The sequence below is a fragment of the Thermothielavioides terrestris genome, chromosome 1 (assembly GCF_000226115.1).
Source record: "Thermothielavioides terrestris NRRL 8126 chromosome 1, complete sequence".
Classification (NCBI taxonomy): domain Eukaryota; kingdom Fungi; phylum Ascomycota; class Sordariomycetes; order Sordariales; family Chaetomiaceae; genus Thermothielavioides; species Thermothielavioides terrestris.
In genome coordinates, this window is record NC_016457.1 from 4,569,173 (window position 1) to 4,630,120 (window position 60,948).

Here is a 60,948-nt window from a genome sequence, read left to right on the forward strand (position 1 = left end):
GGCCTTAAAAAGGAAGCCCCGAAGGCCTATAGCCCCTACCCTAGCCTAGGTTAGTAGAGAGCTCTAGGCCTTAGTTAGGCCTTGATGCCGAGCTAGGGCCCTATTAGTAAAGAGGAAGTTAGGGGGGTCCCAGTTAGCCGGCCTCCTAGGCTTTCTACCTTGCACCTAAACCTTCTACTTCTACCGCTCCTCCAAAGCCTCTCTAAGCGCCTGCTTAGTAGGCCTATGGCCAGCCTACTACAGTGCCGCTAGCGCTTGCTTTTCTACAATTGTAGGCTCTTGTAGTCCCTACACCCTCTAGGGCCCTCTTTGGCCTCTAGGCTTTCTAAACCTCTTATAGAGCTTAAAGCAAGCCCTATTTATTATGTCGATAGGCCTTTAGCCCCCTAGGAGGACCGGTCGTCGAATTCGCCTCTCGAAGTCTGCTAGCCTTTTATTAAGGTATAGGTCTAGAGGGGGGACCTAGGCCTCGGTCTCGAGGGTATAGGTAGGTGTAGCCTAGTAGGCCCTAGTGACTACCTGGAGGCTATGGTTCTAGGCCTTGGCTAGGCCCCTAGCAATGCCCTAGGGCTAGCCCTAGGGGGGGGTAGGAGTATAGGCAGTAGAGGCACCGTAGGCTATAGCACTACGTATACACTTAGTATAGATTTCCCTAGCCTAGGCTAGGCTAGGGCCCTAAGTCTTTGCAGTTATCCTAGTTAGAGTGTACTCCTAGGTCCGTAGCTTGCCCTCTATAGCTATCCTATAGGCCCCCCACTGTAGCCTCTAGTCTAGCTAAGCTCCTAAGAACCTAGCCGACTAGGTAGGCTATATAGGCCTAGTTCCCCCCCCCTGTGGCAGAGCTAAGTGCACTAGGATAGCCTACTGCTACTAGCCTTTGTTGAAGTGCACTAGTTCGCTTTTTTTAGCTACGAAGGCTATGCCCTAGGTTTTAGCCTATTGTAGGCATGTATCCTAGGCTTTTTCCAACTGTTAAACGTTAGCTTCTAGGGTTCTATTAAAGGCTAGTAGGTTAGTATTATTGGTAAACCCTACTAGGCCTAGGTGCGGGTGCCTCTCTTTTAGCACCCTATATAGGGTGCTAATATAGAGCAGGAATAGCACTAGGGATAGAGGAGAGCCTTAGGGGACCCTTGCCACTATTAGGATAAGCTCTATAGCCCTCCTATTAAAATAGAGGATAGCTAATCAGTTGGCTAGCCAAGCCTTAATCTATAAAACTAGCTACCTTAGGTAGCTAAGGTCTCGAAAGGTAGCTAGGAGCCTAGGATAGTTGACTATATCGAAGGCTCTAGAGATATTAAGCTGTAGAAGCGAGGCTATTGCCTATTGCCTCTAGGCCTCTTAGAGCTAGGTCACTACTAGCTATATCGCTAGCTCTGTAGACCTATAGGCTCTATTGCCCATTTGTTCTTTAGAGAGTAGGCCATTGGCTTTAGTAGCCTCTATAATCCTCTTCGTTACTACTGCCTTTATAACCTTGTCAATAGTAGGCAATAGAGCGATAGGCCTATAGCTAGCAAGGGTCTAGTTAACTGCTAGAGGCTTGCTAAGCTTCTATAGCACTACTGTTTTAGCTACTTTGAAACGTAGAGGGAACTACCCTACCTGTAGGCACCTAGTGGCCAATATAGCTAAGATCTAAGCCAGTGGCTAGCCGTAGGCCTTGAGTAGGCCGTTAGGTAGAAGGTCTTCTCCTAGAGCCTTCTATAGGGCAACGCCCTACAAAGCTCGGCTAATGTCTTTAGGTATTACCCTCTGTTCGATAGCGAGCTAGCTAGGCTAGTCCTAGGCAAGGCTAGGGTCTTAGATATTAAAGAGGTCGATAGGTAGGTTTAGGAAAAACTAGTCTATAAGAGCCTAGGCCTTAGCCTCGAAGGTAGTTAGGCTAGGGGCCCCCTAGGCCACTTAGAGGGCTAGGAGCTTAGGGGGGTCGATAGGGGCATAGCTCTTAAGCTAAGCCCACTTTTCTAGCCTCTATAGTAGAGCCTAGTTGTCGCTAGCCTCCTAGAGGGTAGCCTTCTAGTTGGCTATTTTAAAGGCCTTAATAGCCCTCGACAATGCCTTAGTAGCCCTATTGTAGTTTGTCTAGTACTTGGGGGTAGAGACTACCTTATAGGCCTTCTTAGCCTATCTAACCTACTTTCGAAGATCTTAGATCTCTAGGGACTACTATAGGGCTTGGAAGCCTTGGTAGAGCCGTTTCCAAGGGGTAGTATAGTTTACAATAGCCTATAGCTCGGCTATTAGCCTATTAACAGCCTCTTATAGGCCCTAGGCCGTTATAGCCTGCCTAGCAAGCTCACTTGAGGTAAGCCCTATTGTAATAGGCAAGGTCTTCGCCTTAGCTTCGACCTTGTCCTTCTGTATTATACCCTAGGCCTACCCCGTTGGACAGCTATCCTAGTCCCCTCTAGGCCTAGATATAAGGGCTTCGAGGGCCTAGGGGTAGTAGTCGAACCGCCCCCTAGTATCTAGGCCACAGTAGGTACCTTATAGGTCTATAGAGGCCTAAATATAGTTAATAGTCGATAGCTAAGCTAGCCAATAGCCTTAGAGGGCCTAAGTTATAGCCCTATAGGGCGTATAAAGTTCAAGATCCTACTAGATAGCTAGATCGAATAGCTTATTGGCCTTTCGATCTAGCCAACTATATTAGTCCCAACAGGGGTAGTAGAGGTTGAAGTCCCCCGCTAGGACTATAGGCCCTATAGGGGCAAGTAGCTATAGGAGCCTACTTAGCACCTCTTTAGAGTCTAGAGGGTTGTAAACCGACTAGACCTTAAAGCTCTACTCTAGCTAGACCTAGTACTAAAGATCCTCTATACTATTGTAACGTACTGGCCTTATAGCGTCTACAGATAAGCGTACAATGTTCTATTCAACTACCTTAAGGAAGGAAAAAGGAGAAGTATAGGCTACGGTCCCTATGTATAGAGTTTTTTAGGGGCTCGCGAAGTGGGTTCGGACCGATGTTATTCTAGGCGCGAAGCAGGCCCGCCATAGGTCCGTCCTAGGGCCGCCGTGGATCTGTCCTAGGGCCGCCACGGATCCTAGGCGTAGCCCTATATACCTAGCCTAGGTATAGCCTAGTCTATAACATACCTCCCCTGCCCCGTTGGGTAGCTAAATTGGAGTATACGTAACGTTGTATCGAGCGTGGTTCAGGTCTAGCGTAGCGCCGGTCGTAATAGACGCTAGCACCTACTATCCAGTTGTATAGCGCCTACCTCGCTATTGGGGTAGTCTAGCGTAGTTGCCTATTGAGGCCTTGCCGCTCGTAGCCGTCCTATTGCCTAGGCTCGAGTTGTTTATTTATATCGCTTAGCAAGCCGCTAGTTGGCCCTTCCTCGCTTCGTATATTTGTATATCGCAACTACATTGTACCGAGCGTACCTACTAATTATATACAATCCAACCCCGCCTACTATCATTTAAACCCCTCCTCCTACGCAACTTAACTTTCTCGTATTTTCTTCCTACATCTAATATACACCTCCCCTTCTTCCTCTACGATCCGTTCTTCCCCCTTCTTATATAATAACATCGTTCTCCCTATTCCGTCTCATATACGTTTCTTTTCTTTCGCGCTCCTACCTTACATCTGCCTATACCTTCGAATATACTACTTGTTATCGCCTTAGCTCCTATAAAAGTCTCTTCGTCCCCCCCTTCGATAGCAATATAGTTTCGAAACTCGTTTGCTATATTTATATATAAGAACGTTAAAATGTTAGTCGTCGCCGCTACTCTTAGAGGTAGTAGCGTAGATCGCTATCCTAGTAGCGATAATAACGAAGACTGTAATATAAGTACTTCTAAAACGACTCTGCTATAGACCTAAGTCGCTTACTAACTACGACGTTAAAACCAAAACAATCGCTAGAAGAACGATAAACTATTGATCGGCGAGTTCGTTGTCGAAGGAGACTTCGACGATAAAGAAAACGAACTACTCTTCGACAAAGGAGAGTTCTATATACAATATATTGCTCGCCTTCTTAGTGGCACTAAGGTCGAATATACCCCTAGTTATAGCAAATTGTCGCGTGCTAGTGCACACGTGACTCTATCTGCCAGGCTCCCTGCGCTCAGGGGGCACATGTCAGCTCTGCCCACACATGTATATAGACCTCGGCGCTCCTCCCACCCAGCTTGAGAGGAGCACCTCTCTCAATACACATGCCTCTGCATCCTGCATGGCCCCACTTCGCTGCTCTTCTCAGTTATGAGCCCGGTTCGCGCACAACACTCATAACAGCGGTGTAGCCCAGTTGGGGCCATCCTTCTTCTTTTCTCCAACAACCACTTCCAGTTTTCTCGATCGTCAACAACTCCCACAAGTTCACATCACCCCCATCGTTCAGTCTGAACAACGCAGCACACCTCAGTTTGCTTCAAGATGACACTCGAAACTGAGAAAACCGTCACCGTTGCTGTTGCAGCGCTTCCAACCCTCGACAGCCCCAAGGACTGGCCAAGATGGATCTCTGCTGTTCGCCAAGAGGCCAACAACCTGCGTGTCTGGCACATCATCGACCCAGACACCGAGCTCGCCACCGAGGCTGAGATGCTCGGCCTTCCTGTGCAGCCCACCCAGGGTGCGGCACGTCAGGCGGTCCAGGACCGCCATCTTCAGGCGTGGCACACTGCACTGCAAGCCTGGAAGGCAGCCGATCCCACCACCCGTGGCGAGGAACCTCAGTCAACCAATCCTACTGAGGAGGAGATCCGCCGTGAATTCCTCAAGCTGTGCGAGGCGTTCTCGAAGTCCGCCATCGACACTGCGGCGTTCCGTGCCGTCAACAAGCTCCGCGAGATGATCAACGTGTCTGTCAGCGACCGCTACGCACACACCGCACACGACATCATGGAGGCCGAGAACGTCACCGGCACACGCGGGTTTATACAGACGCTGCGCAAGATTATCGCACCCTCCAACAGCGCTACTTTCACTGCGCTTGCCGAGGAGTACGCAACTGTCCTTGCCAGAGGCAGCCAGAGCGGCGTCGAACCCAGGACCTGGATTCTCGAGTACATGTCGGTCCTCCACCGCGCAAGGGCGGCCAACATCGCCGCAGTCACCGACGCAACAGCCGTCACCACATTCCTCAAGACTGTGCAGAGACGCTTGGATCCAGAGTGGGCGACTCGCATGCTGAAGGATATCAGTGTGACTGAGAAGCTCGGCGGCAAAGGACCAACCCTTCTCGACTTGGCTCTCTCACTCGAGGCGATCCTCCAGGCTGAAGCGGTGGTCCACCCGAAGCCTGGAGCCTACCCCGTGCTTCCAGGAGCGCAGAACGGTCAGAAGGGCAGTCAGAAGCGCAAGAAGAACCGCGACTGCCCGTGCAAGCCGAAGACTTTTCGCCACTGGTGGTTTCCCTCGGAATGTCGGCAACTTCGGTACGCTCTGACAGGGGAATCCCTGAACGGCGTGACGCTCCCAAACGACGCGGTGAATGCAGTGCGCCAACGATTCGCCAAGGAGCGCTGGAACGACCTTCGAGTGGAGCTCCAGAAGCTCGGTTGGAAGATCCAGAACGCATCGTCAAACGCCAAGACCACTAGTTCCAATAGTGGCGCGGGTCCTTCATTTCCGGGAGCGCTCCAGGTGCACGCTGTCATCGACCCAGCGATCGCAAGCGAGCTCGAAGGAGCGCGTGGCGTGTTCGCATCTCTCGAGTTTGGCCCACACCCGCTCAGCAAGTGCATTCTGTTTGACAACTGTGGAGCGGTCAATCTCGTCAATGACAGGGCTCTCCTTGTCCCTGGCACGTTCGTCAAGACGAGCGGTGAGACTGTTGAGGCAGGCACCACATCCTTCCCAATCTCTGGCCGCGGCAAATGGATCATCAAGAACGTTTTGAACGGCGCGCGCGGCCCGAACACTGAGGACCTTGTCATAGACAACGTTGCTGTCGTCGAGGGCTTTCACGTCAACATTGTCTCTGAGAGACGCCTTCGAGCGCAGGGCGCTTGGTACTGCGGTCTGGATTGCACGCTGCGTTGGGGAACTTTGGAGAAGAGTATTGTACTCAGGCAGCTGGTCGAGAAGTTCAACCTGACCTTCTTGCAATACAATGCTCTTTCCTCCTACTCTGATGCCCTTCGGGTGCTCCCCAGAAGCTTTGCCGGACTTGTGACTTTGAGCGCTGCAGTTGTGAAGAACTTTGGGAGGAGCAGGCCCTCCAAGGACCCGCTCCCAGAGAGAGAAGACCCAGCTGCTCTCTGGCACATCAGATCTGGTCATCTGAGTTCAGAGGCGCTGGAACATCTCGTCTTGAACGCCAGAGGTGTGCGGATTCGCGGGCCTCGCAGACTGGAATGCGAGGTATGCGCGCAGGCATACGCGGAACAGGTTATTTCGCGCCGCCCACCATCGAAGCCGTCACCACGCCCATTTTGGAGGGTCTCTTGGGACCTGTTCGACTTTCCGAGGGCACTTGACGGCTCGAACTGGCTGCTGGTCATCAAGGACGAGTACAGTGGGAAGCTTTTCGCGACTCCACTCATACGCAAGACGCACGACAGTGTGTACGATGAGCTCGTCCGCTTCGAACGCTGGGTGAAACGCCAATTCGGGCTGCCCATCTGCAAGATCAGGCAGGATGGCGACACCAGTGTCATTGGCATCAAGGGATACACAGCGTACGAGCTCTGGGCGCAGGAGCAGGGCATCGACTTGGAGGTTACGCCTTCGGATACCAAGGAGCCCAACGGCGGTTCAGAACGCGCAGGCAAAGAACTTATCACAAAGAGCCTTGCAATGCTCACGGGCGCCGGACTTCCTCAGAACCTGTGGCCAGAGTCGACGGTTGCAGCTGCGTACTTGCACGGCATAAGCCCAAGTCGCGCTCGCAACTACCGCTCACCGAACGAGGTGCTCGACTCTTGGTTCAGACACTGGTTTCGCTGGTATCAGCCCGGTCTCGTGCATTCCCTGACTGCCGACCTGCGCCCTAACTGGGGCGGCGTTTATGCGTACGGCTGCCGAGCGTACCCGCTGACGAAGGAACGCGAAAAGGGGATTGAGAGGCGTGCTGGGAAGGTCAAGCCCAGAGCGCACATCGGGTATCTTGTTGGATACAGGGCGTCCAACATTTACCGCATCTGGGTACCGAAACTCAGGAAGGTCATCACAACGCGCAACGTGACCTTTGACGAACGCACGTTCTACCGGGAGGGAGAGGAGCAGCTTGATGCTCAATCGGTGGCAGTCGCCAGAAAGGTTGTTGAGCTCATCGAACTCCCCATAGAGCCTCGGGACGCCGAGGCAGTGCCGTTCGGAGTTACAGATGCCCATGAAGACCCAGTGACGGTTCCCGGCTCTCCAGGACATCTGGGGGGTGTGACTGAACGGGAACCGGAAGGGCAGGCTCCTCCCCACTCTCCATCCTGTCTGGGGGGTGCGGAAGTACTCGAGCATCGCGGCCAGAGTTCGGGTGAGGAGCCCACTGGTGGTCTTTACACTCCAGAACCAACACCGGAGCCGCGCCAGGAACGCCCGGACGGTTTTGGAGGGAGCGGCCCCCCTGCTGATCACGGTGCTAGCAGTGACAGCAGACCGGTGGGAACTGCATCATCGGAGGCCCCTGATGCAGTTATCGGAGACGCCAGTAGCAGCGTCGCTGGCGGCACAACTAGGAGTGCCAGCCAGGGCAGCACGACGGCAAGTGCTGCCGCAGTCGATACTCCTAGCAGTGAAGAGGAGGTCGACCGCCCTGGCGATCAGCCAGAGGCTCCAGACGACTGGGAAGACGCCTCAAACCATGGTTCTCAGCCTGATTCTGGAACACCCGCAGCCACGCCAGCGAGGGAGAAGCGCAAGTACGTGCGCAAGGTATACGGACCACCAACTCGTTACTCAAGACGGATCCGTAGACAGTCTCCCGGCGGCGGTGCAGGCGGAAGCGGCGGTCTGGTGTGCTTCGCAGCCCCCATGTACCATGAGGAGAGCATCGACGTACCAGATCAGCACGCGTGGCATTCGTTCAGCCACACATTTTTGGATGACCCTGTAATCGCTCTGCAGGAGGGCGACAGCATCCAGCACCGCACATTGCATGCGGTTTTCGCGGCGGCAGTCCGCCAACATCGTGACGCGCGTCCTGGGGCAACGCCAAGCAGGCCCCGGGTGCATTTTGACGACCTCGCCAAGCTTCCTAAGCGCTGGAGGGATCTCGCCAACCACCCTCAAGGGCCCGAGTTCATCAAAGCGGCTGAGGAAGAGATTCGCAATCTCGTCAACAGGAAGACATGGCGCAAGATTCGGCGCGAGACCTTCAAAGGAAGACCACTCCCTCTGAAGTGGGTTTTCGTCTACAAGTTCGATCAGAATGGCAACCTCGAGAAGTGCAAGTCTCGCATCTGCGTTCGAGGCGACCTTCAGGAGCTCACTACTCTGCAAAGCACTTATGCAGCCACACTCGCAGCGCGCTCGTTCCGCACAATGATGGCTATCGCCGCGCAGTTTGATCTTGAGGTCAAGCAGTTCGACGTAGCGCAGGCGTTCTTGAATGCGGACCTGCCTGAGGGTGTTGTTTGCGAGATGCCTGAGGGGTTCGAAGAGCCTGGATTTCTTGTGGAACTGCAGAGAGCTCTGTACGGCTTGCGAGAGTCTCCGTTGCTCTGGTACCGAGAGTTCTCCGGCACACTTCGGAAGCTCGGCCTCACAGCTTCGCCTGAGGAGCCATGCTTGTTCTTCGATCGCCAACGGCGCGTGCTCGTGCTGTTCTACGTGGACGACTACCTAGTCTTCTACCACAGAGACCACGCGGAGACAGCTCAGAGGATCATCGACGCTCTGAAAGCGAAGTACGAAGTGCACGAAAAGGGGGACGTGGCTTGGTTCCTGGGCATCAGGGTGATCCGCGACGGGCATCAGGGTGATCCGCGACCGCGCGCAACGCAAGATCTGGCTCTGCCTTGACCAGTACATCGAGAAGATTGCGAAGCGCTTCGGTCTCGCGGATCAAATCACCTTTCCAAGCATCCCTCTCCCTGTAATGGAACTCCGCAAGTTCACTGGCACTGCCACTCGAGCGCAGATCAGGCTGTTCCAGGAGCTTGTTGGATCGCTACTCTACGCCGCGGTCGTACTGCGCGCGGAGGTCGCGTTCCCGGCATCGTTGCTCTCGCACTTCCTGACGAACCCCTCGGGGACACACATTGATGCTGCAAAGCATGCAATCTCCTACCTGTTTGGCACGCGCTTCCTCGCTATTCAGTTCGGGGGTGTGCCGCAGGATGCTGCTCCCACGCAAATCTTGCTCATCGCAGGGGACGCGTCGCATGCGGATGATCCTGATACGCGCAGGTCGTCACAAGGCTATCTCATCTCTCTGTTCGGTGGGCTCGTTCATTGGAAGGCTGCGCGCCAAGATACAGTCACCACCTCGTCTACGGAGGCGGAGCTCCTCGCTCTGTCCACCGCAGCGCGGGAGACAATGGCGTTCAAGCGTTTCCTCAGCGACCTGCAACTTGAGCTGGGTGTGCCTTGGACTGTGTTCTGTGACAACACGCAGACCATCCGGCTCGTGGTGGGAGAGAACGAACGCATCAGCACTCGCCTGCGTCATGTTGACATCCACAACATGTGGCTGCGTCAGGAACACGCGAAGGGATCTTTCGAGGTCGCGTACTTGCCAACTGCTGAGATGCCTGCAGATGGGCTTACGAAGGTGTTGACTCGCCAGAAGTTCGAGCACTTCAGGGAGCTCCTCAACCTGCAGGATGTGCGTCATATGGTGCAGGGAGACGATCAGGGGGACAGGAACGCAAGGCTTGAGTAAAAAACAAACTAAACACAGGAGCGCACGCCGGCGCAAAACAGACTGGGGGGTGCCCGCACCCGCGAAACAACAAACAACAACGCGGAACTACTTGCCACCCTTCTTCTTCTTGGGAGTCATGGCGGCCAGCACCGCCGCCGCCACACCACGCGCCAGCGCCTCCGGGTCAAAGCCCGGAGCAGCCTCCTCCTCGCTCTCGTCCTCATCCTCGTCCTCCTCCTCGCTCTCCTCCTTCTTGGCCTTCTTGGCCTTCTTGGACTTCTTGGTGGGCGCGGCCGCCTTTGCCTTGCCCTTGCCCTTGCCCTTGGCGGGCGCGGGCGCGCGCTCGTCGTCATCGTCGTCGTCATCCTCGGCGTCGGCGTCCTCGCCCTCCATGGCGAGGAGGGCGCGCAGGGTGGCGCGCAGCGTCTTCTGGTCCTACCACACACAGTCAGACTAGCTCTTTTCCTTTGTCTTTTCATTTGTACTCACGAGATTGGCCTTGGGCTCCTGGCGCCCCTGCATCAGGGCCAGGAAGTGCTTGGCGGCGGGGAGCACACTCGCGGGGCTGATTCATCAGTACCGTGCGCCTTGCAACTGTGCTGACAGACTTACATGGAGCGACACTTCTTGCCGCGCGCACAGCGCGCGCACCGGGCCGCTTTGCCGGGGGCCTCCCGGCACTCCCCAGAGCTCTTGCCGCGCATGGCGGACTTCAGGCAACCCAGGCAGGGCTGCTCTCTCAGGGCGCCCTCCTCCTCCTCATCCTCCGAAGAGGAGGAGGAGGAGGAGGGGGGCGCCGCACGCTTGGAGGGGGTCTTCGGCGTGGCGGGGGTCCTGCTGCAAGTGTCAGAGACGCGGATGTACGCGCCGCGCCAGTCGGGCAGATTGTGGTGTGCTCACTTCTTGCTGGCGCCAGCGCCAGCCTTGGTGGGGGTGGCCGGGAGCGGGGGAGGCTTGTTCTTGGCCGCCTTGGCGGCGCGGGCCTTCTCGAGAGCGGCGAGGCGAGCAGAGGACGGCATGGTTGTTGTTGTTGATGTTGTTGTTGTTGCTGATGCTGCTGCTGTTGCTCGCGGTCTGCAGAGGAAGAGTTCGGGAGATGGTTTGAGGCGCACTCACCATGATTAAATACTTCCAGGAGTGCAGCCATCGACCGGCCTGCGGCACTGCGGTATTGTCTGCATGGCGCGAATGCAACAATGGGTAGCAATGGTGGGCGTGCATTCAAGACGTTGGGCAACAAAGGCCACAATGGCACACATGCGAATGATCGCAATGCTCAATTGCGCAACCTGCACCCACAATCGAGGCGGCACGATTCAAGATACGCGCCTGAATGGAGGATGGGGATGGAACGCGCTGCGCAATTGGGAACTGCGCACAATGCGATCAATGGCGCTCGCAACAATGCCAACGACAGCGCCCCTGAATGTCAACTTTGGCGCCCCTGGGTCTGACCGCATTCAGCGCAGCACGCAATTCGCCAACGCACGCGCCACAACGCGTACACAATGGCGCGCGGACAACTTGCACAATGGCGGCGGCTGCGCGCAATGGTGGGATCAATACCGGAGGCCACAGTTCAATGCGCCTGGCAGTGCGAGCTCCAGAGTCAGTGCCCAGCATGCGTGTTCCACAGACAGCCTCCTGAGAGTCTGTCTGGGGGGTGTGTCGCGTGCTAGTGCACACGTGACTCTATCTGCCAGGCTCCCTGCGCTCAGGGGGCACATGTCAGCTCTGCCCACACATGTATATAGACCTCGGCGCTCCTCCCACCCAGCTTGAGAGGAGCACCTCTCTCAATACACATGCCTCTGCATCCTGCATGGCCCCACTTCGCTGCTCTTCTCACAAATCCTATAAGGAATGTCGAAGGGCCTATACTATATACAAATAGGACTCTATATTATAGGCAATAAACCCTTGTCTTTAGTCTAATCTAAAGAAAATCCTTAAAGTGTACAATATAGGCTAGGCTATTAAGACCCTAGCCTAGAAGAAGACGAGCTTGTAGCCTGCTCGCTATATAGTCCTTAAACATAAATTTCGAAAGCTAATATAGTCTTTCCGAATTGCTTTTAACAACGTATAAATATATTGTATCTCTATTTAGCCGACACTACTCCCTCTATCTACTACTAAGCGGACCCCGACTTATACTATCCCCTAGACCCTAGTCGCCTCCTCTACTACGCTAAGCTACTATAGAGCTTTAGTGCCCTATAATCCGCCTACCTCCTCCCTAGACCGCTCTACCTAGCTAGCTACCTACCTAACTTATCGCTTAATAAGTAATAAAGAAGCCTACTAACGTAATATACACTATCTAGTCGACGCTATTACAATAGTCGTTAACATTAACAACCGTCTTATCGATTATATTTTAAGCTCGCTATAGTCTAGCCCTTCTCTATAAGGTGGCTATAGTACAACTTCTACTAAGCGCGATATTGCCCTAGTTCCCTTCGTCCTACGTCCTTAGCGCCGTCTATCCTCTCCCTTCGAGAACCTTGCCTACGTCCCTTGGGAATACGCTAATCCCCTACCCTAGACCCCTAGCAGGTCCAATAGACAACCGATTATAGAGGTACTTTCGTTGTCTAACGAAGGTATCGAGCACCTACCCACTAGCGATATAGCGCTATCCAAAGACGAAGAGGCTATAGAGTAGGGCTAGAGACGGCTCTGTCCCCTACTATAGCCCCGCTCCCACTTTATCCTATGCCTCGACCTATTATCAAACCAACCTACTAACTAGAGCAATTACAGTAACTTTGATATCCGCCCCCGCCCTACCTCGGAGATCCTAGAGTAGATGATACGTTGGCCGCCGACCCTACCTCCCTTTAGCTTACGCCTAGATATCCTATAATACTATAGAATTAACGCTAAGGTAAGGCCGAAGGACTACCTATATCTAAGGAAGGAGACCTAGTTAGTACGTCGAAGCCTCTCTACACTTGTATTTTTCTTATCGTTCTTTTATAATAAAGCTGTAGCTAGATATGTCGAGGTGACTATATACCTAATGGTACTACTAAGCTATATTCGTTTTATCGTTGTCGTTTCTTATAGGGTAGTCTATATACAAACATTGTGTTTTCCCTTCCTTCTTTAGTTCGACGCTGGCCCATTGTTATATTGTACGTCTCCCTATTCCTATTCGAACTCGTTAAGTATAGCAGTATCTAAGAAGTTCTCTAAAAGCTCCTACATTGGTTTGTTATAACCTACCTACTTAACGTATATATCGCGGTTATTTCCCCTCCCTCTAGCGTTCCAAGCTTTAAAGATCGCCTCTACCCTATACTCCTACTAAGGAATACCCTCCTCCGATGTAACCTATATAGGGTCTAGCCGCTTATTTGTAACTTTCTATAAAAAGAGCAGATTAGAAGCTACTTATTCAACTAAATCGATATAGAAGGTTAAGTATAGACCACTTGGTATATCGAGCGTCACCGTCAAAGGGGTAGGTACTATAACCACCTTGTACTTAGCATTTAGCTAATCGAGTTTCTTACTAGGGCAGTTCGTCTTTATATTATATAAAGAGAGCTATACCTCGTCCCCTACCTTAAACCTCTTAGCTAAACGGTAGGAGCAGTTCATATTTGCCTACTACCACTACTATATATATACAATAGCTACTTAGGTCTACTCTATTCCCTCCTTTAGATAGCGGAGGAACCTAGTAGTATAGCCCTCCGGAGTCGCTATAGACGCTATCGAGATTGTAATAAGTTGTATAGGGCTTATGTCGAACCTATAGAGGAAGTAGTTTAGGCTTACCCTAGTTATAGACAAGTCCCTATTATTGAGTGTAAACTAGTAGGCCAAAAGGTATTTAGGCTAGTCGTACTATATAAAGGAGACAAAGATCTAGAGGATAGCCTATACCTCTTAGTTGACCTACTCTATTCCCCTATCTATCTAGGGATAATAAGAAATCGACAAGAGCTGTTCTACCCCTACCGCCTTATATAGCGTAGTTTAGAACCTACTTAACTAGTCCGACCTATAGTCGGTTATAATTTAAGTCGAGAACCTATAGAAGCGCCACTATACGTTATAGAACTAGAGGGTATACTCTTCTACTCCTATCGAATATATTGCTTTGAACTATATATACTTAGAGAAGCGGTTGGTAATCACTATAAGGTAGCTAGGCGCCCCCTCGTCTCTTATAGGGAGGTCGGTTATAAAGTCAATGGAGATCTACTTCTAAAAGCGATTAAGGATAGGCAAGGGTTACAAAAGCCTTTAATGTAGCTACTAGGAGATCTTGCTCCAACGGCACTAGTTGCAATTCCTAATAAACCGCTTTATATTGGACGATATAAGGTCCTAGTAGTAATCTCTCTAAAGCATTTTAAATAGCCTATTACGCTTTAGGTATCCTAATATAGCTAAGTTATAGATCTACTAGATGATTATAGTAGTTAGAGGCTCCTATATAGGGAGCTAGAGACGGCTATAGAACTAGAGTACGCCTTATACGTTAAAGGAGTAGTCTACAATCTAGGTTTATACTACGTTTACCTCCTTTAGAAACTTCTAAACTCCATTATAAACGGCTTAGAGCCAGTAAATATAATGCTTATCTTCGACAACACCCTCGTCCTATAGGGCCGTAAGCTACTTATCCTTAAAGAGCGTCTCTCCTATAGACAACCTAGCCTCCTCCTATACGCTAGTCTAGTATACCTTAATCAAAGAGAGTAGCTAGACGATACGCTAGCTATCTTCAAGCTCGTCTTATTCGTACTAAGAGAGCGTATCGGGGCGTAAAGCCTAAGATCTTAGCTAGTACTTTAGCTCAAAGTTGAATAGGGAGAGCATCTCCGTCTATCAAGCCTACCATTCATTGATCGGACACAACTAGGTAAAGTATTCAAGGTTCTTATAGTCGATTAGGATAGTGAAGGGGGCCACTATACTCCGAAGCTCCGTCGACTAGGCCTTGAGATATAAGATAATAGCCAATAGCTCTTTATTATAGATAGTATAATTACGTTCAATAGGGCTTAGTTTTATAGAGTAGTAGACTATAGGGTAAAGAACCCCGTCCTCTCCCCACTAAGACAAGTATCTACCAAATGCTATGCTAGAACAGTCCGCTTCTACGATCGTCTCTCTCTTAGGATCCCATTAGGCGAGGATTGGCTTCGATATAAACATAGCCTTAAACGTATCGAAGGCGTCCTACTCCTCTTTGCCCTAGCGAAAAAGGACGTTTTTATAGGTAAAGCATATTAATAGGGCCACCTTCTTAGAGAAGTTAAAGATAAAGTCGCAATAGAAATTAGCGAATCCTAGGAAGCTCTATACTCCTTAGACCTTATAAGGTACCTCCTACTCACGGATAGCCTTAATCTTCTTAGGGTCGGGGCGGATATAGACCCTAGCCTCTACAATATACCCTAGGTACTTAACTTCCTTTACTACAAATATATATTTCTTAAAGTCTAGGTTAAGGCCTATATCTCTTAGTCTTCGGAGGACCTTGTATACCTTCCTTATATAGTCCTTTCGGCTCTCGCTCGAATACACTAAGACGTCGTCAAGGTATATCGTTATATAGTCTCCTAGCGTTAGACCAAAAGCGTTATTAATATATCTCTAGAACGTTGTAGGAGTACCTACGAGCCTAAAGAGGCAAACTAGCTACTCGAATAGTCTAAACCTTATATAAAATACTATAAGGTACTCGTCCCCCTTAGCTATTTGGATATAGTAGAATATAGCCCTAACGTCTAGCTTCGTAAGCCATTTAGCCCTAGCTAAGGACCAAAAAGTCTCCTTAATTAGGGGGAGCAGGTACTAGTCCTACTTAGTAATCTTGTTCAAGGCTCGGTAGTCTATATAGAACCTCTATCCTCCTCCTAGCTTCTTTACAAAGAGGACTAGGGCAGCTACCAATAAAGAACTTACCTAGATCTATCCCTTATCTAATAGGTCTACAACCTACTTCCAAATCTCTAGGAGATAGTCCCTTAGTATATTATATAAAGGTCCCTATAGAAGCTCGGGAGGTTTTCCGTCTAGGCCTATCTTAAGACAGATATAATAGTCGGCCTCCCCCTAATAGGGGGGAAGGTCGTTCGCCTTCTCTTTATCAAAGAGGTTAGCGAAGTTATATAGCTCCTTTAACAAAGCGACCTTCGAGTCTAGGTCGATATTGGGCTAGGAGATGGCCACTCCTAGTATAGTAGTCATCTTATAGATACTAGTAACGAGGAATATATCTTATACCCCTTTAGACTTCTTCCTTTATACCCTATAGGCTAAGCCTACAAACATCGCGCCTATAATTAGGGTAGCATTAGCTTCCTTCTACTATAAGGAGCACTCGTATACCTATAGGCCACTTTACAAATTAACGATAAAGACCCTGTTAGCTAGGTCTAATACAATTCTACAGTAGTTTATCTAAGGGAGCCCCAATATAACGTTGTAGACTAGCCCTAGTACTATATAAAATATAGTAGTACTGATCTATCTATTAATGTCTATTATAACGTAGGCAATATATATAATTTTCTTTATAATTTATACCCCCTTAACTACAATATCTAGGGTATAGGGAGTCAATAAACTTATTTACTTAATCTTTAACCTCTAATATACTCTTTCGCTAATAGCTCTATAGCTCTAGCACCTACTATCCATTTATATATTTATAAAACCAAAGGAGTTTAGAAAAATAGAGATAAGAAAGAGGGGCTTATCTATTCTCTCTCTAATTTCTATAAACTCGTTCTATAAATAGCTAGGTCCTTTCAGCCCCTATACAAGACTTATATAGGGGCTACTCTTTTCCCTCCTCCTCCTTAGAGGGGGAGTCCTCCTCTACCTATTCCTTAGCCTCCAACTTGTTAATGTCGACCTAAAGAGCTAGTCTCTTAGCTAGGGCGAAAGGATAGGTGGCTACAAAGTGGCCCTAGCGCCTACAATGGATATAGGCTCTAGCCTATTAGCACACTATATATACCTTGTTGCTTATCTACTTCGCCTATAATACGTTTATACCTCGTTTTCCTCCGTTCTACTACTACTTTCCTCTATAACCCCTATTAGCTCCCCCCTAAACTAAAGCAATGTAGGTTGTATTAATCCTAGTTATCGATATATCTCTATCCACATCCTTCTCCGCGTCTACGTTGGGCCTAGGTCGCTTACCCTAGGACTACTGATATCGTTCCTCTAGGCGAAGGGCCTCTAGGTCGATAGCGATCTCGTAGTACTTTGTAATAGCTATAGTATAGTCGTTCTATAGGACCCCCTATCCTATTGCGATATACTTCAACTTTAGGAAAAGGCATTGTTATAGTCTAATAAGTTATACTTTGTCGCTCCAATTGAATCCTCTAGCCTTCGATAGCTTCGCCTTGAAATAAACAATAAAAGAGGAGAACGGCTCGTTATCTCCTTAGCGAAGTATATCTAGCTCCATTAAAGCTATAACTTACTCGTAGGGGTCTATATAGACTATTACGAAATACTTAAGAAACGCTCCTAGGTCGTAGTTGCAGCTAAGTCCTCCTAACTTATAGAAGGCTACGACCTTGGCCTAGACCCTCCAACTAAAGTTCCCTTAAATAAATACCCACTGGTCATAGGGACCTCTAATAAAGTCCTAGTCCGCTACTAGGATGTACGCTATTATAGCCCTTTAAACGGTAAAGAGCTCCTTTTTACCGTCGAAGGGTTGTCCTATAAAGAGGCGCTTCCACTATGTCTAAGGAGCTACTAGAGCTACGATGTCAGTCGTTAGAGCCTAGGCATTTACTACTGTAAAGGTATTCATAGTCTAAGCTATAGCAATCTAGGCTATACGAAGTTCCTTAATAGTTACGTTCTAACGTACGATCGTCTCCTACAAAAGTTGGAAATGTTCATAGACCCAATCTAGGTCTAGGACCTATAGGACGCCTAGGTTGTTTATAGTAGCGTCTAGCCTACTCAGTACCGGCGTCGAAACGCCTAGCGTACTGCTCTCGTCTACACCTAAAAGTAATAGCTGCTCCATCTATGTGAAGGTAGTTGAACTGTAACGTACTAGCTTTATAGTGTCTACAGATAAGCGTACGATGTTCTATTCAACTACTTTAAAGAAGGAAAAAGGAGAAGTATAGGCTACGGTCCCTACGCGCAGAGTTTTTCAGGGGCTCGCGAAGTGGGTTCGGACCAACGTTATTCCGGGCACGAGGCGAGCCCGCCATGGGTCCGTCCCGGGGCCGCCGCGGATCCGTCCTGGGGCCGCCGCGGATCCTAGGCGCAGCCCCATATACCTAGCCCAGGTACAGCCCGGTCCGTAACAACTATAGTCCTATTGGCTAACCCTATAGCGCTTAGTAATATATAGGGCTACCTAGCCCTTAGGCTTATAGACCAAGTAGTATTAGGAGCTTCAAGGGCAATAGGTCGACTTAGTAAATAGGTTGATCTACAGTTCTTAGATAGTTAGGATATCGAAATTAGACTCCTCGAGCAAAGCCTCAATCGCCTCTTTGCTACCCTAGGTATTCTACAACAAGATCTATATAGTTATAGCGCCATTAGGTAGTTGAGGGTAGTCGGCTAGGTTAGGCTCTAGGCCTTTAGTTAGCTAGGTAGTTAGCTAGGTGGTTGGCTAGGCTAGCTAGCCTAAAAAGCGAAGCCCTAGGTAGAAATTAAACTTACAAAGTTGTAGTCGAGCTAGCGCTATATTAGGTCCTAAGCTACCTCCTAGATTGCAACTACTATACCGCTAGGCCTACTGTAGGGCCGTTTTAACGGCTAGGCTAAGCTAGGGCTATTAGGTTCAACTAGGTCGAGGGCAAAGATCTAGCTATTGTCTCGAGACTAGTAGCTAGGCCTAGCGACTAGGGCCTAGGCAAAGGTCCAAGGTCAATAGGCGTAAGCCTTCTAAGCCTTAGCCTTGACCTAGACCTAGGCTAGGCAGCTCCTATCCTAGACTAAGTGCTTTCCCCTATAGGCTAGGCAATAGGGTAGCTAAAGGCCTTTATAAGCAAAGTAGTCTATCTTAGCCTATCTACCTTCCTAGCTATAGGCCTTAGTTCTATAGCTAGGGCACAAGGCCTCTTTATAGCAATAGCGTTAAATATACCCCTACTTCTAATATTTAAAGTACTAGGTAGGGTTCAAAGTTAGCTAATATAGCTTATAGTCGAATAGTTGGGCCCTCTAAAGTAGGCCTTCCTTATAAGCCTTTATAGCCTTAGATTAGTTGGCTAAAGCAATAAGGATTATAGCCTTAGTATAGCCCTTAGCCACTAGGAGCCTAAATTTAACCTTGTTAACGCTCTAGAGGCTAATCTCCTATTGAAAAGTAGCCTCTAAGACCCTTTCTAGGTCTTTGCGGTATACCCCTTTAACCAAGATTACAAAGGTCCTTATAGCCTCCTAAGCCTATAGGCCAAAGGCCTTTAGGACCTACTTTTCTTAGTTAGCTAAATACTATTCCTTAGTAGCTAGGTCTTTAAAGGTCAAAATAATATCTCTACTAAGGAGCTTCCAAGCTACTATAGCCCTATTAGGCCTTTCTAAGGCTTAGTTAACAGCTTAGATCACCTAGGCTAGAGTCTTCTTAGCTAGTTTAGCTAGTATACTAGCCTTATATATTGTAAGCTCCCTAGTAGCCCTAGGTAGGACTACCTTCTAAGGGGCAATAGGGTCCCCTAGAGGAGCCCCTACGGCTATATCTGCCTAGGTTCAGGCCTATAGCTTCCGTTAGTTAGCTTCTACAATGGCCTTTTTAACCTCTTTAGCTATAAGCCTCTATAGGCCTTGTTTAAGTAGGCTCGTAGGCCCTAAGGTAGAGCTTTTGGCCTAACTACTAGCCTAGTAGGCCTCCTTTAGCTTACTAATAATACCCTAGGCCTAGGCCTTTGTATTAGCTAGCACTAGGGCTAGCAAGCTACTCTAGAGGCTTTAAATTTCCTTATAGGCCTAGTGGGCCTTTAGCTAGGCCTATATAGCTAGGGAAGGGCCAGTTTGGGCCGGCCTCCCTTTTTTAAGCGCTATAGGGGCGGGGTTGTTAGCGCCTATCGCCTAGCGGCTATGGTCAACGTTGCTAGCCGTCGGCAAGTATTGGGGCCTGGGCTAGCTCGGTAGGGCGGGTAGGTCATATGAGGGCGAAAAGTCTGACCGCTAGTCGGCCGTTGCTAGATTGCCCTGTTTTCTACCACCTCCTACACTCGCGCAATGGACTGCGTGCAGTGGTGGCCGGTATAGCTGGATAGGGCTCGGCGAGAGCTTTCGAACGGTGGTAGTTTTGAAGGGTTTGTCGGCGTTGCGGCAAGGATGCAAGCAAGTAGAAAGAAGAGAAAAGTTCCCTCAGCATATTGGAGTAAGAATAATAATAATAATATATATAGCTATCGAATGTACTTATTAACGAAGGAACGTAAAAAGGGAATTAAAAGGTGTACTAGGAAGGTCAAACCTAGAGCGTATATTAGGTAACTTGTTGGATATAGAGCGTCTAACATTTATTGTATCTAGGTACTAAAACTTAAGAAAATTATTACAGGAGTAGTCGACTAAGCAGACAGAGAGACAGAGAGACAGACACATCGAATGGCTGAACTTGAAACACTCATGCACCAAGCCGTGACACAGCTCATCAGACAATCGTCGTTCCAGAGAGCTCGTGTTGAGCTCGAATCGAGATCGGACATCCCGTGGACATTTGGCCCATCAACCCGAGTTCCGCCACAAAGCCTCAGCCGACTCCAGAATCGATGACGTCGACAATACGAGGGCATCCATAACGGAGCCCTGCAGATGCAAATGCAAATGCAACAATGGCCGATTTTCTGGTGCGACTCAAAGAACGAGGATTCGGCCGGAAGGAATCATAGTGTAGATGCTCCGTACACTGCCCAGTCTGACGAGTACGCTCCTGTGTCTTGGAAACCAGTGGCATCGGGGTGAGCCACAGCACCGTTGCGGTGGCAGGAGCACACGGGATACGCCAAGAACGCCGCCGACAGCTCGATGCGTGTCGATCCGGTGGGTCCCAGTGCAGAAATCTGCCCCCCACACGCACTGTCGGCCAATGGCGAAACATCGAGAAGCGAATGGCTGGCGGCTGTGCAAGCCCGGGCAGGCTGGGACCGCTGACATCGGATGCCCGACGGCTCAAACACGAAGTGGAGAGGAGAGACAGCCGGTTTCGTGGCGGAATGCACGGGTCATTTGCGCTGGCATTAACTAATTGACTCCAAGCCGAGGCCGATTCTCTCCAGTGCGGAGAGGAGAGTAAAGCCCGGTTCTGCTGTATTCTCGCGAACTCGGGCAAAAGCATACTGTGATAAGCTGGCCATCCGGAAACAGCTTGGAAGGTTCGACCGGGTCTCGGCCCCGTCCCAACACCACACTACCCAGGAAGCGAGCAAGCGGCCGCACTTCCGGCTCCACTGGCGGGCTATCTTAGCGTCGCTGTCGACGCAGCTTGGCGCGCAGTTGGCGCGAGATCCCTGTCCTTGCGGCGTCATCCACGCTGAGACGATCTGCAGCTGGCCCTCCCACAAACCAGGATCTGGGCGCCTCAACGGGCCCCGGTCGTCATCAGCACGAGGCTTATATTCTCGTCATGCCTCGAAGGGGCGCCAACTCCTCCTCCGGCCAGCAGTCGCATTTTATCCAGTGCGCTTGTTATGGTACCGCTCTCTTTTCCTTCCTCTGGGTGCCCTGGTGGCTTAAATCTTTGTTATGGTCCTGGTCGATCTCGGGACCGTCCAACCAGTGCAACACCCAAGAGCTGACCGCCAACAACACAGTTTGACCACCCAACGGGCTCTCGCTCTCCTGCTCCAGCTGCCGGCCTTGTGAACAAAAACCACCAAAACACCCAACAATCCCAGAGCCCCGGGATCAACACTCGACAGGCCTGGCTCCTCGCTTATTGTGTATTCCCCTGTCCTCGCCATGGATCCCCTAAAACACGGCGACTCGTTCTCCTCCGAACCGCTTCTTCCCACCGTTGCCCCGGGGAAGACGGTCTCCGGGACACAGCCAAACTCGCACATCCGGCAACGCCCAGCGCCGGTCGGCAGAATGGCATATGTTGGGCGAGCAATTCTAGTTCTGCTATTGTGTATGCTGGTGCTTTTCGGAGCTGCCTCGGTTCGGTCTTCATGGATGCCTTGCCACCTAGGCGCGACGGGCTCTCAGACAGGGGCCGGCCGCCCAGAACTGCTTCCCTCCCCGGCATCTCTTCCCGACCCGGACCGCTTTCAGGATGGAGTGCGGGCGTCCAAACCACCAACAGTTGAGGTCGTCCAAGAAGTGGATGCGACGCTGGCGAGTTCTACCTTGCAGCTCGCGAGGCGCGAAGGTGTCAACTCGACCACCGCGAGCGTTAGCTCATCACCAACCGGGACTGAGAGTTCCTCAACTCCCCCTGTTGACACTACACCTTCCTCAACCGTTCCGCCCTCGAGCGCCAGTTCGACGATTTCGAGCCCGTCGCCAACTAGCTCCAGCAGCGTGCCACCGGTCACCAACCCTAGCAGCAGCTCGAGCACCACCACAACCACCGCTCCTTCTTCGTCCTCTCCACCTGGTACGTCCTCTGGTCCATCGACTTCTCCTGTTTCTGGGCCGGTGACTTTGTCCTCTGACTCTCAAATGCTGCCGTCCTCCTCCAATGCTGGAGGTACGTGAGCCTTGCGTTGCTTTACGCCGTTTTGTTTCTGTGCATCTCATTTTCAATATCATGAGTCCGACAGCAAGTCCATTGCTAACAAACAACAAACAGCCACAAGCTCGACAACCTCCGCCGTCATCCCGACAACGACGCCACCGACGCACACCTCCAAGACGGTCGTCGAGACCTTCACGAGCACTTCGCCCAACGGAGTGGTCGTCACCGTCACCTCGACGGCCTTCGTGGCGGCCGACAGCAGCGAAACAGCCGCGCCCAGCTCGACGAACAGCCCATCCCTTCAGAACGCCGCCGACGGCCACCGCCGCAGCGGTTCGATCCTGGCCGGGGCGGTGGGCCTCACGGCGCTCCTGCTCGTGGTGTAAGCCATCACGACGGAAAAAAAGGGGATGGAACCAGAGGAAGATCACCCAGAGAGGCGGCTGTCTTTGCATCTGAGCGGAGATCCTTGTCGTGTCGCTCATTTCTTTATTGTGTCTTTCTGGTCCAGTCTGTTTTCTCTGCATTGCGCGGGGTTTTGGTGCGGGCTCTCTGCATTTTTTGCATTCGTTAGCGGGGGAACACACAAGGACGGGTAGTGTCTCTCATAGTTCACACATCACGGGGTATGGGAACCCCCGTTCACATATCGGGATTGGGATTATGACCACGATGTGACACTCTTTTGCTATTTTGGGAGGAAAAGGCGGAAAGCTTGGGATAGACACAGCTGGGCGGCCACCAGCCGAGGATACATGAGGGTACATAGACGGAAGGCCACGCAAGGGCCGGACTAATAGAACGCTTAATACAAGCCGGACAGAGTCGGGGCTTGGTGGTAGCTTTGTGCTCATAATATTCTCTGGGTATCGACAAATGGATAAAACTAAGAATTGGTAGCCTACCTCGTCTCGATGTCGCCCATACTCCTCCTGGCTGAGGTGGAATAGCCCGACCATTCCGCTTCCAGACCAGCTTCACCCCGTCCCTTCCCATTCCCCCAGTCCCACCACATCAGACCGCTCCACTCTATCCCCATCACCTCTTCGTTCTAATATCGAATCCGTGTCACCTCGTGCCTGCCTACCCAAGAACCACCTCAGGCGCCCTCGCAAACACACCCCTTCCCCATCCTTCCCCGGCCGCGACAAACGCACCAAACCTAGACGCCCATCCAGTCATATACACACCCATACACACCCATACACACACACATATATATATAGGTATGTACCAGCTCAGAACCCTACCCGGGCCCGATCTTCGGCATGTCGTGATGCTCGCTCAGCCGCGCCAGGTGCGCGTTGAGCTCTTCCACCCGCTGCTTATGCGTCTTGAGCAGCTCGGGCCGGCTGCGGGCCGATTCGGCGAGCTCGCGGAGCTGTTGTGTTGTTTTCGACGCCGTTAGCAAAAGGGATCTTTTTCTTACGGGGCAGCTCTATGTGTAGACTATATATAGGTGGTGGGACGGGACGGGGGGGTTTGTGCGTACCCGCTTCCGCTTCGCCTCGGCAAACCGCCGCTCGGCCTCCGTCTTGGTGCTGTCTGGGTCCTCGAGTTCCCCTTCCCCCTCCCTGGCTTGGTCGTCCTGTGCGTCGCTGGGCTCGGCGGATGGTCGCCGGTCTGGGGGGTCGGATGGTTTCCGCGCCAGAGCGCCGTCGCCGTTGCCGGTGGACAGGTTCCTCTCGAGATCGGTGCGGGCGCCGCTCTTGTCCTTGTCCTTTTTCTTCTTCTTCTTGGTCACGCCTGCGGCGCCTTTGAGTTTGAGTGGCCCGCGCGCTACCGAGGTGTACTCGTCTGAGGGCATCGTGGGCGGTTGGTTGCGCGTGGTGAAGGGATAGGTGGTTGAAGGGGGCTTGCTGTGCAAGGGAATCGAGGTACCTTACTGTGTATGCGAGCTGGGCGGCCGGCTTATCGATAACGAGAGGTCTGGGCGTTGCAGGTCGGCCCCACACTTCATGCGCCGGCCGTATAACTGCGCAGCTGCTTGGAAAATTTTGGAATCTTCCTCTTTTCTTCTCCAGATCAAAAAGTACTCACGAAGTTGCCACGACCGCCACTTAGTATCCCACGGTGTTAGGTTGCCAGATCTCCAATGAGATCTACTTCGGAGATCGAATTCCTTGATAGGAAGTTTCTCATCCTGTAACCGTGTGGGTGAGAGATGCTGATAGATTGGAGACATGCCATCTCGCAGATTCTGTGGGCAGTCCGCCGTTGAGCTCGAGGTCGCAGTGCCGGATACCGCCACGTCGCTTGCCTCGGCCGAGGGATGTGATCGCGCGGATGTTCCAGGGCAGTTTTGTCTGCTGTTCCTCGAGCGACTGTGCGAAGCTTGGCTCTGCTCCCCCGTCGCTCCCCAGACGGTGTCGTGCTGTGACAGTCTCGGGGACGAACTGGGCAGTACCGTGTAAATCAGAGCATGAAGATATATCCAGCCACCCTGATTCTCGCTGTTCGCTGTCGGCCGTTTGGTCGGGCATTGTTGGGCCCGAGCCAGGCGCCTCCAGTGTCCCTGCCATAGGGGCCTCGAAACGCGTGACATTGCATGTTCGAAGAGAGCATTCGGCACTCAAACTGGGAAGATGCAGTCCCGTAGGCCATTAGAGGAGTCTCCAAAGGGTGGTGGTGACATTCTGGTTTCCCAAGTTTCTCCCCGACCAACTCAACTGCATTATTAGGATGGCTTGTGTTTCGTCCCCAGCAGTTGTTCCAAGGTCATGCCACAGCGCTAGGAATCCTTGGCCTGGTCGATGGCAACCACCTTCTTACTGCGATGCTGATCCCTGATGAACTCTTCGATCTGCGTGTCGTGTTCGGGCCGGTTTGGCGGGCCGGGCATCTCTTTCCCTGCGGGCGAGACCTCCGTCTCGGGCTGCTTTTCTTGACCACCCAGCATCCTCCCAACGGCCGGGACGTATTCAGACACTGATTCCCCCGCTGGGTCAGTCGTCACGCTACGGAGAGTGAACCTTGAGCACGCACGCACGCACGCTTGTCTATCATGCCGGTGCTCTGGCCCTCGCTTGAAGGAGGACTCTTCGCTCGCGAGGCAGCCTCGTCGAGCTTGGCCTTATAATCAGGGGCGTCGGACCGGCGGGCTGCGTTTTTCTCGGATGACTGAGACATGATGGTTCAATTTCAGTACGGATAACGTTATGCTGAGCGACGCAAGCGCGGCGAGGAAGCGGAAGCCCACCGTCTGGGTCTGCGGTGTTTTGGCACCTCCATGCGCTCAGTAAGGTGTGTTATGATGTCACCCCCAATTTGCAAGGTGTGGTGCTTTGACTTGATAGCCCACACTGGCATTGCGAATTGGATGGCTCGAGCTACTTGCAAGTATCCAATCTACATAGACTAGGACATCGAGTTGTAATGTCTTCCAATAGGTTTTTGAAACGCCTCTTTGTCGCCGGCGTCAACCGGTCCGAGAGGAAGTTGCTATGCCTTACAGTTAATCGAGGCAAAATCACTGGTTTAATGCGACTCAGCAGCGCACTGTGAGAGTCCGAAGATGTCGACTGCAGAATGACCTCGGGGTGCTAGGGCTTGAAGGGCGGCGATGCTTCCATGCTTCTGTCCAGCAAGGGCGTGCTGGTTGCGTCACTGTCGTCTGAATTGAGTGTCAAGCAACGAGCCAGTCGGGGATTTTCACAGAGCGGCAACTTCTATTTCGGCGCCCCTGCCAAGACCAATGCCCCTCTATCAAGCCCGCAGTCTGGGACCTTCGCGCAAACACCTCAAAAAGCTGATTCAAATCGGCGCCTGTCACTCCAATTCCCCTTTTCCAAAAGCCAATTCGAGCGTCGGAAACACTCGTTACTACGAGACCTTAAAGAAAGACAATCTAATTACAACAAAAACAAAAACGCTCTTTCGGCCCCAACAAATGACCCAAACCGACCCTGTTCAGCCACCGGGCCCCGCCGGCCGCCGCCCGATCCCCGTCACCATCATCACGGGCTTCCTCGGCGCCGGCAAGACCACCCTCATCCTCAACCTCCTCCCGCAGCTGTGCGCGCGCAATCCGGTCTACAGGCTCGCGCTGCTCAAGAACGAGTTCGGCGACCTGGCGGTCGACTCGCAGCTGGCGTCGGCGTCCGCCGTCGCCGGCGTCACCGAGCTGCTCAACGGCTGCATCTGCTGCAACCTGGTCGGCCAGCTGGGGCCCGCGCTGGCCGAGCTGCGCCGCTCCGTCCGCCCCGACCGCGTCGTCGTCGAGACCAGCGGCAGCGCCTTCCCCGCCACCCTCGCCCTCGAGGTCAACCGCCTCGCCCGCGAGACCGGCGGCGAGTACGTCCTGGACGGCGTCGTCAGCGTCATCGACGTGGAGAATTGGGCCGGCTACGAGGACACCAGCTACACGGCCCGGCTGCAGGCGAGGTATACAGATCTGGTGGTGTTCAATAAGTGGGAAGCGTGTGGGGAGAGGCGGTTCGATGAGGTGCTCGACCGGCTGGGGGACTTGGAGGTGGATGTGGCGTGGGTGAAGAGCGATAAGGGGTGGGTCGATGTCGACGTGGTGCTTGGGATTGACGGCGCGCTGGCGAGGGGGCTGGTGGAAGAGGGGGATTTTGCTGCGCATGCTGCTGCTGCGGACGGGGAGTGCCAGCACGGGGACGGGTGCGGGCATGAGCATGAGCATGAGAGGCAACACCACCAGTCGGAGGTCGAAGTGTTGTCGGTCGAGCTGAAGGGGGAGCAGGGCGCGGTGGTGGACGCGGAAAAGCTGCTGCGCTTCCTGAAGGCCACGCCGAAGGATGAGGTATACCGCATCAAAGCAGTCTTGTCCGCTTCGGGGACTCTGCAAAATTCGGATGATGTTGTGACCATGCCGACGCCGCCACACGCAAGGAGCAGGTACATCCTGAACTGGGCGTTTGGAAGATGGACGTTTACGTCGATGGGGGACGACGTCACGGAACACGCGTCGAGCAGCGAGGCCATTCTCAGGATGACAATAATCCTGGCAAGGTACGAGAGCGCCAAGTGGAAGAAAAAACTAGAAGCCGGCGGGTTACTGGAACTAGAGGGCACATCCCGGGGAGAGCTGACCATCACAAAGGTCAACTAGCTGGACTTGCATAGAATCGACTAGACTAGAGGATATACGCATGTTGGACTCGTCACGTCTCGGTCACATGGACCCGAAGTTGTCATCTTGATAACGCCCTTGCAGACCGACACGCATATACCGAGGAAAATTGACAGTCACGATGGTCAATTAGCGCCTCTGGCATACACTGACGAGGCCAGAGCGCATACATATGCATGCGGACTCACAACGTTCGGCTGCAGGACTCGATTTTCCATCTCAATGCAGTCACTTTCAGACGCTCACGCAGTCCCCCAGGCCCAGGGGTATGGCATAAATACCCCGTTCCTGAGCGAGAACCGAGTCTTCTCTCTTCCTCCTTCAGTTTACACACACACATCTCTCGACACGAGCAAGCAACCACCACGATGCTCGCGCCACGCCTTCTTCGCGCCCGCGCCTGTGCGCCCCTTCGCGTTCCGTCGTCGCCCATGCCGGCGTCGACGCTGTCATCGTCGCGGCCCGTCCCGCCGCTCGGTAAGCCCGCCGTCGTGTCCCACACCAACCGCGCGAAAAGCGCTGAGTTCCGGAAGCAAAACACTGACTGACACCTTCTGTCCACCCGCAAGCAGCCCACGCCCACGCTGCCCGCGCCACCGTCCCGGCGCGATCTTTCGCTTCGTCGCCCGCCGCCGCTGCCGCCGATCCCCCCGCCCACCGCACCGTCGACAACGTCCGGCTGTGGTGGCCCAGCGAGCCGCCCGCCCGCCCCATCGTCCCGCGGCCGTTCGTCCCCAACCGGAATGTCGACGACGTCCAGCTTGGGTGGGACCTTGTCGGGGGACTCGAGCCCGCGCCGCCGAGGGGCGCCGGTGAGAGGGAGGTTCCCTGGGAGGAAGACAAGGAGAAGGAGATCGGGGAGGAAAAGGGGAGGTTGAGAGGATGAGGGGGGAAGGCACTATCGAGTGCATTTTCGGTAAGTTTTCTTGAAGTCCTGTGTATTTGTTTTGGTGTTTTGTTTACTTTGTGTTTGCCTCTTCTCCCGTCTCTTTTTTTGATCTCTATGTGTTTGTTTTGATGCGTTTGTTTACTTTGTGTGTGTCTCTCCTCCTTTCTCTCCTCCTGTCTCTCCTCCTTTCCCTTTTCCTTTTCCTTTTCCTGTCCCTTCTCCCGTCCCTCTCCTGTCCCTTTTCCTTTCTCCTTTCCTGTCTCTGACTCTTGCCGGCAGCAATGGCGATAACACGTTACTCACCAACTTGAAGCATCCGAGACTCGCCTGAACCATTAGAGGCTTACGGATGGGACTCGGGAAATGTCCAGCTGCAAGAGCGGACCTTGCGCAAGGGGTTGGAGGAAGAAGAGGGGAATCAGCTCCACAGTCAAGTCCATAATTCGTACGTTTTCTCAATATTGCCGATTCTTTCCTTCACTTCTTTCCTTCATTTTCTTCTTCTTCTTCTTCTCCTTCTTCTTCCTTTTTTTCTCCCCTGTTTCGTCCATTGTCAGCAACTCAATGATAATGTCTCGTTGCTAACTATGTTGCAGAATCCAAGAACCGACCGAAGTCTTCACAGCGGAATTTGGCCCAGTGCTCTGCAGCATAAAGCACAAACCGCGACAAGAACGAACAACTCCCGGTCGACGAAACAACACTCGGTCACTCATTAGGGGTTTGTCAATTCTGGAAAGCTGGGTTGGATCCTCTTGTCTGGGTTGGAAAGCCGAACTCTTGCACGCTAGTCTTGATAGCGTCTATAAACCACAATACTTCAAAGAGGTGGATGATAGACACGGGGAGAATCACGGTTCGAAAGTGATGGGCGAAAAGGCAAATCACTCAAGCAAGTAAATATTTAGTCAATCCTCATTCTCCAATAAACCAACCATAACCCCCAACTTCCCACTGTAATCTTCTTGTCTGTGTATGTACATACCCGTCTCACCCAACCAACTCACCACTCACTCACCCACCCAACTCCACCACCAACCAACCGGTCCCTTACTCCTAAACCCACCCACCCTCACCCCTCCCACCCCTCCCACTCCTTATCCCCCTCCCTCTCCCCCTCCCCTGATCCCCTTCCTCTTCACTATACAAATCAATAATATCCAAAAACAAGTCCGCGTCATTCCCGTGTTCGCGCATCTCCCTCTCGAACCGCGCCCGCTCCTCCGGCGTCTTCCACGCCAGAATGTCCCCCAGGGCCGGCGTCGACGACGACCGCGGCCGCGGTCGTGGCCGGGGCTGCGGCTGCTGCGGGGGCTGGGGCGGCCGTTTCTTCCCCGGCGGCGGGCGCTCGCGGACGTCTGTTGGTGGTGGTGGGGGTGGGTGGACGGCGGAAGCTGTGGGCTTGGAGGAGAAGGGTGTGGTGGTGGTGGTTGTGGTGGGGACGGATGTGGAGAGGGAAGAAGACGAGGTCGTTGTCGTCTTCTTCTTGGTGGCTGTGGTTGTGGACGCGGCGGCGGGGCCGCGGCGGGGGTGCTGTAGCTGCTGCTGCTGCGAGTAGAGCTGTTGGTGCCGCGCTGCGATGGATGCGTTGAGGGATGTGGGAGGAGGAGCGGAAGTCGCTGGTGCGGATGAAGTGGGAGCTAGGGATGCCGCCGTCGGCCGGTATTTTGACCGGATCGGCGGGAAGGGCGGCGGGGGCAGCGGCTTCTCCTTGTACCGCTCTCGTTGGGGCGCCCGGGGCTGGTCGATCCTCGCCGGGTCGTAGATCCCGCCCGGGGTTGGCCAGATGGTGCGGATCGCGTTGGGAGCTGAAGACGACTTCTGATGATGTCTCTGAGCGGTTGACGGAGGAGCGAGAGGTCTGGCGGGTATCTGGTCTGTTGGTGTCGGCCCCTCGACTCTGAGGTCTGGCACCGCCTCGCGCCGGACAGGCCTCCCGTGATTTCCCCCGTTACTCAAGAGACTGTTATCAGCCCTCGACGTGATGTCGAGCAGCTGCCGCTCAGCGAGCCTCGGCGGCGCCTTTTGGGGCTCACTCCTCCTGGGATACTCCAGGCACACCGTCAGGTCCCGCCTGCAGCCCAGGAAAGGGCAGAACTGGGGCGAGACGTCATGTCCAAAAGACCTGTGACAGAATGGACAGACGCCGCGTCTGTACAGCTCCATGCGCACTAGTTGCTCCTTGTCAACTGGGTTTTCCGAGACTTCGTCTGCATGACCAAGGCGCCTACCTTCACGTGGCCTTGGTCCAGTCCAGCCGATGTCCCCCGCGACAGTGGCCAGAGCTGGACTTGGACTCCGCGACTGGTCGGTCGGTGCTTGATCCCTCGCCGCGCCGGAAAACAAAGGTGCTGGAGTGCTTCTCGCGGTGCTACCGGGCTGAGAATCCGTAGTTGTGTCTTGGAGTCGCTGCTGTCGTTTATAGTCAGCACCATCAGGAGTCTCCTGTCTCGCGACATCCTCCTCCTCCTGGCAGTCCCAGCTCGGCAGGAGGGGAAGCACAAACCCAGCTTGGAGCGCCGATTCTTTCTCGACCCTCCCCTGAGGGTGTCGGAGGGGGCGATAACCTACCGGGCGTGTGTTTGCCTGCTGCGGGCCGCCGCTGAACATGCTGACGTGTTTGTCGGCAGAGGCACGCCGCCACCTCGCGATCTGCTCACTACACTCTTCTTCACTGGGTACCACGATTGCCGCCACAAGCCTTGCTGGTCTGTCTGGGGTGTGGACGATCTCGAAGTCTTTCGCTTCTTTCTCTTCGTTTCTGGGCTTGGGTCGGCCGAGATCTCGTAGTTTTTGAGCAAAGCTGCCGGTTGAGCTGCTAGGGCTTGAACGGTACCTTGACATAGCCAGGCGGTTAAGAATAGGATATTCCTGGTTAACGATAGTTCCTGGACTGTGTGTGGCATTGCAAATATTGGCATTGTCGTTGGAACCAAGCAGCATCGCGCAGCCACGTGCGGTTGCGGTGGCCCAACACTTTTTATAGGAATAGGGTAGAAGGAGAAAATAAGCTTGTTTCTTTGTGCTAGGGTATGATACTCGTGTCATCAAGGAACGCATTCATGTCTGTTCATTCAAAAAGCGGCCGGACTCTCCCACGAGTTTCATTGTGTCGAACGGGCTTCCCCTTCTTTGTCCCCGAAACGCCTCAGCTGTGGTACCCAAACAATGGCAGAGGCCACCTAGTGTGGCGCACCGATGCCACGAATCTCTTCTGAAGACAGCAATTACCCAGCCTAGAGGCTCACGGTGACGGTCATGTGGTTACTCAACACCAGCAACACAGGAGGCAGCCCGTGGCAGAGCACTTCGACGTCGGACAGATATGCCAAGCTTGCCTCCTCGCTCTGGCACGTGTTCTCCTCGGGGATGGGCAGCGTCGTCAGAATCACGGCTGTGTCGCTGCTGTTTTGCCGCATGAGCTCGTTTAGAATCAAATGTTGGGCCCGGCTGGGAAGGTCGTTGAAAGACAGCGAGAGATCTTGCGTCGAATAACTTGACCCATTTTTGTCGGCTTCGCCCTCTGATAGCTGATAGGACGTCAGTAGTTCCGGAATGTCGACTAAGGCGTCGCCGCCATTGTCCTGTGCTTTCGACATGGAGCTCCTCCGTGATCTCGCCGGTGATTTGACGGCAGAACCAGCCTCAGCAAACGAAACCTTCTTGTCAGTTGTGCTCTCCCCGCCGGGACCGGGTTCGCTCGCGATGCGTCCAAACGACGACTGCCGAGAAAACGTGCGAGCCTCTGCCTCGGCAAACATGATCCGCGGTTCGCTCCCGTCCTCATTCGTGATTGTTGTCTCGGGCACTAGGTTGCTCGAGAATCTCATGGCCGTAGAGCCATGTCTTGACAGAGGCGGCCTTTCTGGCTTTAGGATCCCTCGAGGGGCTGGGGACAGCTCCGACCTGTTCCGGCTGTGCCTCGCCGCTTCCATTCCCGAGTCGCTACCAGTGCGAGTGTCTGACATGATCGTCCCGTAAGAGCTCTCCAAGGGTGACCGTGATCTTTTGAGTCTCCGCTCCTTTCGAGGGCTCTTTACGCGGGCAAATATATCCGCAAAGCTCCTCCGCCGTCGGATTGCAGCCAGCAAAGGACGCCTGGCTGGGTCGTCACCTTTGCCGGGCACGCTGTCCGCATCATCATCGTGGTAATCCACGACCGCCGTCTCCGAGGTGTCGCTCTCGGTGTCGCTGTCGGAGCCAGCGTCCGTGTCCGAGCTGTCGAAGACATTGAAGGGCAGGTTCTGTGTGTGGATGCCCATGCTGACGCCCCATTTCACGAGCTGCGACATGGACGGCTTCTTTGGTAGTTCGGTGAGCTGCGCCAGACTATGGCGCCTTCTCTCTCGGCCATCAGAAGGACCGTCGTGCGGGTTGTACAGGCTTGGTCGGCCTGATGTCGACTCCATGACCTGCGCTGCGGACGCAAGCTCTTGGGACTGGGTCATCGACTGACTTCCCCGGTAGTTTTGCAGCTCTTCCCACCACTCCTGGTTCCTCAAGCACTCGTTGACAAGCTTTTCGGTCTCGCGGTTCGTGAAATGGCCGTGGATGATATGATCGTAAGTCGACAAGTGGCCGGATGCCAGCCAGAACACCAGCACCTGAGCATCGATCCTCAGCTTCTCCAGCAGAGCCTTCACTCGTCCCCTTTCCTCCTCAACTTCCCCTTCGTACTCGACAAAGACGAGGACTCGGAGCTTATAGACCTTTTTCCACGCTGGAACAGTGTGGAGAATATATCCTAGTTGGAGGATTAACGTGTCTGCTTGCAGTTAGATTTGATGCCCAGAGTCTGCCAATGGGGACACTCACAGGTATCAAAGTTTGTGGTGAGCACATCCTTCCCACCCGCGGTGAGCGCCGCCGACATTTGTATGGGCCAGAGATCAATGTACCTCTTGGTATTGCTGCCGTCCCGCCGCGGCGTCTCCAGGGCGTCGAAGCCTTTGCCGACTGCGACGTTCAAGCGGTACCGCAGAGCCAGATCTTCGAGGATTGTGAGATAGCTCGTCACCGACATCATCTCTTCCGTCCTCATGGCATCAGTAGGCAGCACTCCTTCCAGGATACGGGAAGACGTGTCCCCTCTTCGCCTTCTCCTGGTTTTGATCTTGGCTTCAGAGTCCGAATCTCCCGGTTGGGTTGGTTTGAGAGACACGGGTGCGTTGGGAACCTGCAATTGGGACCCAGAGCGACGCAACTCATCCATGTTGTAAAAGCCGATGACGGCAATATTTGGCCTCATGCCCCCTAGACCCGCAGACAACACCAAGTTTCTAACCCCCCACGTGATGGTGGGCGACATGGTGAGCTGCACAAAAGCCTTGATCCGAGAGTACTCGGAGATGTACCTGGTCCAGGCGGCCTGTTGCAGCTTCGCCTCTGCCACACCGGCCGCGAAGTCGTCCGTGACAATGACATGTCCCAGGATGTAGAGAGCTCCTTTCTTCAGGGAGTTGCAGAACTGTATCAGCCGCGTCTGCCTCCTGGGATTGTTGATGAGGAGGATGATCTGCGGTCTCCAGAACTTGATGTGCTCTGGCTTCAGCCGCAGCAGGTATTTTCGCACTTGATGATAGATCAAGTTCTGGGAGACGTCGCCCCAGTGCTTCGGCGGACTGAGATAATGGATGAGGAGGAAGAGAAAGACCAAGAGACTGACGGCCGTGGTGGCATAAGTCTCGTCGATGAAGAACATGGCAGCCGCAGAGAGGATGCTGCCGGCAAACGCTGTCTGCCAGCTGAAGAATTTGAAGCCGGGGCGAAAGTTGGGAGCGGACCCAATCTTGAGAAGAAAGCAAGCAAGGTTCATGACGAAGAAGGTCATCTATCTGCGGTTAGAGGCGGCTGCGAAGCTCGGATAGCTGTAGCCCTTGCGACTCTCACCTGGTAACCCATGGATATGAGGGTAGCAATCTGGTTCAGATTGGCGAGCATGGCGACTTGTGCAGCGACGTAGGTGAGGAAGATGGCGACAATAGGCTCGTCCGCTTTCTTAGAGCCCTTGCCGAAAACAGACAGTCCCGGGAACAGCTTGTCCCTAGCAAGTGCTTGCATGAGCTTGGCGGACCCGATGACGCCCATCAGGGCGGAGAAGAAGGTAGTAGCAAGTTCGCCCGCAAAGACAATCGGGGGCCACAGGTTCGTGTCCTGAATGATGTTCGGGTTCCGAAGAAACGATGCGTGTGATGTGCTTGATGCCAGGGAGAGGACGACAAGCAAGTACGCAACGAGCGTAGAGAGCATGGCCCAAAGCGTGCCGATTGGAATCGCCTTGCTTGGGTTTCGGAGGTCCCCGGACATGGAGGCACCAGCAAAGATGCCCGAGGTCGCGGGGAACAAGATGCCGAACAGGTCTCGGAATGTTGCGAACCCATTGAACTCGGCGCCGGCGGAGTGAGGGAGCAGGTTGGACCTCAGCGTTGCTAGGCTGGCGCCTGTAAACTCGATGCCCCTGTCCGGGTCACTGAAGGCTGGCTTTGCCAGGGCCGAGAGCGGGATGCTGAGGGTGGAAACAGTCAAGACCACCAGAAGCGCATTGCTTGCCTTGGCGAATATGGAGCTCCCGGCAAGACAGAGGCCGGTGCAGAGCACCAGAGCGAGAGTGCCGAAGAGGTAGTCCCACCAGTACCCGCTAGGCATGTCACGGCCGATGTTGAGCTTGATGCAGTCGATTAGACCGACAACATTGAGGGCCGTGTTCAGCACCTGGGCCAGGTAGAACAGGATGCCGATGGAGCCGCCAAACTCGGGGCCCAGGGACCTGGAAATCAGGTAGTAGGCGCCTCCTCCCTTGACTTCACCATTCGACGCAATTGCCGAGAGCGAGAGCGTGGTGACGAAGTCAACAAGGTACGCAATGAACATGAGACCTAATGTATTTGAAGTCAGGAAGGTCTGCACGTGCTGAGCTAAGGGGGATAGGGGTGAGTGGACACCAGGAGAACATACCCAGGATGCCCAACAGGCCAATTTGCCCCAGGATCAACCCAAACCTCAGAAACATGAGAATACTGAGAATGTTCAGGCAGACCGGGATGTAGACCCCGGAAACCATGCCCAGCTTGTGCCTCTTGCTGCTCGGCTCCGACTCCATCGTGGGCGGCGTTGACCTGGAGGCGCCTTAATTGTGCTTGTGGACGATGCATCGGCTGGCAAGGCAGCGGCGAGCGAGACAGTAAGTAGAAATGACGGCAGCCAGGACGCAAGACAACAAACGAATGGCTCGGCTGTCTTGATTGTGACACGGCGCAGAGCGTGTAGTTGGGACAGCAGATCCTCGAACAACAAGGCCCAACTCCTGACCGCTGCTCCACCGCCTGAGGAAGTTTCACAGTCAGAGGCAGAACTCAGATGTCTCCTGCGCCCACCCCACAGCAACAGGCATCATTGCACTTCGAAGAATCAAGAACTCTGCTGACCATCAACTCCACCAAGGGGCAAGGGGATGAAACATCGCGCAGGGAAGGGCGTGGTGATGTTGGCCGCCGTCGCAGACCCGACTGCAGACCGACAACGGACCCCGCTGGATCGAGCGTTCAACTAAGGCAACTTAGTTGAGTTGGGGCAGCGATGCGGGGTCGTGCCTTTCCAAGACGTGCACTGTGTCGAGACACACGGAACCAAGTGCACCAGAGGATCTTGAAGAGACATGAGATGATCTCTGTCGCTCATCCGAACTCGGGTCGCAGTCGGGCAGAGTGCGAGAAGCCTGAGATGCGCCGAAACGACGTCATTCGGCAAGGCCCGCAGCGCAGCCGCTCCGCATCCAAACAGACCGCCGCTCCATTCCGAGCCGTAGCGCGCTCGGCGGGCTCGCCATGGCAAACAGGGTCCAGTGTACAGTACGGATCACAGTACGGAGTAATGTGATTGGCATTTGCATGCAGGCGACAGATGCGATGGAGGCGAGTGGTTACGTGGAGATGAAAGACTTGCAATCTCTAAAGCCTGTAAGCTCTGGGATGTGATACCCATCTTCGACGGAGCGAGCTCCAGAAACAAAGTAACTGCCTGACGGATCCGTACGGATATAACTTAACGTTACCTAAGGTTACTTCCAGGTTAACTGCATACTCCCTTGAGGCAGGATGCCTAACTGATAAGATAACTAACATCATCGCTCCCACATCACGCTGGCCGTTTCGCCTACCTGTACGGAACATACAGTGCTAGCCAACAGCATCCTCGTTCTAATTCTAGTTCAATACAACGTGTCTTGTGAGATGCCCTTTAGGTAGTCCGTGGTTGTTACAGTGTTACAGTGAGAACAATACTCCGTATGTATTCCGTAGTGTCCATAAACTCCTTTGGAGAGAGCGAATCTTTTGTTGAGAACTCCGCCTGGGCAGACACTAACTATGCCGAAACGGGCCTAGTTACACCATCGTGAGGCCCTGCCAAGGCCCTGCCACGGCCCCCCAGGGCAAGTCGTGTCAGCAGGCCGCCAACCGCATTTCCGCATTCGCTCCTTATCAGCACTTGAGAGCCCGACTCCGGTGTCACAAGCCAAACATCGGCGTCAGCTGCCTGCCCTCAACAAGACTTGCCCTTCCCTCCATTTTTGACATTGCAGACGCTGTTAAAGGAACCGTTCATTTTGTGAATTGTCCTTGTCTTGGCCCGCGCCGTTCCCTCTCTTGCGGTCTCGCCTGTCAGTCTGCGCTGCACCGCTCCTCTTGTTGATCCGTTGACCTGGGAGTCGTTGCAACCTCCAGATAACATATCTTGGCCTAGATTAAGACCGTCAACAGAAGGCATGAGATAGCGGTTCAATATAGGTTACAGCAACAACCATGTCGAACCCCTCCCGAACTTCGCCCCCGCCAATACAGCGGCATCTGTCTTCCTCGCCCGGCTCCGTCCGCGGCCGCTCCTTTGATCGCTCAGAGTCTACCGCGCGACTCGCCTCACCGGTCGCGCTCGGCACCTCGCCCGCCGCTCAGGCGCCCTTGCTTTCCGCCGACGAGCCGGGCTCGGGCTTTCTGACGCCTCTCCCAGGTCCCGGCTCGCACGTTGCCGGCCCGGGCGTCTCGGCCCTCGCGGCCGCCTTGTCCAATTCGCTTGGAGCCTCCCCGCCGCGGTTCGGTACGCCGCCTGTTCGAACATCTTCTCCCACGCCGGCATCTCTAAACGCCCCGGGCACCGGGACGCCGACAAACTATGGCTCGTTCGATGGGAGGAGACAATGGCCAGGTGGCGCGTACGAGGATCCGGAGATCATCAGGAGGCACCTGGTTCAGCCCGGCGACGGTGTCTCGGACGACGGGTTGAGGCAAACCACCAACGGGGCGAAGGGTAAGCAACCCGCGGGAACGGTGCGATCCGTCGTGGACGACGAGTTCTCGAGTCTCAAACTGCAAGGCGGCGACATCACGCGGCCGATATACAAGTGGACAGAAGAGGTGGATCAGCGGAGTAGGGTGCAGCGCAGCAAGAGCTTCAGCGTTCCGAGGCCGGAACCTGAGAATGAAATACTCGACATCCAAAACATCAAGGTGCCCGGCGGCTTCAGACGCAACTTCATCCGGCGCGCGGCCAGGGGTGTCGACGAGCTCGAGCACGGCTCCGGCTCGGGCAAGCATCCGACGCCACCGCGGCTGCTCACCAGCAGCTTCCTCGAGTTTTTGACTCTGTACGGCCACTTTGCGGGCGAGGAGCTGGAGGAAGACGACGAGGTGTTGAAGCCGGGCGAGTGCTTCACTTCTGGCAGCGAGGCCGATTTCTACGAGGAGGGCTCCGAGGAGGAGCCCATGGAAGAGAGCGCGCTGCTGACCCCGTCTCACCGTAAGAGGCGGAGGAAAGAGCGCGGAGGGAGCGGCCAGAACAGCCCAACGTCGGCGGCCCTGCTCCTTCTCAAATCCTTCGTCGGGACCGGCGTCCTGTTCCTCCCGCGCGCCTACCTCAACGGCGGCATGCTGTTCAGCAACCTGGTGCTGCTGTTTGTGGCGGCTCTGAGCTACTACTGCTTCGTCCTCCTTGTCACCACGAGGTTGAAGGTTGAGGGGTCATTCGGTGACATTGGCGGCATCCTGTACGGCAAGTGGATGAGGACGCTCATCTTGACCTCCATCGTCATCAGCCAGCTGGGGTTTGTTGCGGCCTATATCGTGTTTACGTCGGAGAACCTGCAAGCCTTCATTCTCGCCGTCACCGACTGCCGGACCCTGATCCCCATCACTTGGCTCATCATCATGCAGATGGTGATATTTCTGCCCTTCTCCCTCCTCCGCGACATCGGCAAGCTGGGCTTCACGGCGCTGGTTGCCGACGCGTTCATCGTCATCGGCCTGGCCTACCTCTTCTACTACGACGTCCTCACGCTCAACACGGAGGGCCTGGCAGACATCATCATGTTCAACCAGAAGGACTGGACCCTGTTCATCGGCACGGCCATCTTCACGTTCGAAGGCATCGGCCTGATCATCCCGATTCAGGAGTCGATGCGGCAGCCCCAGAAGTTCCCCAAGGTCATGTTCGCGGTCATGGTCATCATCACGACGCTCTTCACCGTCATGGGCGCCGTCTCGTACGCGGCCTACGGCTCCAAGACGGAGACGGTCGTGCTGCTCAACCTGCCGCAGGACGACAAGCTCGTCAACGGCGTCCAGTTCCTCTACTCGCTGGCCATCCTGCTCTCGACGCCGCTGCAGATCTTCCCGGCCATCCGCATCACCGAGAACGCGCTGTTCACCAAGAGCGGCAAGTACAACCCGTACATCAAGTGGCAGAAGAACGTGTACCGCTTCTTCGTCGTGGCGCTCTGCGCGCTGATCGCCTGGGGCGGCGCCGATAACCTGGATAAGTTCGTGGCGCTGGTCGGCAACTTTGCGTGCATCCCGCTCGTGTATATCTATCCGGTAAGTTTGCGCCGCCTCCCTCAGTTTCCCTTCCCCAACCAACCCTCTTTCAGAAATGGATGATGTTTGAGCCATTGCGCTTGCTGACTGATTTCCAAATCCAGCCGATGCTGCATTTCAAGGCCGTGGCGAAGTCTGCCCTACAGAGGTGGTCCGATATTCTGCTCTGCATCTTTGGCTTCGCCGCAATGGCTTACACCACAAGCCTGACGGTGATGAGCTGGGCTAACGATTCCGGTGGTGGCGGATTGCCCAGCCACTGCAAAACTAAGGGGCTGTAGATGGGGGTTAATGCTGAGAACTGAGTTGGATAGTGCTGCGCATGCATGGTTTATTTTCGTTCCTTTTTTTGGGACAAGGCTTCGCTCAGCATCGCATGGCATGTTTGGGCGTTCAGGGGGGGTGCGTCGGAAGTCAACTGACGCTAGGGGGTGCATTCAGGGTAGACGGCTAGATTAAGGTAGTCATTTCGAGTTACAGGCGCTGCAAGTGAGGCCTTGGTCCCGCTAGAGAAGATGGACAGGCTGTCGAGCGTAGAGGAGAAACGATTGATAGATCATCTCAAGTCACGGCTCCTTTGCTGTCTTGGTCTCTCTTACGGTCACGAGGCTTGTGAGCATGACACGCAGGTCGAGACAGAAGGTGAAAAAGGCCCGTGCACGGCCGACTTTCACCGGTTCACTCTCGGTGCTTGGCATCGACAAGCCACCATCATCAACAAAGTTCGTCTTGCATCCGTATCAGCTTCATCATTTCGCTCGACCCTCTTGCCACCACGTGGAATTGCCGCTCTTGCTTGCTTGCTTGCTTGCTTGCTTGCATTGCATACTCTATAAGTATTTGAATATCATAATCTTCTTTCAGCGATCATGAATGCTCCGGACAGGTGGGTCAGATTCCTTTTTCACGCTCGGCCTTTTGTACCGGTTACCGGTTCAACGACACCTTGACTGGTTGGGCGGAATGAGGGCCTTGGTGGGAGTGAAAGGGGATCGCTCGATCGGTTTGATGGTGGGATGTCAGCAAGGTGGAAGGGGTTCGATGCTAGGGAGCGGGGGTTATGGGTGATGTGACCTGGGAGGTTGTCTGGGTCAAGCCGGCTTGGTTACGCCTTCCCGGGAAGTCGGTTTAGATGCTTGCGCTTGAAGATCAGGGGCATCACACTATCCGGACGTCATTGCCAACAGTGATGTCACCGCTGATAACGACTGTCGACGACTGTCGGTCGACCAGTCGACCTGATGTTGGGACATGGTGCTCTGCATCAAAGTCGGCGGCGGGAACCAGCCAACCTCACATCTTCCGCGATCCCTTCTCTCGACATTTCATGAAAAGCCCTAGCACCAAGTCACCCAGAGAGCGATCGACTGCAGTCTCATACAACCTACCTCCAATTTCACTCCGTCAAAATGGCGTCCAACAACTTCAAACACGATAACAATATCCAGCCTGGGTTGGGATTCTGCAATGCGGCGAGGTTTGCGCTTTTTCCGACGGCAGGAGTTGCTGACCAAACATAACAACAGATTCGAGCTCTTCCTTCTCCAAGAAGGAGAGAAGAAAATCACCGAGAAAGTGGTGAGCGGTGAGTCAGCCTCATCGCGACCATACCAAACGAGCCATCGCCATGAAAACTAACGGACCTGATCCCAGGCATGTCCAACACGTCCGACTTCATCCTCCTCAAGGAGGACCACACGCTGGGCAACCTGCTCAGCGAGCACCTCAAGATGGCGCCCCACGTCATGATGGCCGGATACAAGAGTAAGCGATGCCTCCCTTCCAATTGCCCCCTCGGCGTAGACCATCCCCCCCCTCCCCCGGGCGCACCCCAACGCTGACTCGCACGAACCTCTCCTCACAGTCGACCACCCCAACGTGCCCGAGGTCTTGATCCGCGTCCAGACCGACGGCTCCATCACGCCGCGCGAGGCCCTCGTCCGCGTCTGCAAGCAGCTCGTGGCCATGTACGGGCAGCTCGGCCGCGAGTTCCAGAAGGAGCTGACGCTCCGGCAGTTCGCCGACCAGGGCGAGAACGCCGGCGTCGGGGGCGGCGCCGCCGGGGGCGTGGGCGGTGGCCAGAACGGCTTCTAGCGATGGGCTGGATGGTTACTGCTCGTGACTTGGGTTCGAAGGGGTTGTGATGGAGGCGTTCCGGCACGGCGTTCGGGTTCTTCTTCTTTCTGGGCGGGGAGGGGAAAAAAAGGGGGGGATATGCTAGACTGCTGCTGATGCGGATTCCAACGACTTATTCATTCGCACTTCGGTCTTGCTGGGGCACTCATCGTGGCGCTTTTGGCTGTCCTGTCCGTCATAGATTCAGTGAAGTCGTGCCTTGATAATCCCATCGGCACAGAGCCCGGGGTCTACATCCTCGTTGTGATCTTGGGGGTTCCCAAACCCCATTGCCAGCTTATCCCTTTCCTGACAGAAAGTACTCGAGACCCTTCCTTGCTTCCTTCAGAGCTGGTCGGCCTTGCAGCGTCCTAAGCAGTTTCCAAGCACCATTACCTCCCCTCCCGCACCCGCCGCATCATGATGCAGCCGTAGCTATCGGACCTTCGCCTCCTGGGATCAACTACAGCAGGGTTAACCAGCTGGATCGACACGTAAGCCGAAGGACGGGCGGGACGGGGGAATGCTCACCATGCAGATGTTGTTCCCGTTCAGCAGGATCTTCTTCAGTTTGGTGTGGTTGCCCGAGTAGTCACTGCAGACCAACCAGCGGTTGTCAGCACGGTTCGAGGCGAAATAGGTAGCTGGTGGATGAGAAGCCCCTCACAACTCGGTCACGTCTTCGAGCACCATGTCTGGGCGGGTGTGTTAGCTCGAAGCGAGGACTTTCGTTATTGGGGGGGAGGGGGATTGATTGAACGTACTGACGTAGTCGTCGAAGCCCACCAGGGTGCCGGCGAATTCTGTGACGGACAACGAGGTGTTAGCGTGCCGTGTCGTGGAAGCAACCAAAACAGGGTAAGTGAGGTGAGCCCGTGCCTTTGTCACCCTTCATGATGACCCAGATCCGGGACCCAACGCACTTGTCGATGAGCTCTGCCGCGGTGGGTTAGCAATCCGTCAAAACTGGGGATACATCGAGCTTGTATGATTTTTGCTTACCGAGAGGGAGAAGTTGAGCTGCCATGGTGTTTGTGTGGTGCTGGCGACTGACTGTTCAGCGGCTTCTGGTTGAGCTCATGGGGCCAGCCTCGACCACTGAGAGACAGCGCGACAGCCCTGCTGAGAGGTTCGCGTATTTACCGAAACGCCGTACGTTAACGGGTAATTTAACCGACTCGCTACCTAGTTAGGAAGTACGGTTTAACCACCTATCGTGAACTATCGCCTCCCAATCCCGCCTCCAGTAATCCATACCTACATTAGATGCATAGCAAGGACGGACTCCGTTTCCGGGCAAAGTTCGGGTGGGGCTTCCGACTTGGCCTGCCCCAGCAGCTCCCCGCCTGCCACTCTTGTTACCTACTCTAGCGCGTCTGCCTGGGCTGCCGCCATCGCCTTTCTCCATCTCTGTGGTTGGCTTCTTTGACGGCGGCGGGAGTTCAAGCGTCATGAAGGTTTGCAGTCATGGCGCTTTCCGTTCGTTCAACAGCGTGTATTTCCCGTTGCGCTCCGCCCTGCCAATGAGGCCATTCTCCTCACGTGGAGCGAGGACAGTTGCCTTTCTCGAGCGACAGCGTTGCCGCCGTCGCTGCTTTTCCCTGCCGCGCTCTCACAGAGTGTTGTAAGTGCTTGCCCCTCTAAGGCGGACAGCACAGTGAAACTTATCCGCTTCGCGCCAAGGTTTCGAAATTTCCTGAGCATGTCCAGCAGGAAAGCCACACATCAACTGTGGGATGTGAGCCGGGGCATCGTGTTTGCCGGCGGCAGCGGCAGCAGCAGCGGCTCGGTGTATCCTCGCCTGCCGCCGGTAAGGCATCAAAGTGTGCCAGCAGGCCCAGCTGCTGCTGCTCCGAAAGGGGGTTCGGCTGTGATGCCGTCTCTTCTGCCAACGGGCAACGCGCTTGAACAGCTCTCTGCTGGCCAGGGGGCGGTGGGTGTGCAGGGCAATGTCGCAACCACTTGGACGGTGACCCATACCACTGCCGTAACGGTCGCCGGTTTTTGCTCCACAGCCGCAGTGGACGGAGACGCTACCGAGAATGAGGACACTGCCGCCGGGCCCAATGTCGCAGAAGCACCCAAGCGGAAGGACATGGGCCCTCTTTCTCCGCCGTTCACTCCTCTAGAGTTCAAAATCCCAGAGGAGACATACCGCGAGGCCAAACAGGCTGCCGAGGGATCCCCCAAGTCGTTCTGGACGTACGACATGTACAGAGGCCCCGGCAAGGACGGCTCACCCGACGCCAAGGTCAAGGTTCATTACTGCACCAGCATGCGGACCACGGAACGAGTCATCCAGCAGTACTTCATGGATGAGAAGATCCTCGGGTTTGACTTGGAGTGGATGGTCAATGCTCCGAAGTCCTTTGGCCCCAGGAAGAACGTCTCCCTCATTCAGCTGGCCTCCCCCAGCCGAATTGGTCTTTTTCATGTTGCCGCATATCCTCGGAAAGATAGCCTGGTCGCCCCGTCACTGAAGAGACTCATGGAAGACTCCGCCATCACAAAGGTTGGCGTTTGCATCAAGGGTGACTGCACGCGTCTGTCCGCGTTTCTGCACATCAAGACTCGTGGCCAGTTTGAATTGAGTCATCTCTACAAGCTCGTCAAATATTCGGAGATCAATATGCCGGGTGCCATCAATAAGAGGACGGTTTCACTTGCGGCTCAGGTTGAGGATTGTCTTGGCCTACCTTTATTCAAAGGCGGCGATGTGCGTAAGAGCAACTGGAGCCAACGGCTAGATATGGAGCAGATTCGCTGTAGGTGTGTTCCTCACATGACACGCAACATTGACTTACAATCACAGACTCGGCGTCCGACGCCTACGCCGCTCTTCAACTCTACGCAGTCCTCGATCACCAAAGAAAAAACCTCAACCCTGTCCCTCCACTCCCTTATCACGCCGAGCTCAACTTGCCGATCAGGCTCACTGAAGACCAACCCCCAACAAGCTCAGAAGAGGAAGATCCCGATCTTGTCTTGGCTCCTGGAGAAAACATCACCCCCGTAGATTGCTCAGCGGACCTCGACCCTTGCGGCCTCAGCAACAGCAGCATTGATTCCAACCCGCCCCTCCGCGGTCCGAACGCCTCTCTTCGTCAACCAAGTTGACCGCAGTTTCAAACCGCGGGTCTGAACTTATATCACGTCCAGCAACGGGGTTCAAGCCTTGGCGGACCACCAAACAACTCACTAGTCAACTCACCGACTCACACCCAGTTGGTCTCCGTCCACGCCCAACCGGACGACCAAACCTGGCCTGTTGAACTGGACACCAGCCCGCGTACGAACAAAATGTGGCTCGTAGGCCAAACTTGTGATGCCGGCGGGCAAGGCCGGCTATGGTCTTTCCCCAGGCACCAACACCGCCTCCCAAAATCAGCCCTGTATCATCTTCGCTCTCAGAAAGAGATCCAGATATCTCCAACTACCCTCATGGAGAGAGGTTCGTCGCGTTGCTCATCACCGCCTGTGCGCGCCTGGTCGTAAGGGCATTCGCATTCGCAGGGCTGTTTGGCAGGATGAGCAAAAGAGAAGGCGGAGGGGAAGGGAAAGGGAGGGAGAAGTTAGCGGTGGAGAAACCGGGGAAGGGTGAGCAGCGGCGGTAGCGAGGAGGAAAGGAATCTGGCGTTCTGGGGGTAGAAGAAGGGGAATTCAAAACGGCGTGGATGAGATATACGGAATAGAGTTGGGCTTTGCGTCCTGTCCTATTATTGATTCATCGAGTTGACGAGGTGAAAGGGCTGCTCGAGGAAACGGGCCCAGGCATATACACCAGGTTCAGACATCTATTGGCATGCCGAGTTAAAGCCGTATCTAGAACACGGACTGGAAGTTACCCCAAGTGGCTGATGTCTGATTCAGGCTGCTACCTACTAGCAGGCGTCATGACATACCAGTTTCAGTATTAGGTTGCGACATGCCGTCCTATTGCGCTTATGAACCAACCACTCCAACCGCCGAATGCACCTCCACCCTCTTGTCCTCCCCGCCACTGACAATCCCGAGCTGCTTGTCCCACACCACGCTGAACACCCTGCACCCGTCGCCGGGGAAGTCTCTCTTCCTACCCTTGGCGGCGCCCTGGCGCTCGATGACAAAGGCGGCCTCGCAGACGCCGCCCAGGCCGCCCTCGTCCCGCGTGGCCGGCCGCACGCTGCGCAGGTCCCAGACGCGGCAGGTGCCGTCGGCGGACCCGGACACGAGCGAGTGCTCGTTGTGCGGCGAGGCGGCGAGGGAGTGCGCGACGTTGGCGTGGCCGCGCAGCGTCAGCACCGACGTCGCCGACGTGCCGGCGCGCGGGTCCAGCAGCGTGATGTGCCGCGCCGCGGTGCCGGCCGCGAGCAGGGGCGCGCCGCCGCCCGAGCGGGGCAGCGCGCAGAGCGAGTGCAGCGGGTGGGTGGTCGCCAGCGTGCTGACCACGGTGCTGGTGGTCAGGTCGATGGTGCGGACGGTGTGGTCGCACGACGCCGAGTAGCCGACGGTGCGGTCGCCCGGGTCGAAGATGGCGGCGGTGGCGGGCTGCTTGTGGATCTGCATGAGCGACAGGGGCCCGCGCTGAGCGGTGCTGGTGGAAGAGACGATCTTGCGCCGCTTGGAGGAGGATGCTGAGGGGAGGAGCGAAGCGTCAGCTTCGGGCGCGGAGCTCTTCGATGTGCTCCAGAACCCGACGGCGCCGTCGGCGGAGGCTGTGAGCAGGCGTTTGGACGCGCCTTCAACGGCAATGGAGTCGATCGAGCCCGTGTGGCCGTAGAGCTCGAGGGTCGGCTTAAGATCGCCGGTGAACTGGTCGGTTTCGGTGTATTTCCATATCCGCACTGTTCGGTCCCAGCCGGCGGAGGCGAGCTGGGAGTTGGTGATGAATTTGGCGGCTTTTATGCTAGTTGCGTGTCCGCCACCGCTGCCGGACGGTGAAGTGGCGATGACTTGACCGGAAGCGTTCCATATCCTCAGCAGCCCGTCAAACGAAGCAGACAGGATCCGGTCCTGGCCGACCTGGAAGCTATCGCCGGACCAGCGACCCACCGGAGAGCTCTCAGAAAGCACATCGACTGCGCTAACCCAGTCGTCGTGCTCGAAACTGGCTTGGTATACGGGTGGTAATAAGCTGCGTACGTATTGTAGAGTGAGGCTTGTCTCGAGCGAGAGGCCGTTGCTGGTGAGGTAGTCTTCGAGGCTGGACCGCAGGAAGCTGCCGTTGACGAGGAAGTCGAAGGGGATTGACCCCGTGCCGAGCATCGACTCGGAGTTGAGGATTCGGGAGAGACCATAGCGCCGGATATCTGCAGGCACGAGAAGCTGCCGCTTGCTCTCGGGGAGTTGGAGGTCGGGCTCGGTTGTGGTGAAGGTCACCCTGATCTGCGCCCCAGGGGCGTCCGTCATCGGCTCGTCCATTGCTGAAATCCGGTGTTCTGAGCCAGACTGCAGACAATTTTATGCAATAGAGTTGAAATCAATTGTTGCCAAATCCGAGCGCGTCCCGCACATCACTGCCCCTCTATGGCCCCAGAAGGTGTTGGCTTCCGCTTGATCTCGAGAACTTTTTTATGGATCCCTGAGCTTATCTTATCGAAACACTGCAACATAGGAACCGAGTTGCCTAGCGGGGCAAGCGACAAGGGGCCCGCTGTTGAGTGGTTGCAGGCGCCGCGCCAAACGCATGACAGGGGTTCAGAAGGCCGCGGCGTGAATAGGTACCGTCGCGTCTCGCTTCGCTGAGCGCGTCCCAAATCCCAACTCCCCGTCCATGCATCCACTTCATGGAATATGTCCAGCCGGTAACAGCCCGGAATTTCAACAGCACTGACGGCCGTAATGGTGACCCTTGATGAGCTGGCGGACACAAGTCTGCTCCAGAAACCCTCGTAAGGACTCGGAAACCGTTGAATTGAAGGCTGCAAGCAGTCTATTAATGCAGCTATCTCAACAGAGCCGAGGGCTTCGGCCTCCTCGAGCGCACTGCCTCGAACTACAAGTCTCTCGACACCTTCTCTCTGCCAAAGGACCGTCAGTACCAGCAGCAGTTTGCCGACATATACTTTTTGCGCCTCACCAAGATCAAGCCCGCTGTGGAGGAGGTTGCCAGTGCAGCTTGGGAGGGCACTATCCTCGGCGGCGAGACGGCCACAAAGGTGGATCGAGTCCTGGATGTCCGCCAGGGTCAGCTTTGCTGGGTCGCCGGCACGGTCTACATGGACATGCCACTAAAGCCCAGCGTGCTTGAGGATGTGTCCAAGGATGTAAGTGGCTTGCGAGCCGCAACCGGTCCCAGTCGTTCGGGCGGCTCGTGCTAACAACTTGCCAGCGCTGGATCTCCGCCCCTACTACCGTGGGCCACTACTACTCCGAGAATGGGGGCGAGTCCATCATGCTCGAGGATGACTCCGGCCGGATCAGGCTTGTCGGAGCCATCCTCAAAGATTACTTCCTCGTCACCGGCTGCATCATTGCCGTGATGGGCACCGAGAACGTGAACGGAGAGTTCGAGGTTATCGACCTCAAGTTCGCCGATCTCCCTCCCCAACCCGAGCGCTGGTCGCTCTCCAAGCCCTCTGCCGCCGACGGTGCCTCCAAGAAGCCCAAACTCAAAGGCGAAGACGTCGAAATGGCCGACGTTCCCGCCGCCTCCCGCCCATCCAAAAAGATCGCCCTCGTCTCCGGCCTCGAATTCTCCGGCACCGACACCTCCTACGCCATGGAGCTCAACCTCCTCCTCGAGTTCCTCCTCGGCGAAGCACTCGACCCCAGCGCCCAATCCGAACTCACGCACATCTCCCGCCTCATCATCGCCGGCAACTCCATCGCCAAGCCCTCCCACGACGACGCCACCACCACCGCAGCCGAGAAGAAACCCCACAAAAAATACGGCTACGACAGCTCCTCCTACAACCCACTCCCCTCCCAACTCCTCGACACCTTCCTCTCCACCCTGCTGCCCACGCTCCCCATCACGCTCCTGCCAGGCGAGCTCGACCCGGCCAACACAAGCTACCCGCAGCAGCCGATCCACCCGGCCATGTTCCCGCGCTCGCGCAGCTACACAGCCGCGCCCGTGACCGCGCCGGAGGAGGCGCAACAGCAACAACAACAGCAAAAACAACCGGGCTGGCTGGACAATGTGACCAACCCGTGGGAGGGCGAGGTGGAGGGATGGCGGGTGCTGGGCACGGGCGGGCAGAACCTGGACGACATCTGCAAGTATATCGACAGCGACGACCGGCTGGGCATGATGGAGGCCATGTGCCGGTGGCGGTGCTGCGCGCCGACGGCGCCGGACACGCTATGTAAGTTTTTTTCTTTCCTTCCTTTTTCCATTTTTTTTTTATCTACTCATCGCTTTCCTTCCCCCTCACCAAACCAAGCTGTAAACAAACTACGACTACTACTCCTACCGGCTGTAGTTTGTTTGTAGGAGGGTTGGGTGAGCACATGCTAACCACGACGATGACAACACAACAGGGGCCTATCCCTTCCAGGAAGACGAGCCCTTCGTCATGAGGGAGTGTCCACACCTCTACTTCGTGGGCTGCCAGCCCGAATTCGGGACCAAGGTCATCGAGGGCCCGCAAGGGCAGATGGTGCGCCTGATCCTGGTCCCCTCGTTCGCAGCGACACGCGAGATTGTCCTCGTGGACACCGAGACGCTGGACGTGTCAAAGGTGAAAATTACGGCTTAATTCCGGGGCTAGATGAATGAAAAGCTACCTCAGGCAGGGCGGCCGATGCGGACCATGACCTCCTCAGTATTACCCTCCCCCTGAAGATCCTCGCAATCATGTGCCCGTGCATTTTGGTGGAATATGACTATCCGTCCCCAAACCGCAACGCGAACGCCACCGCGAAATGCTGAAGGTTCGCCCGGCCCGAGCCCATGCCCAACGCCCCGAACGCAAACCATTCGGCCTTCTTCGCCGATTCCAAACTCCAGCAAACCCCATTCCAGGTTCTCCACCCCAGCCTCATTCCTACCTCCACGGCATTCTGCCCCGGCAATGCACCTTGGCTCTGGTCAAGGCCGATAAGCCCGCAGTTCCCCTCCAACCCGGTCAATCGATATGATCAACGACCTCATCCCCCTCGAGATCCAACGGTCCAAGCCCTGCCTATCATCCTTGACATCCCACGCATCGCCATCGAGCCGCGCTGCCTCCTTGGCCTTTTTCTCCCGGCGCCGACGCTCTGCTGCAGCGTGATCCTCCCACACACCGCCGCGCAGCGCCTTTTCAGGCTCCAGACAGGCCTGCTCGATGTGCAAGCGAAGGTTAACCAGAGTATTGTTTGCTTTGGCGCCTTGATCGTGGCGCCTTGCTTGCATGAGGGCATCGTTCGCCCAGAGGTTACCAAGAGGGTCCTCCCGGCTGAGAGCTTCCATGCGGCGAGGGAGGCAGCGCAAGTCGATGGTGGTCTCGAGGTGGCGCTTCTTGGGGCGCCGAGATGCGGTGTCGGAAACCTCCCCGTCGGACTCAGAGTCTGCCTCGTCTCCGGACTCGTTGCTCGAGGTGCCGGTCTTGATATCCGAGTTTACGTGGACGTTTATGCGCAAGAAATCGGCGTTGATGCGTTGGAGCGCCTTGAGAACAGGCGCGCCCCTACTGAAAAAGCTAACCACGCTGAGGAAACGGCCCTCATGAACAATCATGCCTTGGTTGCCCAAACCGGGGCCTCGCAAGGTGCGGTGACTCGCCTGGAGCAACGGCGACACAGTAACCGTCAGAGTGTGCAAATGGATTGAACAATCAGGGGTTATCTTCCCAGTGGTAGGCCCAGGTGCCAGAGTCGCGAGGGCATCAGCCATTAGTGACTCGTACGAAGCTTCCGTGCGGTTCGGCTCCAGTTCGATGGCCATGTGTCGGATGAGGTGGCCATACTTGGCTAGGTTGATCTTTCGGCCGCTGTCGGCAAACCGTTGGCTTCGTCGCCCCTTGGAGACCTCGTCTCGAAGCAGGTAAAGGAAGCAGTTCTCCGAGTACAGGATGCGTGTACCTTCCACGGCGGTTTGACGGCATACACTGAGAATTCGCGTATCAATGGTGGTGTTTGCGCAATCATCCCCGGCCCCTCGCCGACTAGGACGACGGGCTGTCTCGGTCCAAAGGTTCTGGACGTGGATGGGCTTCGTTGAGACGAGCAGATGTCGATAAATTTCGTCCCGGATCTCGGTGGCCAGTGTGAACAAGTGAGTCACCGACTCGACGCTTTGCAGCACGACCGACACCTCTTCTGTGCCCGTTTCAGCCGGGTTCGCGACAACCACCGTTGCGTCGGTTGCGCTTGCCGACAGCGCGTTAGTCTTGGGTGCGGTCGGTCCGGCGTTGCACCGTCCTCGTCTCCGAGCGGACGTCAGGTTCGTCTGTTGCTGGTTCGGTTGCTTCGGTCTCTTTGCGGGGCGAATGGTCCCGTCCTTCGGCGTCCCGAGAAGGAGTGGCCGCAACGCACGACGCATTTCGGCGGCTGGTGGATCGATGATGATGACGTCGTCGTCGTGGTTGCCGAGGAAGGACGACTGACGCTTGGGACAATTGTGTTTCGTCAGGTCTATGACCGTTGTGGTGCGTGAACCGCGTCGCGAACTAGCGGGCGGCGGGTGGACGATGATGACATCGTCGTCGTTGTCGTCTAAACAGGACGCTTTGCGCTTCAGACCATCGAGTGGGAAGCGAGAGGACGAGGGGGGAGTGTGCGGGAGCGTGCTGGACGGCCTGACAAGTGCGCCAGGGCAAGCAGCTTGACTGTGAGGCCGCTGGCTGGTTGTCTCGTTGCCACGGCTGCGAGCGGAGGCTGACATGCATCGGCTGGACTGAGCAGGGCTAGGGTTGTCCAGAACAATCAGGTCCTCCTCGGCAAGAAGGACCCGCTGATCTGAGATCCATTTTGAAAGTCTGGCCTGTCTCGTTGTCTGTCGAGGAGCTCGGTTATGGATGGCGTTATAGGGGTTGGCGCCCCTGGTCGCTGCCTCGATCTCGGCCAGAGTGCGGCGCTTTCCGCGGTCAACCAGAGCTTGGAATGGATTTCGCTGCGTAGCCATGTTGGACGACGGCATTGGCTTTATGAGCCAGCAGAGAGAAGGAGCTGAAAGTATGAGGCAAACCCGCAATGAGAGGGTGATTACTTTGAACTGTGGGTTTGTTCTCAGCGGTGATCCGCTTCCGCTTGCTGGAAGGGATGAGAAGAAGTTGCTCTCTATGGGTGGCCAACCGCGACGCTCGTCAACGGCAACACCATTGGCGTGATGCAGAGGTAGAGTATGAAAGATGTTACCACCTCACGGAGCAACTGCCAGACAACTTGGCCGCCCGCTCTGTGCGTGATGAGAAATGGAATTCGGTGTGGTCTTGTGGCAACTTGCCTGAGAAACTGTGTTCCTAGAAGGAGCGCGGGAAAGAACAAGGAAACAATGGGAACGTTTTCTTGAATGGCAGATTTTGGATTGTTGCAGAACCAAGCGCAAGAAACGGAAACGAAGTTGCTTTGGCAACTCCAGAATGGCGAGGAGGGTTGAGATGTTGGCGGTACTGCTTAAAAGAGCCCGGGAAGGTGCGAAGATCCGTAATCACCTCGTTTGAACGTTTGAACGAGGTACGCCCAGGATGTTGTCGAGATGTTTTCCAGTTCTTAAGCAGATGTTCAAAGCTCGTTCTGTAATCGCAGGCCAGGAAACCCCTCGTGTAGGAGACGAGGTGAGAACCTGGAACGAATTCGCTCACTATCAGAGGGCTCAAGAGGAGGGAACTGGAGTCCTTTCTTGCCGCTTGAGATTGGCACTGTCATGGAAAGCACAACTTCCAGCGAGGAAGAGAGGCCGACTTTAAGATCCAGTACTTCTCGTTCTCGTATGATCTCACCCGTTAGGAAGGAGGACAGTGACGTTCCTTCCCGACCGAATCGAAAGGAAGCTGCAATGCCACTCGTTCCTTCTCTTCAATGGGTTGTGTATCAGAGCTCAAGCTCAGTTCCAGTTATACCTTAGAGAGGTATTTCTGAGCTGCCTGCTGTGACCGAAACCCAAAAAAAAAACATCTGTTGTTTTCAGATCACCGTTATAATTTCTTACCCTCTTCCGTCCGATCTTGCTCCAGTTAAGGACATGGCCAGGCACCGCAACTGATCCTGCTCAGCATTAGGTACACTGCACGATTTGTAGCCTTTTTCCCTACAACCTTCGGTGGTCTCATTCCCAGTCCCAGCAGCTGCTGAGTCTGGCCTACCCAAATACCCACCTTGTCTAGTAGCCGTTTAGGTTGCTCTTGCTCAGGCACAGAGACTCCCTGTTAGACTAGCATCGACCGATGAAACCTACCAGTGTCTTTGCGGAGTTGGCCAGTTCTCCCTCTGCTTTGAGCGTTGTGCTAAAGAGACGATGCCTTCGCCCTCAGCACAACAGCCGACGACAGCACGGAGCTGTTTTAAGCCGCCCGCTTCTGATATCTCATCCCCGTATGTCAATTGCTCAGCAACGACCGTCTGTCTTTGCAAGTGCGACGACCAGACCGAGGCCCAGCTTGTCTCTTTCAGGTACTTTCAAGGTTGAGGAATTGAGAGCCCAACAACTCAGTGATCCTGGTGGCCAGAGCATTCCCAACCGGGAATTCCGATCCCCTGACTAAATGCCCATCCGCCATCCGAAGTCATGTGTCCACAACAAAGGATGAACTACCATGTTGCACAGCACAACAACAGTTAGCTCGTGCGCCTCGTCCACCCGGCCAGTCTTTCGTTCCAATTCAAATCTATCCAGGGGCCTTGTGAGCACGAACTCGACACCCTCCCGGGACACGCGGGTCGGTGTGGATCGGAAATCAGCAAGTTCTGGCATGGACGCTATCTCCGGTTTTCGGCTGCAGGCACTCGCCGACGTTTACCGTCGGTTTATGCTCCACCAAGCAGAGAGCCCCGATCCGAGCATGCCCTTCCCGGTCTTCACTGCAGCACGTTCCAGACCCCACCTTTCCGCACCAAGTCATCTCGCAGGCACCAGGGCATCGCAAGCGCCTTGGCAACCGACCTTCCGAAATAGGGGCCGGCAACGACGTGTGATACGTGGATGCTCCGCACGATCCGAGGGCCAGGGGTTTGCTCCTGTGGCTGTTCTCCACCGCGGCCATGGATTGGAGATGTTCAGGATTTTTTTTCAAGTAATAGTCGACGTCACCAGACCAACGCCGGAGTTTGCGTTTTGTAATTCTCGTGTAATTGTGTAAGGGGCTGGTGTTTTGGGAAGGCGGTGCAGGAACGGAGAGGTACCTGAGGCGGATAGATGTCGGCAGCGAACGGCAGGAAGCGGCAATAACAAAGGCGTGGCAATTGCGGACTCAACGGTTCGTCGTCTGGTCGTGATCGACCTGTGCTCGACCCTTCCAGCTGCTCACGCCCCTGCTTGTTAGGATTGGAACCTAGTATCCTGCTGAGTTGGGGACCTGAAAAGCGCTATCAACCGGATATATCAAGGGTCGGGGGCAACCTGGACGTCTTATCTCCATTGCCTCTCCGCGCCCTTTGGCTGACAGCAGCTCCAAGTGGCGGAAATTCTACCCTTGAACCCAGCCGTCTTTCTTGAACGGAGTATCACCAACTCTTGGCCACTCCTCAAGCATCAACAACAACAACCCCAGCATCATGGGCTCCTTCAACCCTGATCCACCCAAACCATGGGTTGAGACGCCCCTCATCTTCTCTCCGCCGCTCTCGCGGAAGGTAGGATGCAACATCTACCTGAAGCTTGAAAACACCCAGCCCTCGGGCTCGTTCAAGTCTCGGTATAGTCTAATCCGAGCCCTGTGTATCCGGGGGGGACACACGGTCCACTAACGCCCTCCAAGCGGGATCGGCCTCATGATGCTGAACGCGCTCTCCGCCGCCTCTTCTTCTTCTTCCTCCCCGTCCGCCGAAGTCCACTTCTACTGCTCCTCGGGCGGCAACGCGGGGCTCGCCTGCGCCACCACGGCCGCCGCGCTCCGCCGGCCCGCCACCATCGTCGTGCCGACCTCGACCTCGGCCTTCATGATCGCCAAGCTGCGCGAGCTCGGCGCCCGCGTCGTCCAGACCGGCGCCAGCTGGGCCGAGGCCGACGCCCACCTGCGCGACGCCCTGCTGGCCCCCCCCGAGCCCGGCGTGCGCAAGGTCTACGTCCCGCCCTTCGACCACCCGGACGTCTGGGCCGGCGCGGCCACCCTCGTCGACGAGATCGCCAGGGACGTGCTGGCCGGCCGGGTGGCGGCTGCGGATGGGGAGGATGGGCAGGGCGCCGCCGGCGTGGTGGATGCCGTCGTGTGCAACGTCGGCGGCGGCGGGTTGCTGAACGGCGTGATGGAGGGGTTGGAGCGGAACGCCAAGATACTGGGCGGCGGTGTGGGGGGGAGGACCAAGGTGCTGGCGGTCGAGACCGTGGGTGCCGACAGCTTGAATGCCAGTGTCCGGGCTGGCGAGCTGGTTACGCTGCCGGGCATCACGTCGATCGCGACGTCGTTGGGGGCGCGGCGGGTGTCGGAGAAGACGTGGGAGTGGGCGCAGCGGGCTGGGCCGGAGAACCTGATCAGCGCGACCGTGACGGATAAGGAGGCGGCGACGGCGTGTGTGAGGTTTCTGGACGATGCGCGGATATTGATCGAGGTGGCATGCGGCGCGACGATCGCGACGGCGTACAATGGGGATCTGAGGCGGTATCTGGGCAAAGGGTTGACCGACGAAGAGTGGGCGCGCAGGAATGTCGTGCTGGTGGTGTGTGGAGGGTCTAACACTAGCCTGGAGATTCTCGAGAAGTACAAAAAGACGTACGGGATAGAGTAGAAGGGGGGTTCGCTAGCGGTCGGCGTTACTTCTGTTTGTACTGGCTTCTATTGCGCCTCGACCCGGATTTGATCTCTCGAATAGACCAGTTCTGCGTATTCCTCTGGGACCACCTCTGCGAACTTGCCCAGGTCCCGGAGCACCAGCTTCACCTCGCCGAAGTAGTTGACCTCCCCCTCCTGCTCGAAGCCGAGGCTCTTGAACAACGCGATGCTCTTCGCGTTGCCCTGGTTGATCTTCGCCATGAGCAGCTTCAGTTTCGGCGGCGTTGGCATGTCCTTGTCCTTGGCATATTCCTGCATGATGCCGGCCGCGTGGCGGGAGATGTACTGCAGGAAGGCCTGGACAACCGACCGTCCGAGCCCCCTACCGCGGTGTTGCTGGTCGGCGATCATGATGTCGACCTCACCTACGCAGGACTGAATGTGCGTTGCTGTCGGCGTCTGCTTTTCTTCATCCCCGCCCTCGGCGTCATCCTCCTCGTACGGGTACAGAAAGAGGTTCACGTCGCCCACCATTCTCTCGGGAGCATCGGGTTCGCCAGCCCGGATGATCCTGCTTCTTCCTCCATCGGCCCCTCCTCCCTCCTCCGCCAGAGGCTGGCAGATGATGAAGGTGAGCTTGTCATGTGAGGCACGCCAGGACGCCTGGTTCTCATACTCCTCGTCGAGGGTGAGCCGCTCCGAGGCGGTGGCTTCTTGGATGGCCTTGTCAGAAGGTTCAGCTTGAAATCTCGGTTCAAGTTGGGACTGCGGGCAGCAGAAGCAAGCCAGAATGACATACCGGATCTTCCATCCATGCGTGGTAGGTCAGGACATGGTGGCGGTCGTAGGGGACAAGCAGCGCACGCGCCGTGGACACGGCTGCATGGACGGCGGCGTGATCAGTCTCAATGTCTGGATCAGAGGCGAATCATGTGATATAAGCGTGCTTACCTGTTGATTCATTTATTCTCATGGTTCACCTCTTCCGGAGACGTATAGGGGTATCACGAGGGTGTTGATCATTGTGAGTGATTCCTTTCTGTTGCGATGGGTGGAAACGATTAGCTCTTTAACGAGGTTATGCTTTTATAGGTGCGTGCAGCTTCAATGATTGCATACCTATCAGCCGTTCCCCAAGCCCGTGTTCCCCATAGCCAACCCGGAGATTCAAGACTGAAGTTGTCTATCGTTGCACTATATATACACTCTACAGTGATAGGGTATCACAAGGCCGCAGGCCACCAGCTTCATACTCATACATCCGCCCGCCCGCGCACTCGGGCGCCTCGCACGATGCCGCAGACAGCGCGGCATCAGTCCTCCTTCACCACAATTTCCTGCTTGCTGAGGTTGCTCCTGCGGGCCTTGGGACTGCCGGGGAAAGCGATGTCCATATCCTCGATCAGGGGAGGGAAGAGACCATCGTCGCGACTGTGTCCCGGATCTGCCTTCGGGGAGCCGTAGCTTGGGTCGCAGCGCATCACAGCGTGGCCAAACGTCCGCTTGTCCTCGTCGACGCCCAGAATGTCGAGCATGCGGGCCGACTTGTCCGGCAGAAACGGCTGCAGGAGAATCCCCGAGATTCGCAGGCCCTCGGCCACCAGGAACAGCACTGATTCGGCAGCCACTTTATCTTCCGGCCTCTCCGACTTCACCAGGGACCAAGGCTGGGTCATGGTCAAAAACTCGTTCAACTGTGCGCATGTTAGCCCGTGCGACTTGGAGGTCTTTGTGTCGTAGCATAGGAATGCGCTTGCCGAACATGGCGTACCTGAGCGCCGATTTCCATGATCTGACGGATGGCAGCTACCGGATTGTACTCTTCCATGTGCCGCGCTACGGTCGGAGCAAGGTTCGCCAAGGCTTCCTCGAAGCGAGCCGCACTCTCCTGCAACGGCTTGGAGAGCTGCAGACGTGATTCCGCCCGTTCGCTGAGCGAGTTGACCACTATCTCGCGCACATTCCAGAGCTTAGGCCTCGTGACGCGCCCCAGCAGGTTGCCGAAGCCCCACTGGAGGTACTTCTTGTACTTTACCACGAGAGTTTTGTTGTTGTAGTCTGCGTCATCGGCAATGCCGCCCTCAAACAAGAGGTAGAAACGCACTGTGTCGGTGCCCCAGCGGTTGATGGCATAGACCGGGTTGACCACGTTGCCGAGCGACTTGGACATCTTCTTCTTGTTCAGCGTCCAGTGCGAATGGACGAGCACCTTCTTCGGCAAGGGAAGATCCAGTGCCATCAACAGCGCCGGCCAGTAGACGCAGTGAAACCGGAGGATGTCCTTGCCCACGACGTGCATGTTGGCCGGCCAGATACCGTTGTGCAACGCCCCAGGCGGCCAGGAAGGGTAGCCGGCAGCGGTGAGGTAGTTGATCAGGGCGTCGACCCAGACGTAGATGGTCTGGGATGGATCGTCGGGAACGCGGATGCCCCAGCTGAGCCGCTGAACGGGCCGCGAGATGGAGAGGTCCGAGAGATGGTTCTTGACCCAGTTGACGACCTCGTTCATACGGTAGGCCGGCTCGATCCAGCCCGGGTTCTTCTCGTAAAAGTCCAGCAATCTGTCCTTGAGGTCCGTCATGCGGAAGCAGTAGTTCTTCTCCTCGACCCACTCGACCTTGTTCTTGGTCTCGGCCGACGCCATGTACACGGCGCCCGTAAAGGGCTCCATGTGCCTGACGAGCTGCGACTCGGGGTAGAAGCACTCGTCGCTCACGCTGTACCAGCCCTCGTGCTTGCTCTCGTATATGAAGCCCCTTTCGCGGAGCAGGAACCAGAAGTGCTCGACAGCCTGGACGTGGTCGAGGTCGGTGGTGCGGATGAAGCGGTCGTAGTCGATGCGCGACAGCTGCGCTAGCTGCTCGAACTTCTCTGCGTTCTCGTCGCAAAACTGCTTGGGCGGCAACTCAGCCAGGGCGGCGGCCTGCTGCACCTTCATGCCGTGCTCGTCGGTGCCGGTGCAAAGGATGGCGGGGTTCCCCAGCAGCGTCTGCCACCGCTTGAACACGTCGGCCAGCACCATCGAGTACATGTGTCCCAGGTGCGGCGCTGCGGCGCATCAGCATTCAGCGTCCAGCATACGGAGCCGCGGCAGAGAATCACGGCGCTCCAGATAGGCATCCAGCACGTACCTGCATTGACGTAGAATATGGGCGTCGTAACATAGAAGGGCTTCTTGCTCGCTGCTCCTGGCGTCGGCTCCGACGAGAAGCGCCGCGTCGCGACAGCGAGGCTGCTCCGGCAGGAGCCACATACCCAGCTCCGAGGCCGGGCCAATGCCGACTGCCACCTAAGCAGGCGGCGAGCCGACGCTGCTCTCGCAAACTCCATTGCCATTGGCGCCGGCAATTGCTGTGAGCGTGGTGCTGCCGTGGGACGTTCATGTACAGAGGTTCCCATAATCTGTACTGGAATTGTAATGGAGATTTGGTGGGTCCGTCAGAGACGAGAAAACGGGGTTATGCAGCTAAGAAGGCTGGTTACGGCCTGTTGTGGGTCCTCGGGGAAGCAGGTGCCGAATCTCCACATGTATTCCGTACCATAGACTTTTACGTTCTGGTGACGATGGTGAGGATTTCTAGCTTGAGTCGTTGCCTTGAACGTAGACGTGTCTTGGGTGCCGTGACACCGGCTGAGTTGTCTCTTAATCAAGCCCATTTGGTATGCTAAGGTCGTAGTTATGCCATCACAGCTGGTCAATGCTTGACTGTTCCCTTGCCGCCCTCTGGCACTCGAAATGAGGTGTCCAAAAGTGACACCTTGCTGCTGTCCGTGTGACAGTTCTGAAACCTTGACATTTTTATCCCGGGGTGAAAACAAAGCTAATTCCTTGAGAACGGGTCACGGCCGAATCTTGAAGATGGAGATAAAAACCATTACCCAGCCGATGCAAGAGCTCTGACAGCCGACACCCTTGACTTGCGTGTTTCCTCAAGTATCCCCCTCACCGAGGACACACTACAATCCGCTATCCTCCCCTTTCCATTTCCACCGCAGGGCCGTGCCCAATTGCGTTGCTAGATTGCCTCTGTACCGGCCTGAACGGTGCTGCGTCACAACCGGCCTCACCGTTTCCTTCACCTTCAAACCGGATATGCACTAACACAAGGAAGAGGCGCTCCTTTTTGGATCCTGGAGCCAGCCGTCTTACCGCTCGAGGCTAAGTTCCTACCCAGTCGTTTCTAGCAGCCAGATTACTATGTAGAATGGTGCTACATCAGGTAGTAAGTTGGGTCGGTGTCAAGCAGCGAATTCCCGTTTTATGTTTTTGCCGCTCTTCCTCCTTGTCTCCTAGTATTTGACTGGTTCTAAGCTAAGATAACGTAGCATGCACAGCGAATAATAAAGCATGAGTAAGGCCGAGGGCAGAACACAGTAACTCATAACTCTGACCGAGCGACTGTCCCTGTCTGCCGCAGCGCCGACCGCTGGCCCTCTTCAACGTGGGGGCGGATGCAACCTCTGCGCAGCACCTCAACATACAGCGTGGAATGAATGCCTCAGCCGCCCACGGGCTCTTGTTCAAGGAGTCAAACCGGATTAGATGTTCTCACATCTGTCTCAATTTGCATTGGACCGCGGTTTTTGTTCGCGGGTCAAGCTTCAAGAACCAGAATCCAAACGGCTGCCTGGAAGTCGTGAAGCGGAGTGATGAAGGCTGATGGGCGCAGAGGCCTCGAGTGGCCGTCTCTGGAGGGTGACACTCCAAGTTGCGGATCACGATATCGAGGTGTCTCGGAGAGGGGAGTGAGAGTGGGAAGATGTGACGGTATGTGAGTTGCGTCCCATAGCAGGGTGGATTGAGGCTGGTTAGGTGACCATCTCCGGGCCTGGCGGGCTGCAACACGGCGACGATGCGTGTGTCGTGCTGGGTCGCCAGGAGGCGCGCCGCTTCAAAAAGCCTGGGCTACTGGGACGGGTCGGAGAACCCTGCAGACCTCCTCTCGGTCTGGGGTCCCCGGATGCGGAACACAGCATGGCAATACGGTAATGTAGTGTAGTGTAGTGCAGTTACTGCGTGCAAGCCAGGCTGTCTTCTCGTGCCACTGTTGAGGAGCACTTGAATTTTGGCCCCCAGTCCTGAAGTCACCACCGCTCGGAGATTACACTCCTGTGCAGTAATATCCACAGAGCTTGCCTGAAATCAGTTAGCGTCACAGGGCTGAGGTTCCCCATCTCGATGACGTCGTGTTTCAGAGTTAGTGTAGTGCAACCCCCAGACCACCTTTGCTCAGATCCCACTCGCGTCTAGTGAACTCGGGACATGTTAGTGTACACCATCACATGCTGTGTATGATAAGAACTACACTACTCTGCATACTCTGGAAGGGCAGGAGGTCTCGCGACAAACCGGGGAGCAAGCGGCCCCTGGCTGCCGTGGCCTTCTGGTCTGGTCTCAACTCAATGAAACCACGGCCAGGATGGGGCACCGCAATGCAAGTGCGCAATCCTCCAGAGTGATTGCACCCTATAATTGGCTGGCTGCGACTGCGGTCAGGGTCAGCCACGCCGGGGGCCGGCCCTCTCCAGAGCAGTTACTGAGTGGCCTCTTCGGGTTGACGCAGGCGTCCCAGAGCCTTTACTACGGAGTAATGACATGCATGCGGCTGCTTTGCACGGTTTGTTTGCCAGGGAGGCTAAGTTAACTGCTGAGGAGCGAAGCAGAACTTGCTGGGGAGGCCCCGGCTGAGAGACATGCCATCCGACGCCGCCTCAAGGAGACACGGCAGCAAGCAGACGATCAATTCCATTCTGAATGTACTGTACCACCTTGTGTATTAAGGGAAC

General features: G+C 55.2%; 15 protein-coding genes across 15 annotated transcripts; 7 read left to right on the top strand and 8 right to left on the bottom strand.

Annotated features, from left to right (window-relative positions):
- The first annotated feature begins 21,420 nt into the window (after positions 1-21,420).
- On the top strand, positions 21,421-23,240 carry THITE_2149045 (uncharacterized protein). Its single transcript, XM_003649630.1, has 2 exons — positions 21,421-22,347; positions 22,543-23,240. The coding sequence occupies exons 1-2, from the start codon at positions 21,711-21,713 to the stop codon at positions 22,812-22,814; spliced, it is 909 nt and encodes a 302-aa protein (XP_003649678.1). The 5' UTR covers positions 21,421-21,710; the 3' UTR covers positions 22,815-23,240.
- A 66-nt stretch (positions 23,241-23,306) lies between these two features.
- On the bottom strand, positions 23,307-24,257 carry THITE_2062706 (uncharacterized protein). The gene is made up of 2 exons (XM_003649631.1): positions 23,921-24,257; positions 23,307-23,809 (listed from the first exon to the last, which is right to left on the bottom strand). Exons 1-2 carry the CDS (start codon positions 24,233-24,235, stop codon positions 23,675-23,677), a joined length of 450 nt encoding a protein of 149 aa, XP_003649679.1. The 5' UTR covers positions 24,236-24,257; the 3' UTR covers positions 23,307-23,674.
- Positions 24,258-25,066: 809 nt separating this feature from the next.
- Positions 25,067-25,839, bottom strand: THITE_2108450 (uncharacterized protein). Its single transcript, XM_003649632.1, has 2 exons — positions 25,422-25,839; positions 25,067-25,356 (listed from the first exon to the last, which is right to left on the bottom strand). The coding sequence occupies exons 1-2, from the start codon at positions 25,555-25,557 to the stop codon at positions 25,160-25,162; spliced, it is 333 nt and encodes a 110-aa protein (XP_003649680.1). The 5' UTR covers positions 25,558-25,839; the 3' UTR covers positions 25,067-25,159.
- Positions 25,840-27,600, top strand: THITE_2108453 (uncharacterized protein). The gene has a single exon (XM_003649633.1). The coding sequence runs from the start codon at positions 26,318-26,320 to the stop codon at positions 27,500-27,502; it is 1,185 nt and encodes a 394-aa protein (XP_003649681.1). The 5' UTR covers positions 25,840-26,317; the 3' UTR covers positions 27,503-27,600.
- Positions 27,601-29,468: 1,868 nt separating this feature from the next.
- THITE_113032 (uncharacterized protein) lies at positions 29,469-31,256 on the bottom strand (the record flags this gene model as incomplete). Its single annotated transcript, XM_003649634.1, has 2 exons — positions 29,469-30,953; positions 30,984-31,256. 2 exons carry the CDS (start codon positions 31,254-31,256, stop codon positions 29,469-29,471), a joined length of 1,758 nt encoding a protein of 585 aa, XP_003649682.1.
- A 304-nt stretch (positions 31,257-31,560) lies between these two features.
- THITE_2108456 (uncharacterized protein) lies at positions 31,561-34,370 on the bottom strand. The gene is made up of 3 exons (XM_003649635.1): positions 33,767-34,370; positions 33,228-33,691; positions 31,561-33,177 (listed from the first exon to the last, which is right to left on the bottom strand). The coding sequence occupies exons 1-3, from the start codon at positions 34,240-34,242 to the stop codon at positions 31,649-31,651; spliced, it is 2,469 nt and encodes an 822-aa protein (XP_003649683.1). The 5' UTR covers positions 34,243-34,370; the 3' UTR covers positions 31,561-31,648.
- Positions 34,371-36,866: 2,496 nt separating this feature from the next.
- Positions 36,867-39,849, top strand: THITE_2108459 (uncharacterized protein). Its single transcript, XM_003649636.1, has 2 exons — positions 36,867-39,274; positions 39,379-39,849. The coding sequence occupies exons 1-2, from the start codon at positions 37,211-37,213 to the stop codon at positions 39,553-39,555; spliced, it is 2,241 nt and encodes a 746-aa protein (XP_003649684.1). The 5' UTR covers positions 36,867-37,210; the 3' UTR covers positions 39,556-39,849.
- Positions 39,850-41,852, top strand: THITE_2108460 (uncharacterized protein). Its single transcript, XM_003649637.1, has 4 exons — positions 39,850-40,160; positions 40,801-40,859; positions 40,928-41,038; positions 41,139-41,852. The coding sequence occupies exons 1-4, from the start codon at positions 40,144-40,146 to the stop codon at positions 41,366-41,368; spliced, it is 417 nt and encodes a 138-aa protein (XP_003649685.1). The 5' UTR covers positions 39,850-40,143; the 3' UTR covers positions 41,369-41,852.
- Positions 41,853-42,767: 915 nt separating this feature from the next.
- Positions 42,768-44,610, top strand: THITE_2108463 (uncharacterized protein). The gene is made up of 3 exons (XM_003649638.1): positions 42,768-43,013; positions 43,073-44,154; positions 44,202-44,610. The coding sequence occupies exons 2-3, from the start codon at positions 43,092-43,094 to the stop codon at positions 44,504-44,506; spliced, it is 1,368 nt and encodes a 455-aa protein (XP_003649686.1). The 5' UTR covers positions 42,768-43,013; positions 43,073-43,091; the 3' UTR covers positions 44,507-44,610.
- A 496-nt stretch (positions 44,611-45,106) lies between these two features.
- Positions 45,107-46,923, bottom strand: THITE_2108466 (uncharacterized protein). The gene is made up of 2 exons (XM_003649639.1): positions 45,292-46,923; positions 45,107-45,183 (listed from the first exon to the last, which is right to left on the bottom strand). The coding sequence occupies exon 1, from the start codon at positions 46,787-46,789 to the stop codon at positions 45,332-45,334; it is 1,458 nt and encodes a 485-aa protein (XP_003649687.1). The 5' UTR covers positions 46,790-46,923; the 3' UTR covers positions 45,107-45,183; positions 45,292-45,331.
- Positions 46,924-47,112: 189 nt separating this feature from the next.
- On the top strand, positions 47,113-49,237 carry THITE_2108468 (uncharacterized protein). Its single transcript, XM_003649640.1, has 4 exons — positions 47,113-47,259; positions 47,325-47,634; positions 47,700-48,678; positions 48,854-49,237. The coding sequence occupies exons 1-4, from the start codon at positions 47,210-47,212 to the stop codon at positions 49,069-49,071; spliced, it is 1,557 nt and encodes a 518-aa protein (XP_003649688.1). The 5' UTR covers positions 47,113-47,209; the 3' UTR covers positions 49,072-49,237.
- Positions 49,238-51,536, bottom strand: THITE_2108470 (uncharacterized protein). The gene has a single exon (XM_003649641.1). The coding sequence runs from the start codon at positions 51,417-51,419 to the stop codon at positions 49,404-49,406; it is 2,016 nt and encodes a 671-aa protein (XP_003649689.1). The 5' UTR covers positions 51,420-51,536; the 3' UTR covers positions 49,238-49,403.
- Positions 51,537-53,774: 2,238 nt separating this feature from the next.
- On the top strand, positions 53,775-55,274 carry THITE_2074335 (uncharacterized protein). Its single transcript, XM_003649642.1, has 2 exons — positions 53,775-54,147; positions 54,211-55,274. The coding sequence occupies exons 1-2, from the start codon at positions 54,008-54,010 to the stop codon at positions 55,175-55,177; spliced, it is 1,107 nt and encodes a 368-aa protein (XP_003649690.1). The 5' UTR covers positions 53,775-54,007; the 3' UTR covers positions 55,178-55,274.
- Positions 55,249-56,148, bottom strand: THITE_2062722 (uncharacterized protein; the record flags this gene model as incomplete). Its single annotated transcript, XM_003649643.1, has 3 exons — positions 56,113-56,148; positions 55,961-56,040; positions 55,249-55,884 (listed from the first exon to the last, which is right to left on the bottom strand). Coding segments are annotated over exons 1-3 (738 nt in total), but the record flags the coding sequence as incomplete, so codon positions are not given.
- Positions 56,149-56,212: 64 nt separating this feature from the next.
- THITE_2108478 (uncharacterized protein) lies at positions 56,213-58,558 on the bottom strand. Its single transcript, XM_003649644.1, has 3 exons — positions 58,293-58,558; positions 56,933-58,209; positions 56,213-56,855 (listed from the first exon to the last, which is right to left on the bottom strand). Exons 1-3 carry the CDS (start codon positions 58,489-58,491, stop codon positions 56,475-56,477), a joined length of 1,857 nt encoding a protein of 618 aa, XP_003649692.1. The 5' UTR covers positions 58,492-58,558; the 3' UTR covers positions 56,213-56,474.
- Between the last annotated feature and the right edge of the window lie 2,390 nt (positions 58,559-60,948).

Bases quoted from the DNA above. Each gene is read 5' to 3' on its own strand.
- THITE_2149045 (XM_003649630.1), top strand. From the start codon at position 21,711: ATGGATCCCCTAAAACACGGCGACTCGTTCTCCTCCGAACCGCTTCTT. The intron at 22,348-22,542 runs GTACGTCCTCTG...AACAACAAACAG, and splicing joins TTCTTCGTCCTCTCCACCTG to CCACAAGCTCGACAACCTCC.
- THITE_2062706 (XM_003649631.1), bottom strand. From the start codon at position 24,235: ATGCCCTCAGACGAGTACACCTCGGTAGCGCGCGGGCCACTCAAACTC. The intron at 23,810-23,920 runs GTACGCACAAAC...ACAACACAACAG, and splicing joins CCGAGGCGAAGCGGAAGCGG to CTCCGCGAGCTCGCCGAATC.
- THITE_2108450 (XM_003649632.1), bottom strand. From the start codon at position 25,557: ATGTCTCAGTCATCCGAGAAAAACGCAGCCCGCCGGTCCGACGCCCCT. The intron at 25,357-25,421 runs GTGCGTGCGTGC...CGGGGGAATCAG, and splicing joins CACCGGCATGATAGACAAGC to TGTCTGAATACGTCCCGGCC.
- THITE_2108453 (XM_003649633.1), top strand. From the start codon at position 26,318: ATGACCCAAACCGACCCTGTTCAGCCACCGGGCCCCGCCGGCCGCCGC.
- THITE_2108456 (XM_003649635.1), bottom strand. From the start codon at position 34,242: ATGACCTTCTTCGTCATGAACCTTGCTTGCTTTCTTCTCAAGATTGGG. The intron at 33,692-33,766 runs GTACATCTCCGA...GTGGGGGGTTAG, and splicing joins CAACAGGCCGCCTGGACCAG to AAACTTGGTGTTGTCTGCGG. The intron at 33,178-33,227 runs GTGAGTGTCCCC...AACTGCAAGCAG, and splicing joins CACCACAAACTTTGATACCT to ACACGTTAATCCTCCAACTA.
- THITE_2108459 (XM_003649636.1), top strand. From the start codon at position 37,211: ATGTCGAACCCCTCCCGAACTTCGCCCCCGCCAATACAGCGGCATCTG. The intron at 39,275-39,378 runs GTAAGTTTGCGC...TTCCAAATCCAG, and splicing joins CGCTCGTGTATATCTATCCG to CCGATGCTGCATTTCAAGGC.
- THITE_2108460 (XM_003649637.1), top strand. The intron at 40,860-40,927 runs GTGAGTCAGCCT...ACCTGATCCCAG, and splicing joins CACCGAGAAAGTGGTGAGCG to GCATGTCCAACACGTCCGAC. The intron at 41,039-41,138 runs GTAAGCGATGCC...CTCTCCTCACAG, and splicing joins CATGATGGCCGGATACAAGA to TCGACCACCCCAACGTGCCC.
- THITE_2108463 (XM_003649638.1), top strand. From the start codon at position 43,092: ATGTCCAGCAGGAAAGCCACACATCAACTGTGGGATGTGAGCCGGGGC. The intron at 44,155-44,201 runs GTAGGTGTGTTC...TTACAATCACAG, and splicing joins AGATATGGAGCAGATTCGCT to ACTCGGCGTCCGACGCCTAC.
- THITE_2108466 (XM_003649639.1), bottom strand. From the start codon at position 46,789: ATGGACGAGCCGATGACGGACGCCCCTGGGGCGCAGATCAGGGTGACC.
- THITE_2108468 (XM_003649640.1), top strand. From the start codon at position 47,210: ATGGTGACCCTTGATGAGCTGGCGGACACAAGTCTGCTCCAGAAACCC. The intron at 47,260-47,324 runs GTAAGGACTCGG...CTATCTCAACAG, and splicing joins AGTCTGCTCCAGAAACCCTC to AGCCGAGGGCTTCGGCCTCC. The intron at 48,679-48,853 runs GTAAGTTTTTTT...ACAACACAACAG, and splicing joins GACGGCGCCGGACACGCTAT to GGGCCTATCCCTTCCAGGAA.
- THITE_2108470 (XM_003649641.1), bottom strand. From the start codon at position 51,419: ATGGCTACGCAGCGAAATCCATTCCAAGCTCTGGTTGACCGCGGAAAG.
- THITE_2074335 (XM_003649642.1), top strand. From the start codon at position 54,008: ATGGGCTCCTTCAACCCTGATCCACCCAAACCATGGGTTGAGACGCCC. The intron at 54,148-54,210 runs GTATAGTCTAAT...ACGCCCTCCAAG, and splicing joins TCGGGCTCGTTCAAGTCTCG to CGGGATCGGCCTCATGATGC.
- THITE_2108478 (XM_003649644.1), bottom strand. From the start codon at position 58,491: ATGGAGTTTGCGAGAGCAGCGTCGGCTCGCCGCCTGCTTAGGTGGCAG. The intron at 58,210-58,292 runs GTACGTGCTGGA...GATGCGCCGCAG, and splicing joins CATATTCTACGTCAATGCAG to CGCCGCACCTGGGACACATG. The intron at 56,856-56,932 runs GTACGCCATGTT...ACATGCGCACAG, and splicing joins TCATGGAAATCGGCGCTCAG to TTGAACGAGTTTTTGACCAT.